We start from the raw sequence: 72,089 nt of genomic DNA on the forward strand, positions 1-72,089 counted from the left end.
AATGACCTGCCAGTGGCACAACATGAGCCAGACCCAGTAGGAAGGCCCTGAAGCACTGGGGGACCACAACACATGTATTGCACCAGGCTCAGGAGCCATTGGCTTACTATACAGGAGATCATTCTCCCAAAAGATTAGGTGCTTGCCAGAGGTGTCACCAGCTTCCTGGGCCTTAATCTGCTACCGAAGACCCACAAGAGTAGGGCACTCCTTCTCCATCTTGCAGAACTTATCCGTGGAGGGACACCCTCCCTGCTGTCAGCTTGTCAGCTTAGGCAGGTTGCCCAGTTTGGCTACATCCTCACACCTAGATAATAGGACGTCCCTCTCAGGGTCAGCCTCCTCCTGGACCGTGGGAATGTCCGTAGCAGATTTCCCACAACCTGTGCCTTTCCTCTTCTTGGCTTGTTCCTGGGCCATTCTTCCAGGCTTCAAGTCCTCCTGACCTTCCTGTCAGGCTGCCATGGACCGTGTGGTCAGGCACACCCACTTCCAGATGGTATGCTCCAGGCCATTGACAAGCAGACAGTCCACAGGCATGGGTGAACTCACAGCTACCTTCAGCAGATCTGAGACCCCACCCCCCCACCTCTAACTCAAAGGGTACCTGAGCCACTGGGTAGTGACTCTCATGGTTGTAAGCAGCAACAACCTGGTGGAAGTCACTATTGACTACCTGCTCAGAATACATAAGATGGCACCAGATTGTTGTCCACTGGCTCCTGTGTCTCTCAGAGTCTCTGACCTCTGCCCATTGATGGTGACCCAATGACTGCACTTCCTAGTATTGTCAGGCACGTGGGTTCTCTGCACCATCTCTTCATCTCCCAGGGACACTAGAGTAACCTTTACATTCTACCTAAAACTGTCTTGGGCAATCTTCTCCCCAAGTGCTACACTAGCCAACCCCAGTGACAGCCCACCGTTGGGGGACGTGTATGCTTGGGATACTCGGCATCCCCTTTGTGGTGTCTTTCCTGCTGAAACTCATAACTCTTCATGGGAGCCTTCCCTGCAGACCTACTGTCAGGGAAATATTTCTTTTCTTATCAAGTAGAGGGATGGGAACCCTGACCCCCTGAATTAGTTTGGTGACCTTTAGAGAACCCCTTGCTCTTTTTTGCCCCCCTCTTTTTTCTGGTAGGGACCCTGCCCACCCTTGTGATAATCCCCCCAGATACCTTCTTGTGGACCCTGGTGCTGACCAAGCAGTCTGCCTCCTTAGCAAGCTCTCTGGGGTCAGTGAGCTTACTATCAACATGGTGTTGGCACAGATCTGGAAGACAAAGACTGAACATGTGCTCTGTTGCAACCAAATTATACAGACCCTGGTAATCTTTAACCTTACTGCCCTTCACCCAACCATCCAGCGTCTTGCAAAAAGAATCTACACAATCTACCCAGGTCTCTTGGGATGGCTTCTGACTGTCAATGAACTTCTGTCTGTACGTTTCTGGGCCCAGACCAAACTTCTTGATTAGGGCTTCCTTCATGGCGGGATACCTCATCCTGTCACCTCCCCTCACTAGGAATATGCCTCCACAGACTGCCTCCCCAATCTCCTTCAGGGACCTTGTGAATTTGTAGGGCAATGTTTTAGGCCTACATCCATCTGTCTATGTTGTCTCCCACTATAAAGTCAGACACCAGAACCTTGGGTATGTAGCTCTCCTGCACCATCTTGGCTGGACTCAGCCCTCCTGACTTTCAGGTCCAGTTCTTTCAAGCTCAGCCACTGAGCTAAAATCATTTCCTTTTCTTCTTTAGCCAACCTGGCTAACTTTACTTCCTCCTCCATGGCCTATATCTTTTTGTTTTCCTCCATCTCCGTGGTTAGCCTTTTTTCCACTAAGAACTATTTCTTATGCTTTGCCTCAAGGTTTAGTTTGGCAACTTTATTTCCTCTCTTCCCTCCTGTCCTCCAGCTCCTCTGGGCATAGGCCTTTAGAAGATACACAGCTTCCTGTTCTACGGGAGACCATCTCTCTTTTCAGACTGGTTGCCCCCATCCCACATGCAGTCCCAAATTCTCCACTGAAGACTGATCCTCATTCTCCTCTATTTTCACATCATGATCCTCGGTCTCTGGGGGTTCATGTGTTGCATCCCTAGATTCCAACCAGGTCCTCAACACCTTTTGCAGCTCTTCTTTCTTAGTGAAGCCCTTCTTAGAAACCTAAAACCCATTCCAAAATCCTTGACTTAGCTCACTGTGTATTTCTATGACTTGGCCAACTCAAAATCCATGGTTATAGGTGCAGTTATAGGACCACCAATCTAAAACATAATTTAAAAAAAAGCAACAATGCCAATCAGGGGGAATGGAATCATAAAAAATGCCAATTTGAAGTGAGCAAAAAAAGAAAGGCAAATGGGTATCAGAGACTATTGGTTTGAATTGGTCTTAGATGTCGATAGTAGTATACTCCAAATTACTATAACCTAATGCAAAAATGCAAATCCTTTTCGAGCCGCTAGCCACCAATGTTAGAAATTGGGTCTCTTGTTGGCAAAGATACGTGCCTTGTCCAAGTACCAACCACAATCCTAGTCAGATACACAACCAGAGTTAACCTGTGCTCACCCTCTGATAACTTGGCACAGAGCAGTCACGTTTAACTTTAAGAGGCAATGTGTAAAGTATTTGTGTAACACTTTAACTACTGTAACATAGTACAAACACTACAAAAAAGCTCCACACTAGTTTAGAAAAATTGAAAATATTTATCTGATAAAAACAAGACCTAAACGCCAAAGATCCAATAAGTTTAACTTGAGATATGAATTTTTAAAGAATAAACTGCAATATAGTGCTTGAAAGCCAATAGTATTTAGGGGTTATTTGAGGTCGCACTGGACCGAGGTAGATCCAAAGTTCAGGCAGACCGCGATGGAAGTCAGGCCGGCTACAGGACCCACGCAGGGCCCACTGAAAAAGTACCTTGGATGGAGACAGCATTGGCATCAAAGCCTATATGCGCCGGTTTTGACCCCCGCAGTTGGGTAGATGTGTTTGCATCTAGCCTCACAGTTGGGTCCTGCATCATCTTCGAAACCCTACCAATGCAGGTGATGCGTCTTTGTTGAGCCTCGCAGGTGGGTCCCACCTCAGCTTTGAACCGCTTACGATGGAGACGCTGCATCGTTGTTGAGCCTCGTAGTCGGCAAAATACAATCAGTAGAGTTGAGATATGAATTTTTAAAGATTAAATGCAAACATAGTGCTTAGAAGTCACTAGCGGTCAAAAGGTTACTTGAGGCCGCAAAGAACCGGTGCAAATCCAAAGTTCAGGTCCACTGCAATCGACGGCAGGTTGGCTACAGAATCAAAACAGGTCCCACTGATGAAATACCTTAGCTGGAGCTTTTGTCTTTGTCGACCTGCACAAAGGAGGCCTGTGTCGTTGCTGAGCTCTGTTCAAGTGAATTCAATGTGTTGTCATTAAACCACGCAGACCGTGGGTGTAGGTTGTATAACCACTGTCGTTGGGTGGCCTCTGCATTGGTGTCCAAAGGCGATGCAGCAGAATTTCTCACACCGTTGATGCAATGCATTGGTTTCTGATTAATACAGCTGCAGAGCTCAGAGTTAGTGGGGCCACCTCAGGTAAGGGTATGATTCACAGAAGGCAGAGTCCTGCAGCACCAGAAGAGTTTTAGGAAGTATGATGTCCCTGATACTTCAGAAAACAGGAGGCAAGCCTGCAAGGCCTTGGAGAGCACTTGGAGGAAAGGCAGAGTCCTTCCGGCAGAGTTAGGGAGAAACAGACAGCATGACAAGCAACAACTTAGTCCTTCCAGAAAAGCAGTACAGTTGAGTCCTTCAAGTAGCTCACCAGTCCTCTGACAGAGTTGCAGTTCAAGATCCAGACGTGTAGGGGTTCAGAGACCCAGTACTTATGCCCAAAAGTACTTTTTATGTAGGGGTGACCACAAAAGATCTCTCTGAAGTGCACAATAATTCCTTTCAACCAGTCCTGTCTGCCAGGTTACCAGAGGGGGTACATCAGATGGATGAACGCCTCCTCCGCCCCAGACATCACCATTGCCATCCCTGAAGATTATAAGATCACACGCAAGGACCGTACCGGCCACACTGGAGGAGGAATCGCTATCGTCCATAAAAGATCAATCCGCATCACAACCAGCTCTGACGCCAACCTCGCCAACTCCGAACACCTTCACTTCCAGATCCACACCGACCCCAAGACCACACTCAGAGGCACCCTCCTTTACAGACCACCAGGACCCCGCGCAAAATTCAGTGAAGACATCACAGACTTCATCACTCCACATGCGCTCCCCTCCAAAGATTACATCCTTCTGGGAGACCTCAACTTTCACCTTGAAAAGATCAACGACCGCAACACCACCACCCTCTTGGACAACCTCGCCAACCTCGGACTTAAACAACTGGTCACTTCCCCCACCCACATCGCAGGTCACACACTCGACCCCATCTTCACCTCCAGCAATCATGTCTCCTTCAGCCACACTACGGATCTCCTCTGGACTGACCACAGCTGCGTTCACTTCACCTACAACAAGCCGAAACCCATCAACCACCTCCAACCAACTCTGCAAAGAAACTGGAACAAAATCACCATCGACCAGATCTCCTCATCGCTCCTTCTAAACACCCCAGCCCACTCTTCTAACCCAAACCAAGCCGCCGCCAACTTCACCCTATGGTTATCCAACACCGCCGACACCTTAGCACCATTGAAAAAACGTCAAAGCAAACCTGGCAGCAAGAAGGCCTCATGGTTCAACGATGATCTTAAGAAGTCCAAGAAACTCTGCCGCTCCCTTGAAAAGGCCTGGAAAAAAGACCCATCCACCAGCACCAAGGACGCCTTCAAAAACGCCACCCGCACACACCACCAACTAATCCGAAAGGCCAAGAAAACAGCATTCAAGGATCGACTCGACAACAACGCCAACAACAGCAAGGAACTTTTCAACATCGTCAAGGAATTTACCAATCCCTCGGCCAACTCCAACGACATCACCCCCTCTCAAGCCCTTTGCGACTCCCTAGCCTCATTCTTCCACAACAAAATTGCAGACATCCACAACAGCTTCGACAACCAACCCGGAGACCAACCCACCCAACCATATGCTGAACATTCTCCCCCCTTGAACACCCTTATCGACTGGAACCCAATCTCCACTGAGGACACCATCCGCCTGATGAACTCCATCCACTCAGGATCCCCCACAGACCCATGTCCTCACCACATCTTCAACAAAGCAGACTCCGTCATAGCACCGCACCTCCGAGACGTCATCAACTGCTCCTTCAACTCCGCCACCTTCCTGGAAAGCTGGAAACACGCTGAACTCACCGCCCTTCTGAAAAAACCCACAGCGGACCCCACCGAACTCAAAAATTATCGCCCCATTTCGCTCCTTCCATTCCCGGCCAAAGTTATCGAGAAAGCTGTCAACAACCAGCTCGCCGCTTTCCTCGAAGCCAACAAATCCCTCGACTCCTCACAATCTGGCTTCCGAGCAAAACACAGCACTGAGACCGCCCTTATCGCAGCAACAGACGACATTCGAACTCTACTGGACAATGGAGACACAGTCGCCCTCATCCTCCTCGACCTCTCTGCAGCCTTCGACACAGTCTGCCACAGCACCCTTTTACAACGCCTCAGAAACATCGGAATACAAGGAAAAGCACTTGAATGGATCACCTCGTTCCTCACCGGAAGAACCCAGAGAGTCCGCCTTCCACCATTCAAGTCCGAGGCCACTGAAGTCATCTGTGGCGTACCACAAGGATCCTCACTCAGTCCCACCCTCTTCAACGTATACATGAGCCCCCTCGCGGCCATCGCCCGCCAACACAACCTCAACATCATCTCTTACGCGGATGACACTCAACTGATCCTGTCTCTCACCAATGACCCCAGCACCGCCAAAACTAACCTACACGAAGGAATGAAAGAAGTTGCCGAATGGATGAAACACAGCCGTCTGAAGCTGAACTCAGATAAAACAGAAGTCCTCATCTTAGGTACATCCCCCTCTGCATGGGACGACTCTTGGTGGCCGGAAGCCCTTGGAAAAGCCCCCATCCCGACAGACCACGCACGGAACCTAGGCGTTATCCTGGATTCTTCACTTTCAATGAACAGACAAGTCAGCGCCGTATCCTCATCCTGCTTCAACATTCTCCGCATGCTCAAAAAAACATTTCGCTGGATCCCCACCGAAACCAGAAAAACAGTCACCCATGCTCTGGTCACGAGCCGACTGGACTACGGAAACACCCTCTACGCAGGTACTACCGCTAAACTCCAGAAGAAACTCCAACGAATCCAAAACGCCTCAGCCAGGATCATATTAGACATCCCGCGCAACGAACACATCTCTGGTCACCTGAAAGACCTCCACTCACTCTACGACATCGGACCAGAATGCCTCAACTCACGACTGTCCTTCTACACCCCCTCCCGCCAACTACGTTCTTCCAGCCAAGCCCTCGCCACTGTACCTCGCATCAACAAGACCACCATGGGAGATGGCAGATCCTTCTCTTACCTGGCTGCTAAAACATGGAACTCACTCCCCACTGACCTTCGCCTTACCCAGAACCACCTAGCATTCAGAAAACAACGGAAAACTTGGATATTTGACAAGTAATCCTCCTCCCCTCCCTAAGCGCCTTGAGACCCTCTGGGTATGTAGTGCGCTATATAAATTCTCTGACTTGACTTGACTTGACATCAGTCATTTGTGTGTGGACAGGACCTACCTATTGAGGTATACAGTTGAGCTGCACCTTCCTGTGTTTGTGGTAGTCCAAAGGGAATGAACAAAGTATAACTGTCACCCAACCCAGAGATGTATGAGACAGGCTGTCAGACCAACTTCACCAGTAAGTAGGATTTATCATTACCATCCCAAACATATGAAACATGAAAAAAACACTCTTCTTTGATTAGGAACTACAGCTTATAAGTGTATTGAGGAATTCCCAAAGCTGGCCTATGAGGGGTAGGCCTCGCAGTAATGAGAAACAAAATTGGCTTTTTGTCACTACCAGGACATTCAAAATATACAAGTACATGTCTTACCTCTTACTTACATGGCACCCTGCCCTTAGGGTCATTTAGGCCCTACCTTAGGGGTGACGTATATGAAATAAAAGGGGAGTTTAAGGCCTGGCAAGTAGTTTTAAATGCCAAGCAGTAGCCGGCATTTGCAGCATGCTATGTTATGCCATCTTATCATTTTTGGTTCAAGCGCAACAAACTGATCGGTTATTTATATGCTTTCGAATTCTTAGTGCCACTCCCTGAAGTAGGGCCACTAGGCCCGAAATGCATAGGAGGATTGGACAGCAATGATGTTCAAAGGAATGTTTATCAGAATTATAAGTTGCTCAAAGAAATAAGAGATGTTGAATCAAGATGAACTTATCAATGAATTAAAACTAATTGAACATTTAAATGAAAAGTTGAGTGGAATCCCTTTTTTTCATGAAGAGGAAATGACAGTGTGCCCTGGAGGGATGCCGCTAATGGTCCATTAGCAGCACGTTGCATAAGTAGGTTAACCTGCCATGTGAAAGTGGCAGTTTAAACTGCATACACAGGCTCTGCAGTGGCAGGCCTGATCCATGTTTAAAGTGAAACTTAAGTGGGTGACACAATCAGTGCTGCAGGCCCACTAGTAGCATTTAATATACAAGCCCTGGGCTACTGGGGTGCACCTTACTAGGGTCTCATAGGCAAATTTAGAATGCCAATTGTGGATGAGCCAGTGTTACCATGCTTAGGGGTCCATTAAGATGTCGGGCGGTGGCAGCACCGCGGTGGTGGCGGGGCGGAAAAACAGCTTTTTCCGCCCGCGAGCAGCGGAACTCACGTCCGCCACATTAGGATAGGTAAAAATAGGTAATTTCCCATCCGCCGCAGAGCGACGTGCACCGCCATCAAAGTGCGCCCGCCACCGCGGCAGCGGGAGCCAATCGAGACTCTCCGCCGTGCCGAATGACGTCCGCCCCGCTCGACAAATTAGGATGGCCCAAACAAGCTGACGCACCGCAGCGGAGACACTGCCCAGCCTGAGCAGGCGGAAACTCGACAGAGGAGCAAGATAGCCGTGACCTGGTCCTGACCGCCATGAATCCAGCCCTCGATATGCATCCGGTGATGTTCCTCCTACAACACCATCGTCAGATGGGCCGCCGCGGACGCCGCCACAGGTACGCAAATACACGTATGCAACACACAACACACAGGCCGACACAGGGTCCAATCATCACACAGACACCCTGCTGGGGGACACAACACATCCACACGGGCACCCACACATCACCCACCTCACAACAAGGCACCCCTCAGCATCCGCGACACACAGCGACCGCCAACCAGCAGCAACGTCCCGGTCCCGGTCACATCACCGCCGTGGTCAACACATGTGCACTATGCAGAAGGCAGGGCCACTCCAAGGCATGGGCAGGGCACAAACACCACAGGGACACATAGCCCCCAAACACACAGCAACACATCCCACCAACCCACAGGCCAGGTGCCCATCCCGTGCACCCCCATGCACACCAACAAGCACTGCAACAACAAGCACAATACACACCCTGCACCACACAACACACAACCAGGGAGACAGCCACTGCAGGAGTGGCTGACAAGGAACACACAACACCACTGCCACACACACTCAAGACTCACAATCCTTGCCAGCACACACACACACACACAAACACACACCCTGGGTGTAGCCACAAACACAACACACACACAGGGATGCCTCAACCTATGCCTGCACAAGAACAACACACAAACAATACAGGAACACATACTGAACTCCAACACAAACACACACACCCTGTCATCCAAACTGGGGAAAATCAATGGGAGCACAGACACAACAGGAGTACACAACAACATCACTCAGGAACTAAACACACACACCATAACACTAAACACACAAGAAGTGCATCTGGACCAACACACACAGCCACATCAAACCCATCACAGATGCACATGAAACCTCAATCAACAAACACCACAAGACATCAGGAGATGTACATCAGGCAATGCCATGGCCACATACACACAGCACCGCCTGCACGACAAGCATTGTCTGCATAACAGGCATGAATGACACAACTGCATCACACACCACAAATCAGCACTGCACAAATACAACACCACACCCAGGAACTGAAGCAATACCATACCCTACATCCACACATCCAACACAACAACTACACATGCACCACTCTGGGATACAAGAGCAAAGCCACCTCCACCACAGCACTGGCCAGCACACACAGCTGAAGTGCACATGACCACTACAGAATGACCATTAGCACAATGACAGCACACATAAACCTTTGGAGCAATGTCCAGAGTGGAACAACACATATGGCCCAAGAACTGCACCACAAAGCACCAGCCCACATATGGAGTGATGGGGAGGCACACACACATGGAAACCAAGGGGAAAGCTGACATGTAACTTAAACAGCCTGCATGACATGTAAGGGGTGTACCACACACCAATAGAGGGACGGAACACCCCCAATGGCCAGGCACAAGTGGTACACATAGGGGATGGCCTAAAACCACACACACTATGCCATACAGGAGTGAAAAAAACACCATGTGCCTGCAATGCATGACAAACATAAACACAATGCCAGTGTGGAGCAGCTGGGCCACACAGTTCACACAAAAACACCCAAGACACATTGAGGATCAATCAAACACAACACTGATGTGCAACTCACACACTTTGGACACTCCGGGCCCAATTCACAGAATGAACTTAAGACTAATTCCTAAACTTACCACTATTTTGGTATTCACAGAATGCACTTACTACTTTTGGCCTTCACAGAATGAACTTACTACTTTTGGTATTCACAGAAGTTAGGATTTTGTCGTAAGTCTGTCTTAAGTCTGTCTTAAGTTTGTCTTAAGTTTGTCTTAAGACAAACTTAAGACAAAATCCTAACTTCTGTGAATACCAAAAGAAGTAAGTTCATTCTGTGGATGCCAAAAGTACTAAGTGCATTCTGTGAATACCAAAATAGTAGTAAGTTTAGGAATGAGTCTTAAGTTCATTCTGTGAATCGGGCCCTCCAAACTGACAAACACAACAAGGAGGAGTCACATACAACACCATGGACACACCAACGAACAGCACAGTGTACTACAAACAGCTCACACAAGTGCATACAATCCTCTACCCAGGGCAAGACAAAACAAACAACAGACATACAACTCCTGGGTGACATGTGTGTCTCACACAATACAGGAGCACACACACACATCCACTACAAACTGACACCCTTCACACTGCACACCTCTGCTACACCCAACACCATGCATCTCATGTAGGCCATGGCACCAGGACCAAGGCCCAACACAAGATGACCATACACATACAAGGCTGGGCACACAGAAAGCAATCCACACACATACTTCATTACATATCCCAGCCAGCTTTGAAACATTTGCACAGCATCACACCCTGTGCTGGCAGTGTCCACCAACCACACATGTGAACAGTGTAGGCAACAACTGCAAATCACTAACAGGATGACAGCATGCCAGGAAAAATAGCCATCACGGATCACACAATTTGCAGGCTCAGGATGGACTTAAGACCCTGTCCCCCCTGCCCAAAATTATGATGGCTGCAAAGACCCTTGCAATGTTGAAGTGATACATGGAGCATGGTGCACGGACAATCAAATGCGAACAGAAACAGAACTTTAATCAGCAAGGACACCGACAAAACACACACCAGAAGTAACTGTATTTATTCACATATTGCACAGATGCAGCGCTACAACAATTGTAGACAACAGCAAGGCTTAAAATGATGAAAAATGCTATATATCATGCACAGGTGAAACACAAACAGGAAGGCCAGTGCCCATAGCACAGGGGAGAGGCCAACACAGCAGAGCAACAGGCCCAGTGTCCAAGGCAGGGGAGAGGAGAGGCCAACACAGCAGAGCAACAGGCCCAGTGTCCAAGGCAGGTGAGAGCACGACACAGCAGAGCAACAGGCCCAGTGTCCAGGGCAGGTGAGAGCACGACACAGCAGAGCAACAGGCCCAGTGTCCAAGGCAGGTGAGAGCACGACACAGCAGAGCAACAGGCCCAGTGTCTAAGGCAGGGGAGAGGCCAACACAGCAGAGCAACAGGCCCAGTGTCCAAGGCAGGTGAGAGCACGACACAGCAGAGCAACAGGCCCAGTGTCCAAGGCAGGTGAGAGCACGACACAGCAGAGCAACAGGCCCAGTATCCAAGGCAGGGGAGAGGCCAACACAGCAGAGCAACAGGCCCAGTGTCCAAGGCAGGTGAGAGCACGACACAGCAGAGCAACAGGCCCAGTGTCCAAGGCAGGTGAGAGCACGACACAGCAGAGCAACAGGCCCAGTGTCCAAGGCAGGTGAGAGAACGACACAGCAGAGCAACAGGCCCAGTGTCCAAGGCAGGGGAGAGCACGACACAGCAGAGCAAGAGGCCCAGTGTCCAAGGCAGGGGAGAGGCCAACACAGCAGAGCAACAGGCCCAGTGTCCAAGGCAGGTGAGAGCACGACACAGCAGAGCAACAGGCCCAGTGTCCAAGGCAGGTGAGGGCACGACACAGCAGAGCAACAGGCCCAGTGTCCAAGGCAGGTGAGAGCACGACACAGCAGAGCAACAGGCCCAGTGTCCAAGGCAGGGGAGAGCACGACACAGCAGAGCATCCGGCCCAGTGTCTAAGGCAGGGGAGAGGTCAACACAGCAGAGCAACAGGCCCAGTGTCCATGCTTGTAAACAATGGTCAGGACTAGCACACCTGTATGAGGCACAGGCGCATGAGGGGGATGTCAACTCACTCCTGGAAGTCATGCAGACTTGGACCTGGCTGTGTGTCGGTGACAGCAGGCCCACTTAACTGGAGTGACATGGCCCCAGGTGCTGTGGGGCAAACAGTGGCTTGGCAAGCTGGAGGGCTGTGTGGACCAGGTGGCATAGTGGCACGTGGAGGTGGAGTCATGCAGACTTCTGACACAGTGTGGGTGGGAAAGGTTGGAGGGGTGCCCTTCCACTTTTTGGGAATATGAATTGGCTTCCCTGTCTTGGGGCTGATGGGAAGTGTTGATGACGCAACATGCACACACACCAACTGTCCCACATCAGGTGCAGACACTGGCACTACCTCTGGTGATATGCTGGATCCTGCGGAACGCTTGGTCTGGCTACGCCTCAAGACCTCCTTCCCCTCTTTGCCTGGTATACCCCCTACAGTGCCCTGCTTTGCCTTTGTGCCAGGGGTGGTCTCCACAGTGCCCTGCTTTGCCTTTGTGCCAGGGGTGGTGTCTACAGTGCCCTGCTTTGCCTTTGTGCCAGGGGTGGTCTCCACAGTGCCCTGCTTTGCCTTTGTGCCAGGGGTGGTGTCTACAGTGCCCTGCTTTGCCTTTTTGCCAGGGGTGGTCTCCACAGTGCCCTGCTTTGCATTTGTGCCAGGGGTGGTGTCTACAGTGCCCTGCTTTGCCTTTTTGCCAGGGGTGGTCTCCACAGTGCCCTGCTTTGCCTTTGTGCCAGAGGTAGTGTCTACAGTGCCCTCCTCCACCTGCTTCAATGGACTTGGAATTGGGGTAGATGTGGTGGGTGGATGTGTCTCTGTGCTCTTCCTTGGTGTGCCCCTGATATGCAACACCTCCTCAGTGGACACAGACACAGCATTGGTAGGTCTGTGTGAAGTTGCAGTGACAGGAGAGTCATTTGCTGGTGATGTCTCTGCGGCATGTGAGCCTGATGTCTGCCTCATTGATCGCCTGGCCTTGGTCTTCCCTGACTGGCTCTTGTCTGTGTATTGTGGCGTGGCCCTGCTCTTCAGTGGTGATGGTGTCTGTGGGCGGGAGTGCCTGGGTTGTGTCTGTTGTGTGCTCCTTGTGCTGTATCTTTTTGGTGACGCAGGCGAACCGTGGTCACTGTCACCTGATGTGGCCACTGACTGAGGGGTGGACAAAGGCACCTGAGCTGCAATGGGTGCATGTGCCTGTTGAATGGCTGAAGTCACTGTGGATGACAACGCCTGGACTGTGTAGCCCACCCACGTCAGAGTGTATGCCCTCCATGTATGCAACCACCTGGCCTAATTTATTGTCATGGTCTCTGAAGGCATTGAGCAGGGCGGTCTGGCCCACACAGAACTGGCGCAGGAGCTCTACACACTCTGCACTGAAGGCAGCAGGGGGGACAGGTGCAGGGGCAGCGGTGCCAGGTGTGAATGTGAATCGTCCCCTCTTAGTGACACGGATACGGGCAGCACCAGAGGAAGTGGATGGGAGGCTGGGCACTGGCCGCTGGGTTGTAGAGGATGATGCAGACTCCCCATTCCCTGTGCCTGCCAACATGGATGCATCCACTTTGGCATCAGATGATGTGCTACTCTGTGTCTCAGCCACGGATTCCTCCTGCATACTTCTGTCCCCCTCAGATGCGCTGGCGGGCTCTGTGTCACTTGCCTCCACTGCAGCTGTAGTGCTACTCTCGCCACCACTGGTTTCTGGCTCATGTTCCTCCGTGGTCTCTTGTGAATCTGCATGAGAGAGAGATACAGGGTTGTGTAAGCGTCATCATCTGGTCACACGAATTCAAAGCAATGCAGTACAGGAGAGGTCCAAATGTACGTGGTAACACCCTGCTATCACTGTGCAGCTACACACAACATGGACCACAAGAGTGCCTGCAACGCTGAATATCTGCCATGAGTGAGCCATGTTGATGCCACACAGCCCTACGCCCTGCCCCTACATGAAGTATACCACACACACAACTTGGCCTGCCCACACCTTGGGACATGATGAGGGTACAACACTTGTTACCAATAACTGACCTTCAGGGAAAAGGAGGGGACAACACACACACCTATTACGACATCACAGTCCCCAATGCCGCGTAGGCCATAGCAAGCACCATGTGGTAATCTGGGGCACATTATTTGCAGATGTTGGGGCACCAATGATCACGGTGCAGGCAAAGTCGGCATACATGAATTCACACTCAGCAAGTTGACACTGCTGTTCACCCCATAATAGATCACCCACACCATCCCAACGCTGAATGACCATGTGGAGGCCAACACATCTGGCGATGGGAAAGTACAGCAGGGAGTATCTGCTCAGTAAGGCCAGGGTGGCACAATACCCGATACAAGCACACATCACAGCAGCCACTTACATGACACAGCACAGCACAGCAACACACGCACATCGCATGGCTCACAGCTGCCACAGGACTGTACACATGCATCCACTCCAAGCAAAAGTCACGCTCCCCAGATACTCTCCAGCCCTGCCTTGCTTGCCATGCTCCTTCAGACGTGCATCCAGGTCCGGATGAGTCACTGCCAAGATGCGGCCCATCACTGGAGTCATGCTGCGCCGTGCCAAACGCCCTGTGCATGGTAGCATCCCCAATGTCATCTCAGCCACGGTTTTTGCAAGCCGACTGATGTCGTCCCACCTCTTGTGGCAGTGTGTGCGTCGGCGGTTGGATACCCCCAGGGCTCGCTCCTTTGCCGCAATGGCCCTCCACACAGCCTTACGCTGGTTCACCTTGAGCTGCATGTATGACAGAAAAGAAGGGTTAATGACCAGTTCCACAATGTCACGTACCAACATCCATCAGTACAGTAGCAAGACCCAGACTCAGGACCTCTTGTAACCTCCCTCCCTCTAAAACTGGGGGACCCCTCACAAGGACAGTTTGCATGGCCCACACAGATGTGATTGCATGCACACATTGGGGCGTAGAGGGTCCAGGATAATCTCACAAATGCAAGATGCATCAACATATGCAACAACAGAAGTGTGTAAGTCTGCAATTACACAGGGCCCAGATGTGGCATATCTATTATTCATTGTGAAGGAACTGGTGCAAGGAACATGTGAGTCTGGTGGTGTTTTTCGTTTGTGTGGGCAGCCACTGCTCCGACTCCCTGGGTCACACTGAGTCAGACAACAGTGGGACACAGAAATACTCACACAAGCAATTAATGTCCTGGCGCCTACATGGCAAACATTCGGTGGCTCCGTATGGCTGACAATGTAACACTCCCCATTCACACATACAGGTACAGGCATGGAAAAGAGTGACATTGTGACACACACACTCCCTCGCCCTGGAGACAGCTTGTCTGTCAGTGTTTGACGCAACCCCACACCCTCAGGCATATACTGCAGCAACACAACTACACGTCCAACACCCCCCTGCCCGACAGCTATCTTCATGGTGACTTACCACGACATTGGGGCCACCAAACAGCCTTGGGTACTGTGCCAGCACCTCGTCCACAAGGACCTCTAGCTCTTCGCTGGTGAATGGACTGGCACGGATCTTCTCTGTCCTTGCCATCCCTGTGGACATGGGACACCTGTGGCTGAAGTGAATGGTGAGGGGTCTCAGGAGGCAGCAGCAGGAGAGGGTCCCAGGCAGCAGGCTCAGGAGGCAGCAGCAGGAGAGGGTCCCAGGCAGCAGGCTCAGGAGGCAGCAGCAAGAGAGGGTCCCAGGCAGCAGGCTCTGTGAGCGGTGGAAATGTGAGGCTCACTCCCACAAACTTATAGCCCCCTGGGGTCGTCTGTAAGCTGCAAAGCAGCACCAATTGGTTGTCCAGGTCTGCCTCTTTCAAAATCATCCAATGACCGCCTACACGCTGGCGGAGCACACCTTCCGCGTTTTTCAAATCTGCATCATGCCACCGCGATCATCGCTCCCATTGGCTGTAGGCAATGCTCCATGGCGGTGATGGTCCGCTGGTGCCAGGGGTGCGCTACCGCGAAGGTGCATCATTCAAAATCATCCAATGACCGCCTACGTGCTGGCGGAGCATGCCCACCGCCATGTTCACCTGTCCATATGCCAATGGTTTCCGCACTTGTGAAGGGGGTGGTGCTGGTGTCACTCCGCCTGAGACAGGCGGTAGGTACCGCTATTTTTATAACCATGAATGGCTATGTCAATCCTGAAGAGTGTATCAGTACACAGCAGCAACATGGTAAAGGGCACATCATTGTACACACAATGCCATACTTCCATGTCATCCACAGGTGTACGCACGTTATGTGTGACACACTTTGGTCTGTGCTCCCTGCCTTGTTACTTATGCATTTATTGCCTGATGATGCTTGACACTCTTGAGCTTGTGTTCATGATGTGGTACAAATCCATTTGTGGTGGGTCAGTGATGACCTTGACAAGGCTTGTGTCACTGCATTGTATCGTATCAGACTGGTGCATCCACAACAGCTCATGCACACAACTGAACGTTTTCCTGATACTGTGATCATTGTGTTGATGGATGTGTGCAGAGTTTACATGATGCATTGAGGTGTGACAGGTACAGCAGATGGGTATGATACAGACATGGTAATTTCCAAAACATTGGCGGATGGTGCTGCACCTTGCCTGCACATGTGAATTGTTTTCTCAAGTATGTGCACATTCACATTCTCCGATGTGTTTGTGGCACTTGTGTATTGACAGTGGAGAGGTGTGCCCTCTGTGTGTATCAAAAGGCCAGCCATGTCACCTGGTGTGCCATGCATCTCTCAGGCAGTCGATTTTTTTCCATGACATCATTGATGGTATGTGCTGTGGCCATCTCATGATGGTTGTCACTGACATTTTCAATTTTACTTCTCTACTAGGAGGAGGCCAAATCTCCTATCTCACCTGACAGTGCTGGAGGACATGGAGAATGAGGTATAATACGGAAATTCCGCCTGGATAGACCAACACTGAAGATCCTGTGTGATCTATTGGAGCCCCACCTGCAGCCTCGCCGTCACTATCCAACAGCATTCACACCCACATACAAGGTGATGGCAGCACTCCACTTTTTTGCGACAGGTTCCTTCCAGGAGACGGTGGCTAATGCTGAAGGGATGTCACAGCCCATGTTCAGCATGGTGCTGAGGGATGTTCTTGCAGCCATGATGCTCTATCGGAATCACTACATCCATTTCCCTAGGGGAGGAGAATTGGCTGACGCGAAGGGTGACTTCTATCCCCTTGGGCGCATCCCACATGTTGTTAGTGCCATCGGGCCCGATTCACAGAATGAATTTAAGACTCAATCCTAAACTTACTACTATTTTGGTATTCACAGAATGCACTTACTACTTTTGGCATTCACAGAATGAACTTACTACTTTTGGTATTCACAGAAGTAGGATTTTGTCTTAAGTTTGTCTTAAGACAAACTTAAGACAGACTTAAGTTAGGATTTTGTCTTAAGTCTGTCTTAAGTTTGTCTTCAGACAAACTTCAGACAAAATCCTAACTTCTGTGAATACCAAAAGTAGTAAGTGCATTCTGTGAATACCAAAATAGTAGTAAGTTTAGGTTTGAGTCTTAAATTCATTCTGTGAATCGGGCCCATCGATTGCACCCATGTGGGTCTGGTGGCACCACAGGTGACGGAGCACATATATAGGAACCGCAAACATTATCATTCCATCAATGTGTAGGTGGTGTGCCTTGCGGACATGACCATTTCTCATGTGTGTGCAAAGTATCCTGGCTCGGCGCATGATTCGTACATCATGAGGAACAGCATGGTGCCCCGGATGATGGAAAATCTGCATCCCGAGCGTGCTTGGATTTTGGGTGAGTATGCCTACTGATATGGTGTGCTGTGTGTTACCTGCTGCACTCTGGCTGTGCAACATTGCAATGGGTGTTTGTCATTCACAGGTCACTCTGCATATCCCAGTCGGCCATGGCTGTTGAGCCCCTTCAGGAATCCCAGGACCCCGGCTGACATCCGCTACAATGACGCCCATGGCAGGACCCGACGGGTAATCGAACGGACTTTTGGCCTGCTGAAGTCAAGGTTCTGCTGCCTTGACAGGACCGGAGGTGCACTGGCATACTCACCTGGGAAGGTTTGCAAGATCGTTGTGGCATTCTGTATGCTGCACAACCTGGCCATCCACAAGAGGGTCCCCCTGCTCCTTGATGATGGTGAGGAACCAAGGCCACCACCTTCTCATGTACCTGAGTCCAGTGATTAGGACAGTGGAGAGGATGAAGGAGTAGACCTGCGCCAGCAGCTCATCGAACGCTACTTCACTTGAAGGTGGGTGACGAGGTACAACGTGTACATTGTGTGGTGTGGTTGCTGTTGTTGTGAAGGGCTATGCATGGATGTAACAGACAGGCACACGTTCTGTCACCTGTGTGTGGTAAAAGTTACATTGACGTTCCATATGTGAACGTATGCTGGACCCTATTTGTTCACAACTCCAGCCCATTGTCTAGTATGCCTGTAGTGTCTTGTGTATGTTTTGTGTAGGGTTCTGCCTGTGATGCCACAATGGGACCAGTGACTGTTGTTCTGTTGTGTCTCCCTAGGTGCTATAGACGAATCCTGCACTACATACTGTACATCATTTGGACACATCATGGACATTGTCAACATTGTAAATATTTCACTAAAAACGATACAGCACAAAAACTGGTGCATCAGGTATTTTATTTTGACAGTGGACATGTGATTTGTGCGGGAATATTTACATGACAGTGGGGAATGAGCAGTGAGTTGACAGTCCTGTTCAATGAGATGCAAGAGTAGAGTCCACATGGATGTGGTGACCCAGTCCAACAGACAGGTGCCATTGCCAAGGAAGTGTGGGTAGACAGTCCAAACAGTCAATGCAGTAGGGAAGAGGGTTGTCATCACGGCTGGCTCCGTGACTGATGTGTGGCAGGTGCTTTGCCTCTGGAGACTCCCAGGCTCTTCTTTGGACGCCCCCTAGATCTTTTTGGAGGTGGGGGTCCTGCTGAATGGCCAGCGGCGTGAGGGGACTCGTCCCTCTCTGTTGGCGCAGGGGAGGAGGGTGCATTGTCATCCTGCGGCACAACAGGAGGGGACGGAGGTGGTGGTCTGGACACAGGCCTGTCCCTCTGCAACGCCACTTGCTGGCCCATGAGGTCCATCATCTGTCCAAGGCGGTTGTCAATGGACCTCATCAGCAGGATGAGCTCCCTTAAAAGTTCATCCAACCGGCCACTTTGTCCCTGGACCTCTTGGTATGCCTCCACTATTCTGGTGAAGTGGTCCAGGGATGGTGTCCACTCCTCCCGAGGTCTGGTGGTGACCCTGGGCCTCCCACCTGCTCTGCTGCCACGGACCTCTTGCCTTGCCACTGTGGGTCCACGCACTCTCTCCCTGCCCTCCACAGTTGTGGGCTGGTCATCCCCTGGGACAGGGAGGGTGCTGCAGGTGGTACTGGTGGTACTAGTGGTAGTGGCAGTGGCGGTGGTAACGGTGGTGGCTGCGGTGGAGGCAGAGGCTGTGACAGCAGGGGTCTGCTGCGCTGTTGTTGCAGCAGACATGGTGGTGGAGAGGATGGGGGCCTGGGACCTCTGGGTCTGTGGCACACCAGATGGGCCGGGCTGGAGCTCATGGTCCAAACTGTCCCGGGTCTCCGCATTTGAGAGTCCATGTGCCGGGGGTGGAGACTGGCTCTGCTGGTCGTTGGTGTGGTCCTCAGCAGTGAGTTCTTCATCACCTGTGGAGTAGATGGGGAATGGTCAGTGTTGGGCACTGTGCAAGTATTGTCTCAGCTGCGTGTAGTGGACTGTCTGTACACGACAAAAATATGAAGTCAGCAGTAATACAATTCATGGCAACACTGTGTGTAATTTCATAGTGCAGAGGAACATCATTTACTCATACATGTAAGATGTCAATGCATTGCATGCAATTGTTGCTGCGTTTCGGAATGCAGGTCTCCCACACACACATCAGGAAGAGTTAAGATAACTACCTACCTGTTAAGTGAGGGTGAACAGTGCAATGGCTGACACTTGCTCCTGGGTGGGGGAGGCCTGTATCCTGCTCAGCTGTGAGCCAGGGGGCATGGTGGGAGTGGTCGTGCAGGCCTCCCTCCAACAGACAGACATCACAAGCAAGATAGCTACCTACCTGTTAGGTGAGGGTGAAGAGTGCAATGGCTGACACATGCTCCTGGGTGGGGGAGGCCTCCATGCTGCTGGGGTGTGGGCCAGGGGACATGCTGGGAGTAGTGATACAGGGCCTCCCACCCCCAAACAGTGCTCCAATACAAGATGGCTACCTACCTGTAAGTCTGTTTGTTGAACAGTGCAATGGCTGACACTTTCTCCTGGGTGGGGGAGGCCTCCATGCTGCTGGAGTGTGGGCCAGGGGACATGCTGGGAGTAGTGATACAGGCCTCTCTCCCCCAAACACCCTCCAAGTGAAGATGGCTACCTACCTGTAAGTTTGTTTGTTGAACAGTGCAATGGCTGACACTTGCTCCTGGGTGGGGGAGGCCTGTATCCTGCTCAGCTGCGGGCCAGGGGGCATGGTGGGAGTGGTAGTGCAGGCCTCCCTCCCTCCCCCATACAGGCCTCCTGAGCAAGATGGCTAGCTACCTGTTGGGTGAGGGTGGACAGTGTAATGGTGTTTAGGTATGGCAAGGAAGTACTTCTCAGTGCGTTGTTTGGCATTTGTTTGTACTTACCAGCCTCCGCTCCCCCGGCTACTCCTGTGAGACTCTCAGGCAGCAGTATGGCAAGCACCTTCTCCTCCATGGTGTGAATGTTTTCTGTGGGACGGGAGAGCCACTGCCAGTCACGTTCGCCAGCGTCCAGTTCTTACTCCTCCTCTCCTTGACAACCTTCTTGAGATCATGCCACCGCTTCATGATGTCCTTCCTGGATCTTGGGGTGTCCCGACTGCATTCACCCTTTGGACTATCCTTTCCCACATTTGTGTCCTTGTGGCTAATGGTGTCTGTTGGACCAGGCTACCAAACAGTTGTGGCTCTACTCTCACAATCTCATTGACCATGACTGTCAACTCACTCTCGGTGAATTTGGGCATTTATTGTGTTGTCACTGTTTGTGGTGGCTGAGGTGTTTGTGGGTGCAGGGGTGTGGGTGCAGGGGTATGGTGTTGAGGTGTGAGATGTGTTGTGTGCTGGGGATTATTTGTGCTGGTGTAAATGTGGTGGTGATGGTGGTGGTGGATGTGTGTGTGTGTGCTGTGCTCTTTTGCCTCTCCTGTTAGTTGTGGGGTATGGCCTTCTAATCTGGAGTGTTGCAAAGGATTGTGGTTAGTGAAGGAGTGGCTTTATACTCAGCTGTGTGGGTGTGTCCAAGTGGATTTTGGGTTTAGGTGTGTTGTGGGAGTTGTATTTTTTCTTTATTTGTTATATTTGTATGTGTGTTATGTATTTTGGGGGCATGGCTGATTTTATTTGTGCACTGTTTGGCATCACTGCGGTGTTTTGGCATTGTCCGTCATGTTTTTCATGTACCGTCCGCTGCGGTGTCTATGCTGCAGCTCTTCCGCTATTTTTCCCATTCACTCCTGTGTGCGACCGCGGCGGTCGGTAACAGCGGTTCCGACCGCGACACCCTCAGAGTTATCTTAATTTCCCGTGCGGTGTGTCCGCTGTCCTTGCGGCGGGTTGTTGCTTTTCCGTAGCTTTTCCGACCACCACGGTTGATTTTTGGCCATCACCGCCCGCGTCGGACGGCTTTGCTTGGCCCGCTACCGCCGTGGTCGGTCTTTAGTGGTGGTTGATCCTAATGTGGACGCCGGTGTATCCGCGGTGCAGGTTTCCACCTCCATGGCGGTCGGGGTGGTTTTCCGCATGCTATCCTAATGACACCCTTAGTGTACAGAGCACATGCACGTTAGCACTGTTTATCAGTGGTAAAGTGCCAGATCATAAAGCCAGCAAAAATGAAGTTAGCAAAACCGCAGGTAAGAAGGCAAAACGTCACGGGAAAACATGCCAAAGATGCTAGGTCTAACAGTTTTTGTTTCATAATTAATGCAAACTTATTCCTCTACACCAAAACAGAAGTTAAGACAGAAATCAGAGTACAAAACCAACCCTGACAGTTTACTTGGCCATTGTAAAAATTTGGGGGCATATCATCAAGGGCCGCCGATAATTTTATTGCCGCGTTTGTGTCTGTTCTCGGATGAAATTCGACGATAAAATGATTGCTTTATTTACAAGAGCACGCTAACGCGTGTTTAATGAGATTAGCGCTGGCTTCAACATTGCATTGCCTTGCATCGCTAATGAGATGCAAGGGAGGCGTGTCCCGTGAAACAACATGGGATAATATCGCTAACCCAGCTTCTTTCAATTTACAATTGTATCGCTAACACGCATAGCGATATTAAAATCAGCGCTAACCGGGTATATCGCCGGTTTATTACACCTTCTATTTTTCTTACTTAGCCATATCTATAATGGGAGGTGGATTGTCATGCTGAGTCCACGTCTCCCTATCTACAAGGTTTTCCCTAACGCGTTTTTCTATTGCTGGAATTCCAGTGATTTTGACTCTTTCTGTCGCTTTTGCCTGGATTTCTATCGCCTCGGCGATGCGCGTTGGTAATAAATGCACTGACCGTGCGATAGATTTTGGCGATAGTCGGCGTTAAAATTGTACACGCTAAAAGCGACCAGCGATAAATATCACTGCCGCTTGATGATATGCCCCTTGATGTCACACAGCGTGAACACAGAGTAAAATAAAATAGAAGGCCAGTCCTAGATATAACTGAGATACACAGACTAAAACAGGTAGAACTTTTATTACCTAAATTTAATTATGTAGCGTTTGAAGGATTTGGGACAATTGCCAAAAATTGGCGAATGTCCAATGTAATAAATTTTTATATATACAAAGGTATGCACTCAATGGCCCTGATTATATCTCCTGCATATGTGTGTGTGTGTATTATATGTATATATATATATATATATATATATATATATATTATACACACAATCCTCCCTTGACAGGGAGAAAAAATGGGACAAACTCTCGTACTTCAAATTCTTTTGCTGTTTTTATTTATTTTTAAAGCCTTCAGATAGCATTATGCAGACAAACACTGACCAACGCGTTTCGGGAGCACCTCTCCCTTGCTCACGATCGTGGTTCTGCCGCAGGGATTACGAACTGAGCGTCGAAGCGCTGCAATTCCCGGGCACGGAGAACCGAAGGAAGGAATATATATATATATATTCTTTCAGTCCTTCTCCATAGCATACAAAGTGGGCACCGACTCCGTGAGGTAAGTATCAAGGATTATTCTTTTTTCCATACCGTAGACGCGTTTCGATGGACCCAGCCGCCTTGGTCACTACATCTATATATATACATGCGCACATATATTCCAAAACAACTCCCACAAGAAGAGCAAAGGGGGGTGCTTCCGGCAAGCAACAAAGAGTCTATTTTATTTTTTCCCAGCGCGATGTCTGTCCTGACGCGTTTTGGCTGATCCCAGCCTTTCTCAAAGTCATGTTACCATTCCACTTTTTCAAATTCAAAGGTACAGCGCATATAGACATAAAAGAAACAACATCTATTGTTTACATGTCCCCATCATTATGCATGCTGTCTATTAAACTGGCTGAATATATATTCATGTCCAAATCATTTTTATGTTTTTAAATTTATACACTTTTTAAAGATTTTTTTTTTTTTTAATAAAACAAGCCAACTTAACATTATGATTCCCTATAATTCATACTTGGATCCGAGAGTCAGTATGGAAGCATATATGTATAAGATTTAAAATATTTTGTCATTGCTTCTGCAGCACACTTAGAAAAGGAAAAGCAAAGATAAATAAAGGTATTTCTCCTTGTTGTGCCTTCTTTACCCGAATAGGAATCTGACACATTCCCAGGTTTACAAAACCTTGTAAATCTGGGAATGCATCAGATTCCATGAGGGTTGCATGGAAGACCCTCAGCAACACCCATGTAATGTCCCTTTCACGCAGCGTCCCGTGCCTTGTAAATATGGGCCTTGTAAATATGGGACAGCACACTGCGCCACCTGAGCATCAAAATAAATGATGTTCTGGTGGCGCAGGTGCCAAGTAAATGAGGCCCTATAATGCTTTGCACCAGTTCTAGCACAGAACCAGGCAACACAAAGTGGTACAATGCCGTTCAGTCAATTTACTATCCATCTCAAAAGGCATTTTCGATTGGAAAGGTGCTTTTCTCATGGCGAAAAACGTTTTGCACCTCATTGTTTCAACAGGGCGTTATTGAGGTAGATCAGCACAAACATCCATAGGTTTTGGTGCAAAGTCCACTCTATTAAGATAGGTAAAGTGGGCTGTGTGTCAGATACTAACTACTCATTGATGGAGATGCACACAAAAGGGCAATGTGTTTGTTTCCTTGAAAAACTGTCCTTTTCATGTGTGGCGCGGTGTACAGCACCTGTGAACTTTTTGAGTTGGCCTGTGCATGAATTTGCATGTACAAATCATAGGAGGGACAGCGCTCACTCATCTCATCTTTGTACATAGACTATTTTGAGGGCCAGAAAAGATAACACTAGCAGCAGGCCAATGTTTGTAGATATGGCACTACTATTGCCCCATTCGCAAAGCATTAGGGGCAGATTTACAAGTCCCGTAGGCCACTTTTGCGCCGCCGTTGCATCACTTTTGTAACGCAGCGGCAGCGCAAAGCCAGCACCACGCTGCGGGGTATTTACAACATGACGCATCTAGGGAGATGCGTCACATTGTAAAGCACTGCGCCACATGAAACCTGTGCCAGGTTTCATGTGGGCGTTTCAGCGCGGGGGGGGGGCGTTCTGGCGCAGGAACACCTCGCAAAATCTACAAGATTTCACTCAGTCACTTTTCCGACCCCACTGCATCAAATCCTTATGCCTGCTTGAAGCAGGCATAAGGAGGGACGCAGGACACAGCTAGTATAGGGCGCCCCGAGCAGTGCTGGAGTTGGGTCACGCTTGCGACACAACTCCAGCACTGCGTCACCTTTACGGCATGACAAATGTGGCGCATCCATGGTGACGCAAGAGGTGTCTGCTGTGACGCAAAATAACTGGCGCATCCCTGCTGATATGCAGGGATGCACCAGTTATTGTAAATCTGCCCCTAAATTTGCAAGTCTTTACTTCCCATTTGAATGAATTTTTAAAGTAAACATTTTGTTAACGTCAGCTAAAACTTATTTTTGTTTATACGGAGTACGACTGACCTCTGGTGGTCAGCTTGGTTTTCGCAGGTTCATCATTTAATCTGCATTTCACAAGAATATGTGCCTATTAAGGACACAATTTAATGTGTCTGTAAAGAATGAGTAATCTAGAAGTAATTGCAAGTGAAAGCATTATTCCTGCTGTAGAGTATTGGATCCTGATTTTGTTAAATTCCTAAATGAGTACTAAAATAAACTATGTACATTACGTAAAGAGGGCAATAAGAACAATTAATAGTATTATATTCGTTTTTCCATCAACAAAATGAGTTAAACAAAACAGAATTAATACACCCACCAATGGCTGCTACTGTTACTTCAGCGTGTTGTTTGCATTCTTGGTAAATAGTTTAAATGATAAAAGACGTACACAGTTACACAAGGTCATTATTGAGGACGACTGGAAATATTGGCCTCACATCTGATCTTTTAACGTTTTTGGACATATGGGATCGAAGAGGGGCATGGCTACTTGCAAAAGACTTTGGGGCAGATTTGCAAGCCCCTTGCGCCACTTTTGCCTCACTTTTCCCATGTTAAAAGTGACTTAAAAGTGGCGCAAGGGGCTTGTAAATCTGCCCCTATGGGTTATATGTCAGTGGCGGCTGGTGGACTTGGAAAATGGTGGGGGAAAGAATCAGTGGCCACTCATCTCAAAAGCACCTGCCCCTCTACTTTTCGATGCTGTGCTCCCCGAAGTGCAGACCTCCTCAAGCTCTGAGCACCAGTGCTTCTGATACTGTATTGTGCAGAAATGAAAGAACTCATTTACACGTACATTATCACTGCATGCTTAGACATAGCCTTAAGTCCCCATTACGTTTCTCACCCTTCTAAACATTGCATACGACAGACAAACTCTTCCCACATAAGTTGCGCTCTAGTCCAGCAGTGTAACTACTGTGAAACCTCTTACTAGAAAATGGTAAATGCCCACGTAAATGTAGGCATAACTCACAAATCTCTGCTTCCGTGCACGTTTAAGCATTGCCACAAGTTCGCCACATTTGTTTGAAGGGCACCCCTGAACCTCACGCATAACTCCCAAATTCCTTCCATAAACCACAGAATAAATCCAAACTTGCCAAACCATGCACAGCAAAGAGAATAGCCTCTTTCCTTAAAATCAAAAGACCTTCGGAACCTTGTCAGTGATATAAGGCACTATACAAGAGTTACAATACAAATAAATACACTTTCTGGCATACATCAAGCAACAAACCATTATTCCCTGCTAGCACAAGGGTTTTCCCCATCCAACTGAATGTGAATTGAGGGTTGTTCGGTAACTTTTGGGCTGTACAAGACTATTCTCCTAAGTTTCTTTAAAGTTGGTAGTACGTTTGTCAGATAGTACTGTACTTCACAATTCACTGCTGCTGGAGTGATAACACATTCTATACAATATTGCACCATACCGTAGGTATTGAAATGATGCAAACAGTGTCCTGGACATATAAAACTTAATTCACAAGCACTGTATCCTGATGTTCCCCCAGTTATACAACTTTCCCCTGCAGCAGCCAAAGCCAGTGAAATCCTGAGCGCATTGCAGCAAAGCGTCGCTGTTGCAGGGTAAGCCCAGATGGAGAAAGTCAGCATGAACTGAGGGGGCATATTACCAACCAATAGAGATAATTTTTGTCTCTAACTTATTTAGAGACAAAAATTATCGCCGCACATCGGCGATTTTTATCGCAGATAAACGCAAATGCGATAAAAAACGGCCGCAATGCATGAATATCGCTGAAAAGTCAGCGATATTCATGCATTATCGAGCAAATGCTCTTAGCCATGTTATCCACCTCCCATTGGATAACATGGCTAAGAACTGCTCCTGGGCAAGTGTTAGCTTTTGGAGATATTCGCGCTTAGCGCGAATATCTCCAAAAGTTGGTAATAGGAGATAGCGATGTTAGCGACTGTTTTCAGTCGCTAACATCTTGGCACGCCCACTTTGCATGTCATTAGTGATAAATATCACTGACATGCAAAGCGGGGCCCAAGATGGTCACTATCTCCTATTAGCTGTCGCTAACTGGTGTTAGCGACAGCTTGGTAATAGGGAGATAATTTTATCTCCGCTTTCTTGGCTTTTAAAGCCAAAAAAGCGGAGATAAAGCCCCTTGATAATATGCCCCCAGATGCGGGACAATAATTGCCCAAAAATTGACTTGCCACACAAAAATCACAAATAGCATTGGTTCTATATTGGGAAGAGTGACTGGGCCATGGTCCATAACCTTTGCAAAGGTGAAGTGCATTTTTGCCCCGACTGCAGCATGTCTAGCCCAATATGCACATGGATTTTAAAAGAGGATCAAAAATTAGCAAACGGGTGGCTTTTTGAAGCAAACAGTTCTGTTAAGAAAGAAAACTTCTGTGCTTCGTTATTACAGCAGAAATAGAGTTATCCTTGTTGTCCTAACCAGACAGCAGGAGCTTTTATAGCCTGCCAGGGAGCTATATGCAAATGACGTGTCAGACACCGATAGCTTTAAAGGAAAACATTGCCAAAAGAATCAACCCTTCCAGCATCAGTCTCTGAAAGAAGTGGCTCACTGAAGGAAGAGAGAGAGTTGTCATATTAATTGCAGCAGGCTGCTCAGTGGGTTTCGTTTGTCTCTGCTGCCTGTCTCGTCGAAATGTTTTCTTTCCCTCTCAATGTTTCCCTGGTTGGTGGGCCAGATTTTCCTTAGTGGCTGCCTGGTATGGGACAGAAGGTGCCGAGACCGCCAAAGGCTACCCTGGGCCAAGACCTGTCTTGAGCAACCCCTCCTCCCCCCAACCCCAACCTCTTCCAGATGTGTGGGTGTGACGGGCTGACATGGCAGGTACAGGAGATAAGCTGCCACTCACCATTACACATTACTTACATACACATGCCACAAGCAGGACTGGAGAATGGCCAGCCATGGTCCCGACACCCATATGCCACCCACTTTCACTCACGGGCCATTACTTGGGTTGGTAATGAAGACTAGTCTGCAGCCGCGGCCGGCATGACTGGGGGGGAGGCGGGAGGGGAGGTTCGCGCGGGGAGCAGGCCTGGCTCCAGGAATTTTTATTTGGGTGGGCGAAGGGTGCAATTGGGTGGGCCACTGCGGACTCGATTTGTCGGATATATCTCTAGGCAGGCCTGCTTCAGGGCCCTCCTTTATCTCTTCTTATTCTTACAAGGCCCAGTAAAGCGCACTCTTTTCCAAATCTCTTAATAAATATTATCACTCTCAAAAGTTTTTTTTCCATGTAATATTCCTTTGATGGGAAGAGGAGGTTTCTGAGGTGGGAGTATCAGGCAAGTGACACTTCACGGGCTTCCTCTGTGGGAGCCTTCAGGGAAAATCCCTCTTCATTTAAAAAGTATTCCATGGGGGTCAGCTTTACTGATAAAAATGTACATCTGTCCAAACATACTTATTTTAGCAACATTAGCAAAATGAAAGACTGAGGAAGTTCTAACTATATCACAAAACAAAAAAAGGAAAGTTCTAACTTTACCATTCATGTTTGTATGCCGCTCTTTGGTGACAATTCATTGGTCACTGTCCTATGTTAGGATTGTAACTTCTGAACTGAAAGTAACACAAGGATCTCTGTGACAAAGGCAGTAACCCACTGAGCTTCCACATAAAATACAGTTCATCTGCATTTAAAAACTACTAACAGACAAATGTTTGCTCTCCAGCAGGATTATTAATCACCAGCGTTATCTGGGCATTTTGTATTGTCTTATTGTTGTCATCAGCCATGATAATGATAAAAAACTGTTTAAATGTGCGGCACATGAAGTATGTGTCGTGCTGTGCCTGTGCAGATTTTTAAAAGAAAAACAAATAGTAACACATTCTCTTACCTACTACTCCATTAGTCAAAGTTTGAGTCACAGGCAGCCTGATGTGATAAGCAGCTGCAGGGGTCAGGAAAGGTGAATATGAATAAACAACCTTCTTTTCTCCTGCACTGCATAGAAAAATATCCATGCAGCAGAACAGTAGGCAAAGGTTACCTCAAAGAAAGGATTTGTCGCCTTTCACCATGTGGAGATGAAGGGGTGAAAAAATAAACAAAGCCTCGTTTATACGTAAATGGTCTATTAAAGACCTGTGAAGTACTCAGGTGTGGCTGCGATAATCTCAAAAGCTGTCTGTGTGTGTGTGTGTGTGTGTGTGTGTGCACCCCCGGGAAGCTGTCTCAGCCCGGGCGCACACACACACAGACACCCTTTGAGGTCACTCCCAGCGTGCGCCTGCCTTCAAGCGGATGTATGACGTTACAATTCATGCTTTTACCACGCATGCAGTTACAACGCAGTTTTTACAACGCAAACCTTTACAACGCATAGCGCTTTGGGGTGCTGGATAGTGAATAGTTTAATTTACTATTCCAACTCCAGTCCCCGTGGACACTAGGGAAGGTGTTGGATAGTAAATTAAATCTATTACTTATCCTAGAGCGTCCCCCAGCGCAATGCGTTGTAATGGTTTTCGTTGTAAAACCTGTGTTGTAAAAGCAGTGCATTGTAAAAGTTTCGTTGTAAAGGATGTTTCCCCTTCAAGCCCTCACTGCAAGGGCCAAGGCTCCTGTTTGGGTGGGCCAGGTTCATGTTTGGGTGGGCCTGGCCCACCCAGCCCACCCGCTAGAACCGGGCCTGGCGGGGAGGCTTTTATTTAAATGAATAAAATAAAAACAAACTTACCAGTCATCTCCTCCGCTGGTTCTGCGTCGCATAACGCACGTCTCCTCTCACACACGTGAAACTAACTTCTCCCCACTCTTTTGCATGACTGGCAAGTAGCATGACTGGGGGCGGCTACTAGGCTGTATCCTAACATTTGACTGGGCATGGGGCGACTGTACATCACCGCCCGAGCAGGATCTCATCTCCAGACTCCTGCACTACACTAGGCATGCGCAGCATGCATAATATAATGTCAATGGAGTGGGGGTGCTGAAATAAAAAGCGCCCCTCGCAGATGCGCAGTCGGAGTCTGGACTCCTGCTGCTCTCACCTGCGTGAGCTGTGCGTTAGTTGTTGACTCTGTCGTGCGCACTTGAGGCTGTGAAGCAGCTGCCAGCAAAGGGCAGAAATGTAAACAGACAAATTGTCAAAGCTGTCAATTTGTCTGCTTACATTACTTGCTGCTACTTTTTTTTTACTATTGAGCAGTCAGTTTTGCCTAGTGGGGCGCTGCCCCGTTGCCCCCTATGGACCAGCCCCCACTGGTATATGTACAAGAACTGCAGCAAACTAACGCTAATGAGAGTTAGCAGCAGTTTTCTTATGGTGGCCTATCACCAAAAACAATACGTCGCTACATGGCGATAGTTTCAGGTAGCCGCGTTGAATACTGCTGCTAACACTAGCGTGAAGGTGATACAAATTCTGACGTTGGCAGGCGAAAACTGACAAAAAGGCCAATAGGGGTAAAAAAACTCATGTTAGTCACCCCAACGTGAATTGTTTTGCCTCTAGAGGCAAAAATAGCCTATGAGTCCACCTCCAAAGAAAAATTGAAAAAGAAACAATGGAATGCTGAATGGAATAGCCAGGGCCAAGTCCATCACAGACCAACAACCCACCTAAGCCCCCCAACAGCCAGGATGACCAGCCAGAGTCCCAGTGGAGGCCGCGCTCGTCCGGCATCTGGGACCCGGAGTGGAAAGCGGATGTGCTGTGGAGTTGCTGGGTCATGGCAGTAGACATTGAGGCATCTGCAACTGCTCTTACCTGGTGATGAAGTCTGCCAGGTCGCATGTAGACACATTGCTGACTTGTGTGAAAAGACCGCCTGGTCCATCTTGGAGCTGTGCATGGTAGATGCACTCCTGCGCACCAACATAGGGAGGTCTGCAACACATACCACGCACCTCCACTACACCGGGGTGCACGGCGGGGACTACCAATGGTAGGTTGCGCCTCTCTGCATCACAGGCCCGAGGATGTAGTGCTGGCCAGACACTGTGGAGGGTGAGCCCCTGAGCTAAGCCGAACGTTTGTGGCGGGAGCACTCAAATTTCACGCCTAAGGGGGTCCTGTTGCATCACCTGCATCGGGAGGTTCCGCAGCTGACTTGACAGCGACTGCTGTACCCAGGTGAGGACTGGAGATGGTGGAACACGTAGTGAAGGAGGCCCAGAGGTAGAGTCGGGCCCAGGCCTAGCACCTGTGGGTGACACACCCCTACTGGTGGTTCATCCGCTATAGCAGAAGAGCGTCACCCCACTGCTTTCAAGCAGTGCAAGAAGAGGAAACATAACATGCTGATAACATTCTGAGGTACTCATGCTGTTTCCTTTGTGGGCGGGAGGGTGGGTGGGGCTGCTTTACTCATGAAACAAGGCCAGGGCAGAGTGGTGTGCCCACTCAAGTGCACAATGACTGTTTGGTCAACCCTCTCAGGTCACCCAAAGTAGTCACATGCACTTCCCTGTTTGCAATGCAGGCTGCATTACAGCCTGCATTGAGTACATGGCCAACCCTCCAGCCGTTGGCTGAACACCCTGTCATGGCGCTCAAGTACAATCGCAACGCCGCATTGCAACATTGTAATTGGCTTAGGCAAGGGAGCCTGGCTGCCTGCTTTCTGTTCCTGGAAGCAGACTCAGGAGAGCAGGTGCACAGAAGACGCGGGACCCGTCCTCAAGGTAAGAATAGTTAAAAAATATATTTACAACTCCCCCTTCCACTCCTTGTCCCTGTCCCCTCCAGTGTCCTTTCCTGCATTTCCCGCCTCCCAGCTGTCCAGTCCCCCCCTGCAGCACTACTTAATGGCGGCCGATGTGCGGCCATGCGCAGCGGGCGGACCACTGGCAAGCCGGTCTGCGCCCATCTGCCCCTGGACCGCACCCAGCACCAAGGTCCCTTCCTCTCGGACACTCCACAGTAATGCCATCAACTCCAGTCACCACACGCCTGACACCTAGCAACACTGTAGAATTCTCTCGCAGCCTGCGCTTGTCAAAACTGCAAACGCATCTTCTGCCACATCAGCACACAAGTGCCTCCTGCACCCAGCCAACTGACAGCACAGCGAACCGGCTCAAACGCATCCTCCTCAACTTGCAGTCCCTCCACAAATATGAAACAGAAATCTGGGACCTCCTCAACGCCATCTCTTCAGACATCGCCTCCTTAACGGAAACCTGGACCAACCTCCGCTCCGGACCGGACATCGCCATCACCATCCACGAGGACTACAAATTCACTCACAAGGACCACCCCGAGCAGCCAGGAGGAGGCATTGCCATTGTCTAAATAAAGCACACTACGAATGACCACTTACTCTAATGACCCGAAGGTGACCATGGAACGCCTCCACTTCCAGATCCGCACCAACCCCAACACTACCCTCCGTGGCACCCTCATCTACAGGCCCCCCGGGTCATGAACACCCATTCACTGATGTCACTGTAGACCACATTGCACCCCACTGACTACATCCTACTTGCAGACCTCATCTTCACCCTGGACAACCACAGTAACCAGAACACCACCCCCCTCCTGGGGAACCTCGCCAGCATCGGGCTGTAGCAGCTAGTCACCACACTAACCCACATAGCCAGGCACATGCTCGAGCCTGTCTTCTTGACCAGCGGGAACTTTAACTTCAGCCACACCACAGGAATCTTCTGTACTGACCATCATTGTTTACAACACAGCATCACCACACCCACTGTACACCATTGACATCATTGTGCCCCCTCGTCGTAGCTGGATCAAGGCCACAAAAAACTTCCTGTCAACCTTCTAAGCATTACCACTACGCCAATTCTTACAGATGACAACAATGCAGCGCTTAACCTCCACTGATGCATCTCCAACCCCTCATGAACGGACCAGGCAAACAGCACTCCAATAAGGCCAACTGGTTCACTCCCGCCCTCCACTAGTCCAGTCCCATCTGCATACATCTTGAGAAGAAATGGAGCCACAACATCAATATACTACGCAACACAGTCACCCTTGTACCATGGCCCAAGGGTGACTGCGTTGGCACATGGTAGCCATTGTGCACCAACGTAGGGAAAAAAGAGAGGGGGGGCTTATTCATGAGCCTCTTCTGAGTGTTTCAGCCTGCCGGTATGTCATTTTTTTATGTACTTGCACCGTGATTGTTGCACTGCGTTGAGCCGTATTTGCAAAGTGACGCATCTAGGCATATGCGTGACCTTGTGTAGCTCTGTGCCACAATATACATGCATCAGGTATGATGTATGCAGGGTGTGCGTTCCCACACAACAAAGCCTCATATTTCACTGCAACAATTTTAGGACGCCACTGCATCAGTACCTTACGCCTGCCTCATGGCAGGCTTAAGGGTGACTCAGTACCACAGGGATAGGTTTGCCCCATGCATTGCTGGAGTTGCATCATGCTTGTAATACAACTGCAGCAATGCATGACTTCTAGCGCTGACAGATACATTAGGATTCCAGATGTATCTGCCATTAACTGCGAGAATTGAGACATGAAGCGCCTTAAAGTGAATACATCGCATCCATGGTATCGCTAGAAGTGCGTAGTGAAAAGTCTTTCAACACTGTTTTGTCGGGATGTATGTCACTACAACGCATGCTTTTACAACGCATACCATTACGACGCAGGTTTTACAACGCAAGTCGTTACAACGACTTGTGTTGGGGGCGCTGGCTAGTGAATAGTTTAATTTACTATTCCAACTCCAGTCCCCGTGGATAGTAGAGAAGGTGTTGGATAGTAATTAAACTATTCCCTATCCTAAGGCGTCCCCCAGCGCAATTCATTGTAATAACTTGCGTTGTAAAAGTTGCGTCGTAATGGTAGTGCATTGTAAAAGTTGCGTTGTAAAGGATGTTTCCCCTTCTGTCGCAGTGATGCCACACTTTTCATGAATGTGGCTCAGGAATCAGCCCTATCTTATTGTTGGTGCGCATTTCTGCCCTGTAGTTTTGTCGCAGCACCAAAACCTTCTGAAATGAGGACCCTAGTGTTTTCACCATTTTTAAGCCCAGCTATTTTCTGGTCTTAAAAAATGGCTCTAACTGGAGTTAGAGGCAGTTTTTTGGGATTTTACACCATACTAGGAATTCCTTGTAAATATCGCAAAGTGGGGTTAGCTGTAGTTTTTGCACCGGAACGCCCAGCTTGCATCTCATTTTGGTTAACTCCCGCAAACAGAAAAAAACCAACAAAAAAACGGGAAACATCCTTTACCACGCAACTTTTACCACTCAGTGCTTTTACATTGCAGGTTTTACAACGAAAACCATTACAACGCATTGCACTGGGGGGCGCTCTAGGATAAGTAATAGTTTAATTTACTATCCAACACCTTCCCTACTATCCACGGGGACTGGAGTTGGAATAGTGTTAGAAACGGCTGTCTCTAGTTGGCAGAGGTATACACTTCTGACAAATAGGGATACACCTTTTCTAGTCAGGGCAAGAGGATCACACACTTAGATAACCCCTGCTCACCCCCTTGGTAGCTTGGCAAAGCAGACAGGCTTATCTCAGAGGCAGTGCGTTAAGCATTTATGACCACATACAGTAATAAAGTGAATACACTACAAATGGACACAACACAGTAGTATTATAAAAATAAGGATGTTTATATAAGGCTTAGCACAAGACCAAATAACGACAAAAATATACCACAATCTTAATAAATACTCTTGGAAGGAAAAATAATAGTTCAATCGTAGTTTCTTCTTAGCACAAAATCTCTAGTAACAAAAGCAACTCTTCTTCTTTAAAACACAGTTCTTGGCAACATTGTAACCCACACGGGAGTCACACAACGTCGAGGCTAAGTTAATCCAAAGGTTCGGCGTCGACCGCGAGGAGCGCTACGTCGTGCCCGGAGTCGCACAGACCCCCACAACACAGTACCTTGGAAAAGCGAAGCACATGATGATCAGCGGCGTCGAGATGTCCGGCGTCGCGTCTTCGGCGTCGATCGAGCCTCGGAGTCGGGGCGATCTGCAGCGGCGTCGACAGATGTCAGGCAGGAGCAGCGCTCACGAGGTGAAGCAGGATACGGCGTCGTCGTCGATGTCGATGTTGATGTCGATGTTGCAAGAGTGAGCAGCGCTCACGGCGTCGAGAGGGCTCGGTGTCGATGCGATCAGCGGCGGCGTCGACACAGGGTCACTTGGAGCAGGAGCCAAACTCGCTACTCACTGGCATCGCTACTGGCATCGATCGGGCCCGGCGGCCGGCGTCGAAGGTGCGGGACACGGGAGCTGCACTCACGATGTCGAGCTGGATTTGGCGGCGTCCGTCGGCGTCGAGATTGCTGGATTCTTCGGAGGTGCTTGATTTTCAGGTTCCAGCAACAAGCACTTTTCAGCAAATGATGAAGTCCTTTAACCCTGTGACTTCGACAGGAGACTGGCACTCTTCCAGTCCTTGGAGATTTTCCTTGGCAAAGTTTGAGAGTACACACTCAGTTCCTCTCTCCTGGTTCCTTGGCAAAAATAAAGAAGCAACTGCAGGATTCCCCCAACAAACAGAACACTGGCAGAAGGGGTAGGCAAGTCCTTGGATCAGCAGGCTTCTTGTCCTTGGTTCAGGTTTCCTTGTCAGAAGTGATCTAAATTCTTGGGGGTCCTTCAGGGGTCCTTCTCTTATACCCCTTTTTGGCTTTGATCCCTTTGTCCATGCAGGGGAATTTCCCCCCCTCCTGGGTTTGTTGTGGGTGTTGCCAGGCCGAGGCACCTGGCCTATTCACTGTGCAGGGCAGAGTCTTCAGCCGCCCAGCAGGAGTGGAGCCAGCATTGTCACTGGCAGGGGCAGGGCCATCAGTCGCCCGGTCGGAGGTGGGGCCAGGATCGTCCCTGGCAGGCACAGAGCCATCAGTCGCCTGGCAGGAGGTGGCAGGAGGTGGGACCAGCATTGTCTCCGGCAGGGCAGGCTATCAAGAGCTACTCTTCCCCTACTCTCAATGCAAATGCCCCACTCACCCCACACTGACTCATTCAGACCTCTGGAGCCACCCAGCTCCTGTCACACGCACACCAAACCAGCAGAGACCAGTAGACAGTCGGACAAGAAAATAGCCACTTTCTAAAAGTGCTATTTTCAAACACAGAGTCTAAAAACCATCCACCCAAACGGATGCGTTATTAAACCCTGAGTTCAGGGATACCAAACTCGACATTGCACCATGCTCCCCGAGCCCGCTAGGATTATAGCATTAATAATCCTGGCAGCCCATTCTAACTCATGGAGAGCAGGTTACCTTACAATAGTGAAAAACGAATATGGCTGTAATTCACGATTAAGACATGCCAACCGTGTCAGGCTTGTCCTACCTTATACTTACAAAGCACCCTGCCCATGGGCCTACCATAGGGGTGACTAACATGAAGTTAAGGGAAGGTTAAGGGACTGGCAAGTAGGTGTACTTGCGCAGCCCGCGTGGCAGTCAGACTGCACGTAGGTCTAGCAATGGTCGACCTTCAGACATACTTTTACTAGGCGGCTCTTGTGGGTGGCACAACACGTGCTGCAAGCCCACGAGCAGCATTTGTATTTACAAGCCCTGGCACTCCTGGTGCATTCTACTAGGGACTGACAGTAAACCAAATAAGCCAAACATGGAATCCAATCAATACATCAATTTCACATAGGGAGCACTTGCACTGTGGCACTGATCAGCAGTGGCACAGTGCCCAAAGCAATATACCAGCAAAAACATCGTAAACAGAGGAGGCAAACAGAAAAAATGGAGGAGAGACTCATGCCAATGATGCCAGGTCTAACAAATAGTAAATTAAACTATTCACTATCCAGCACCCCCCAAAGCAATGCATTGTAATGTCTTGCGTTGTAAAACATGTGTTGTAACGGCATGTGTGGTAAAAGCATGCGTTGTAACAACGTACATCCCAAAAAAACTGCCTTAGTGTCAAAAATTGACGCTCCGGCGGTGTTAAGTGCTTGTACATATGCCCCTTTGTGTGATGCACATTGTGTCACTTTGACGATTTATGCATCTGGCATGTATAATATGTAATGTTACATTGTGCTAATTCTTGTTGTATTGCAAGACTTCCACAAGGAATTTTTAGTGGTGTGTTGAAAACATTATACCTCACTGACACATTAACTAATTTTTATGTGGTGATGTTTTTTACTACAATTGTGTCAAATTTTCAGATGTTGGTGTGTGACATACTACGATTAAGACCCTGATTCCGAGTTTCTAAGAAACAAGGTGCTATTTATCACACCTTATAAATAACAATCCAGCCGGGCTTGTTATTTATTGGATGAAATTTATAAGACTTATCACAAATTTTGGAGGAACAACATATGGATGTTGGTGCTTAGCACACCAAAATCTGCATGGTACGGTAAATACTGTATACTTGTCTGCTGTTAAATCCGGGCAGATTAGACCTGGCAAAATTTAACAATGGATGAGATATTTATTACAACCAGTGATTACTGGGTGTGTTAAACACCACCTAACTCATAATTCTGACCCACTCATAATTAGGACCTAAATGATAACGGTAATTCTCTGAGTGGAAGTCTGTAAATAATAATACCTGAAGGTATGTTATTTATCGAGTAACATAAATAGCACATATTATTCTGTAGAATAACATGCAGATTTTGTTGTTTAACGTATAAAAATCCAAATGATACAGTAAATACTGTATGCTTTTCCCTTGTTAAACATTGGCAGGCTTGACATGGGTCATCCGGGTCAGCGAGAGCAGAGCGCACACAGAGGCCGCCAGCGCAAGACGCAACAGTCTGCCTGCAGCTCCACTACCCGACTGGAGCGCGTTAGCAAAGCGCGCGAGATACACTGTGACCTCCTAACAAAGAAACAGGTTGACAAATCCCTATTTCTTATCACTATTTTTCAAGAGCACCTTTATATTTATATTTATACTTTTTTCACCCTACTCACCTAAGGGTCCTGATGAATGCCCGTAAGTCCTAATCAAGGCCATTGAGGCAGAAACATGTCGACCATCTTTTAACTCACTATTTATGACCTCAATACTCTAAGTACATCTACTACTCATAACAAGTTTCATAAGATGCACTATTATAGAGTTTACGAGTCCCGAATACAGAACTAATAAAATTATTATCTGACTTCTCGGGATTTTTTAATTTTTTCTTCCCCCCCCCCTCACTGGCTCACTACTGTACCAACCTTGGGTAAGAACCTCCTGGTGGAGGCTGCATAACCTGACTGACCTGATGATTATGCACACACGTGATTAGAAAAGCGGAAAACCAAGATATACCGCTCAGATTACCATCATACCCATCACGTGCATGAGGGTCTTTTATTTGGGACACCCTTCATTCCTCCTGCATACCAAAGGTTGTGCAGGACAAGTGATCCTTCTCCATTTGATTAGTACATGCTGAAATGTAGCAAAGGTTAAGGAATGTTATGAATCCCATCATTATCATGCGTTAAATACAATCAAATGTGTAATTCTGATCCTTGTGCAAAGAGCAGTTTTACTCAGGGGTCGGAAAAACAACAACCCACTTCTAATCAGGAACAAAGAGCCTCATTTACTAGTTTTTGTCACAGAGCAGTGCAACAAGCCACTTTGCTGCGCTGCTCTTCATCAAAAGGAAAGGGCAGGAATGCCCCATATCCGTAAGATAAGGCCCATTCCTGTCCTCTTCCACTGTGCTGGCTGACAAATGGCTGCCTTGCGCCAAAGCAGGCGCTTTTACACCATGGCACAAGAGTGCCTGCATTGTAGGTATGATTGTTTTTTGTGCAGGAAGGAACACCTTCTTGCACAAAAATCAATCAATCAAGGCGCTTTCCTCATCAGAGAAGAAAGAACAAGGATACATAAAGATATTTCTCCTCAGTACACCTCCCTTGGGGAGGTCTAGGGTTTTGATGCATTCCCAGTCCTTATAAATCTGGGAATGCATCAAAATCCATGGGTGTTGCGTGAAAAAAAACCACTGCAATATCCATGTAATGATTCTTTGACACAGATTAAGGCAAAGCAGTGACTTGCACTGCTTTGCCTTAATCCATTTCTACGAGGCCATGACAAGCAATGCAAAGTGGTTTATGTGTGGCCTTGTAGATATGGATCTGCAATTTGCGCTGCCATTGCATAAATAAAAGTGATGCACCAGTTGCACCAAGGGCTTGTACATAAGCTCCCAAGTGTGTTATCTTTCTGTGTTAATTTATGCTTCACCTCAGTAAGGAGTGCCAATATTGCTTGAGCTAGGTGTTTAGGGCACTAACACATTTACTATTCTACCCTAAGAACTGACTTCCATTGTTAAACTTAGTTGTTTATCTCTCATCTCCACATTGAGACACCTGAGAAAACTTCCACTGTCAGCTTGCCTGTGCTTTTTTAAATGGACTTGGTCATGCTCACTGTAATAGAGGATGATCATAAACTCTTGCTAGAAAGAGAAGAGACACAGCTTGTAAAAGGAAGAGTTTTGATTTTTTTTAATTTTTTTTATTTCAAAATATTTTATTGGAATAAATTTTGACATATACAGAAACAAGGAAAACATTTGTCACAATTCTTGAATGTTCCGACAAGCATACTGTTTGGCTTGTAGCGCCCCAAGTGGGCATCCAGGGCTGCCCACATGTTACCTCTGGCCTTGTGGTTTGCAGCTTGGTGATTGGCGGTGATATTATCTGCCCCCCCCGTAGGAATGTTATCCAGTTGAACCAACGTTTGAACGTTGCTTTGCTCATGTTTTTCCAGTTCCCTAGAATTGTTTTGGCGGCTGCCGATAGCAAGACGTCAACTAGTTCGCGGTTCTCTTTGGAGTCGAGCTCCGTAGCCAGGAAGGCCATGGTTATGCCTGCTAGGCCTCGTTGTATGTGGCACCCTGTGATCGTGTCTATGAGGTTGTGTACCTTGTACCAGAAAGACTTGACCTTGGGGCATTCGTATAGGACGTGGGCCAGGTCACCCCTGGCTTTGTGACAGTTCCAGCAGATGTCGCTATCCCTAGCTCCTACCGTTAATATTGTTTTTGTTCACTGAATTTCAAGTTTGTTTTCTTGTGATTTATTTGAACATTTATTTCTCCAGTGACTTTATTTGGACATATTTAACTTTTCTATGACCTTTTACACATTCAGATTCCACCCTTGTGGTGTGGTCTTTATTTATGTTATTACTTTTCACATACATAATCCTTTTTTATATATTCATACCTGTGAGAAACCAGGGCCTGTTTGCATGGTCCCCCTACTTTTTGCTCCTATTCTGAGTACTAGATGCTGGTTTTCTGACTCTGACTGTGTGCCCTGCGCTTTGCTATCCAGACCAAGGGCCTGTGGTCTGTGTAAAAGGTACATGATAATTTGGCATAATTACAATGGGTACTGACAACCTACCTAACAGACCCAAGTAAGTGGGCATGTATGTTTAGTAGCCCAGTAGATTTAATGCATTAATTAAGTGTGCACTACATTTGAATGGGACCTTAAGATGCAAAGGGTGATAGGCTCCTGACCCTACAGGAGGTTGAGGCAGTGTCCTGCCCACACATGAAGAAATGCCTAGTCAGGAAATTTGGTCTTGCCCCTGAGTAGTACAGGGTGAAGTTATGGACAACTAGAAAGTCAGCAACCAATGCTGGGTGGACTTTGTAAATATTTCAGTGATGGCACTAGACTGCGGGTTGAAGGTAACCCGGTGAGTACCTACTGTACAATTTAATTCTTAAAGAGCACATCCTGACTCATTGTGTACAACAGAAGTTACACCAGTACATAGTGGACTCTAAGCTGTCTAGTCCCAGGGAACTGGGAGAGACAACTGATGAGTACCCGGGTTTTCAATCAGCACCACGGAGGAGACTGCGAGAAGACGGGTAGGGCCCACTAAAACCTAAGGAGGTGGTGTTTAGCTCACCACAGAGTCTCTCACAACCCTGGAACCCTAGAAATGAGGGCTAATCCCACCTAACTCTGATAAGCAGAGGCAGGGGAACCTGCTGAAAATGCACTTGGACAACAGGATGTGTTTGACTGTAAGCAGTCAGGTCACTTCAGGGGGTGCTCCTGCTTGTTCCAAGAAGGTGGTTAGCACTGGACTGTTCAGTCTAGCTATAGAGGAGTACTCTTCAGATAAGGAGGATCTCATAGCATTGTGCTGGGAGACAGGTCCAGATGGTAAACTGGTGATCCCTGAGGGTGGGAGTAGGCACTTCCACTCCATTCAGGTGAATAGCATCCCTGCCATTGGTCTGGGAGATACCTATGCCAGTCACACTATAGTGAGTGACAGAATGCTGTCTCTAGATCTGTATTGGCCAGGAGAGACTGTGGTTCTGAAAATCTGGATTCGTGTAATCATTCTGGACTCGAGAATAAAGATTTCGTCGAAACATGACGAATTTGGTATCAAAAGACCGAGAATGACGAGCACATCATGTACATATATTTTCAGCATATTCGAGTGACGATTTCACCTCGAAATCGTCATTTTCGTTCTAAACCCTTGGCTCCCATTTATGTGTTGCCCTTTACATAGGCCTTAATCCAGCTGAATTCAATTCCACAAGGACACGTACTCCTTAATCGACTTTTCCATGACCTGTGCAAGTTGGAACCATTGCCCCAGGCCGAACTCGTTAGGTCAGTTCCCCTCCCAATGGCCGAGCAAAGATAGCATCAAGGCTCAACAAGCCATAAACCCATTTCAGCACGCACACCTGCCGTATCTTGCTCACATCTGTCTCTACTCTTTTGCTTCACTTACTTTATGATGGGGAGGTGCCTGTTTTATTGGGGGTCCAGCGATATCTGATGAAATGTTGGGCCTTGCCGGGTGATTTGTTATGGGCAGCACGACGTGAAATATGTACATGTCATCATGACTCTGCTTTTCTTTTGTAACCAGTAACTATAAATGACATACTACGAATTCGAAGAATGTTTGCCTGAAGCTGAATATTCTGTATAAAGAGAGAAGCCTGACTTTGTAAATTCGAGCAGTCTCCTGAGAATATACTTCCCCGTGTGTTGTATTCTAGGACACTTGTTACCTTGGTTGCAGCCAATAAAATCGATCCTTGACTTCACCTAGAAGACTCTGAGTTTCTGTGGTCTAAATCAGGAGAACTCGAGGTCCTTGGGTGTACCCTGGCACCGCTGGGTTACCGGATCAGTACCGGTTCTGAAAAACCCAGTACCTCAGTTGGCGCTCAACGTTTGGGGCGATTCCAGTGGTATCGGTCCAGCCAGAGGTTCGTGAGGAGCTTCGTGTGAAAATTCCGGAGGAAGGCCGCCACCTCATCGACCCCTGCATGTCGACGTGGTCCGAAGGTCTTTGCTGCGAGGTTCCCCGCTTCCCGACGGCTACGACGGACTGCTGCCCTGGCTATCGCCCTGATTTGGACCCTTGAAGTTTGGTAGAGCGAAACGATAAGACGAGTCTTCTGGTGACATCATCGATATCTCAGTTAAGTATAAGTGGAGCGTCTCCCAGTCCTTAGTTGGTCTTAGTCTTGGGTATCCTTTGGGATAATTTGTTGGTACTTGCAAGCACCAAAACCGAAGGACTCGTGTATTCACGTGAAATATCGTAATCGATAATCCTTTGAAGTTTGGAACTAGACTAGAGAGCGAAGATGCCTAGTCTTAGACTTGGAAATTTGTTTTGTCTTGGTGGTAATAATAGGGACTCCCGATTGGAGGACTCATGTCCGGTTCCTCCAGTTGGAACTCCAACTTACGAGCTATATGTGAAACATGGGGTAGGCCCCATCACATACAACGAAGTGTGGATTAAATACACCAGGAAAGATGGTGTTTTAAAATGGCCCCAAAATGGTAGTTTTGATTCCGAAATCTTAGACAACCTTGAAGTTAAACTCTTCAAAAAGAAAGCCCGGCCGGCGATGTTTGACTCTTTCCGCTTATGGCGTAAAGAAGCCAAATAAAAGGAAATCAAATTAGCTAAGAAAAATAAAAGAGAAGAGGGACTTTCAGTAATGCAAGCTGCTATGCAGTTTAAAGACAATGAAGAAGAGCAGATGAGTGAACAGTTGCACAGGCAACGTAAAATGGCAGTAGACAAATGTTATCCAGTTTTGCCGTCTCTTCAGCAAGAGGCAGCAAAAGAGCGTGAAAAAGACCCATTAATGTCGCAATTACTAAGTTCGCCACCTCCCTATGCACAAAATGCCACGGCACCCCCGCAACCATTAGTTGCGCAAACTACGCCTCCTGTTACTCCACAGCACCCACCAGCCGTTCTTCAGCTGGCTCCTACTCCTTCGGTGCAGCCCCCTCCAGGCTCACCGACCACCTTTGCTTCACCTGTGCTTTCTACGATTTCGCCTAATGTACTATCTACTTCTTCTAATGCTCCCTTTACGATTTTGCCTAGTGCTCCTTCTATTTCCCCTGATACCTCTTCTGCTATTATCTCTGCCCCTGCCTTATCTCACCCCGTTTATCCACCCATTCTTCCTTCAGTTTCACCTTCCATTCGGCAGAAAATGGCCAGCACTGTTACTAACCTTCTTTTACCGCTTTTTGGGTCGCCTACTACGACCCCTAACATGGGACAAAGACAGTTGCGAAGTCGACTGCCTGACTATCAAGAGAGAGACTCACTGAATAGTTTAGCACGGAAATGGGTTATGGACACGGTTAAATATGATGTAGAGTCTGTCATGGAAGTCTTCCATCAATGGGAAGCATCGACACAGAGATATGTTTTCGAACAGATGTGTGTTTTTCTTTGTGAGGATTTGGAAGACAATTATCTGGAGAGCAACCCGCAAGAGTTGTGTCGTGTACGGTTTAAATTTGGAGAAGGCATGATTGCGGTCCTGATGTAGAGAAAGCAGTTGAAATATTGTTATCATATCGGAGTAAGGGAAGTAGTTCTGGGTCACAATCTGCGCCTGGTACATCTAGTAGGAAAAAGGCGCGACAATACCCCATGAGAGAAGTTCCCCCACAATGGAGAGAGGGCGACACATCTGTTGTCCCACCTATTCTGCCACATTTCCAACGTGTATGGGTACATGTCCCATGGAAGCGAGCTGAAGTTTTAGCACTCAAACAGACATTACCTGATCCACGTAAAAATCCTGCAGGGTATTACAAGGAGTTGTCGCAAACTGCTGGGTCATGTATAATGAATTTAGCCGATATCGATATGCTATTTGGGAATGTTGTTCCACAGCCTTTATGGGGTAAAATTCATCATATAGATCATGATCAGGAATTAGGTGATTCATGGGCTAATATTGCCACTGTAGATGCCCGAGAAGTTGGTGGTGCTAAGCCTGAGCCTTTGATAGCAGAACTTCCTGGTAAAATAGTTGATTACATGAAAACGATAATGCCTGCAATACGTGTGAATTGGGATAAGTTATCTGCATGTAAGCAGAAGAAAGACGAGACGGTCTCAGATTTCTTCACCAGGTTCGAAGAAACATTTGTCGACCACAGCGGTCAAGATATGACCACAGAAGGTGGTCAGAGATTGTTTGTCGATAAATTTGTGCACAATCTGCTTCCAGAATTGTGTAAAAAGTTAAAGGACTCAGAAAGTTCTTGGGCAGTCTCATCTTCAGCCCAGATATTGGCTACTGCACAATATTATGAAAATAGAGACAAAGACGAGAAAGATAGAGTAGAAAAGAAAACGAAAGAATTAAAAACTAAGGTTTTATTGCAGCAAGCCTATCCGCCACGTGGTGGTGGTAATGGCCAGATTAACGGTGGTCAGAACACCTATCAGAATAACTATCAGCAGCCTCAACAGTATCAAGGGAACTCATAAAGAGTCGAGTATAATCAGCCACGTGTCAATATAGGTCCCAACCAGTGTTCATATTGCAAGGAGGAAGGTCATTTTAAGTATAGTTGCCCTATCTTGTTACAACGTGCGAATGGTGTTTCGAATGTAAGAGGTAGAGGCGTTCAGCAAGCACCTAGAGGTAGAGGACGTGGAAACGTCCCCCAGAACGCGCAGTCTCTTCCACCACAGAATTCTATGAATAAGTTCGATCAGCAGAATAACGCATCTGGTAGGACAGCTCAGTACTATACTGATGATTACTATACAGAAGGCGAGCAATGGAACAGTAATGATTGCTAGGACAGCCATGGACAAAGAGAGGGAGTGGTTTCAGTTCCAGTAGATCAGAGTGGACCATACGTTGAGGTGATTACATCAGGTGTGACAGAACCTTTTCTGTTGGATACTGGTGCTACAAAGAGTTCTATTATGCACTCCAAACTCCCTGGCGCACCTTTGTCTGGTTTTTCTGGCGCCCCGGTTAGGAAACCGATTTCTGACCCTTTGTCCCTTTCTGTTGGTCCTTCTGAATTGGAAGCACCCCTTATTCTGACAACAGGTTGTGGTGAAAACTTGCTATGACTGGATTTGTTAAAAAGACTGTATGCGACTTTGTACTGTTCTCCTTCAGGAGTACAACTTACTTTAGGTAAGAAAGTGGTTTCTCCCATGTATTTGTCGAGGGATCAAATTCCAGCAGAATTGTCGCTTCTTCCAGATATTCTTTGGGCTACTGGTCCTAATGATGTGGGACTCTTAGAAATACCACCATATGTTGTAACATTGAAAGCCAATGTTAAAATGCCACGAATTCCGCAATACCGAATTTCCAGTGAGGGTGAAAAAGCCTTGCTAGCGATCGTTTACGAGCTAATTGCAAAAGATGTGATTGAAGAAACGAGAGGAAATGTTTGCAATAGTCCTGTTCTGCCTGTTTTAAAACGAACTGACCCCTCTCAGCCACCTGTGTACAGATTCGTGATTGACCTTAGAGAGGTGAATAAAATAGTTGTGCCACAATTACCAGTTGTCCCCGACATTACCACATTGTTGACTATGATTCCAGCTTCTGCCACCTGGTTCTCGGTGATTGACCTGAAGAATGCTTTCTTCAGTATCCCGATTGCTGAGGAAAGCAGGGATATTTTTTCCTTCAATTTAGGAGGTCGCAGCTTCCGCTTCAAACGCGCTCCTAAAGGGCTACTGTGAAAGTCCATCAATATATAGTCAAGCTCTAAAAACATAGCTTGATACGATTGTTTTGCCAAAAGGTGCTACTCTTGTACAGTACGTTCACGATTTACTCATTGCTGCAGATACTGAGAAAATATGTAAGAATGCCACTTTGTCATTATTGCGTCATCTGTGTGCTTTCCATCACAAGGTGTCACTTTCCAAGCTTCAATACTGCTGACAAGAAGTGACCTACTTAGGTCATCTCTTATCGAAGGAGGGAAGGAAACTGACCCCAGAAAGAATTCAGGCAATAGCGAAATTGAGCGTTCCAAGAACACAGAGAGAAGTACGTGCTTTCTTGGGCATTACATCGTACTGTAGACAGTGGATTCCAAATTTTTCGTTATTGGCCAAACCCTTGATGGCATTAACGTGTAAAAATACACCCAATCCCATTCCTTGGTCTGAAGATTGTCAGAAAAGTTTTCATGAATTGCGCACAGCATTATGTTCGGCTCCTGTGTTAGGTACCCCCAACTACAGTAAGCCTTTCACATTGTATGTTCACGAGAAGGAGGGCTGTGCATTGTCTGTGTTGACTCAGTTATTTGGAGGTAGACAGCGCCCATGCGCCTATTTTTCGTCCACTTTGGATCTGGTAGCTAAAGCATTGCCAAGTTGTTTAAGAGCCACAGCGGCAGCAGCTGTTTCTATTCGACAGTCTGCTGGCCTAGTAATGAATAACACACTAATCGTGATGGTCCCACATGCAGTAGACACGTTGTTAAATAGAACCAAGACACAGCACTTAACCAGTGCTCGACTATCAAGTTACGAGTTAACGCTCTTGGCAAGTCATGTGCTCATCAAAAGGTGCAGTACTTTAAACCTAGCCACATTATTGCCAATCGTAGAAGAATCAGACACTTCGGAACAACATGATTGCTTTCTTAGAACAGAAGAAGAGACAAAAGGAAGAGTCGATCTTTACGACACTCCTCTTGCTGAATGTGATGGTACATTATGGGTGGATGGTTCATGCTTCAAGCTCCCGAATGGTAACGTGACTGCAGCATATGCTGTCACGACTTTGCACACAGTTGTTGAAACTGCACGAGTACCACATGGTTCAGCCCAAGCAGCAGAACTAGTTGCACTCACTAGAGCATGTGTGTTGTCTAAAGGAATGAAAGTGACTGTCTACACTGATAGTCAGTATGCGTTCGGAGTGGCTCACAGTTTTGGACGGTTGTGGAGAGAACGTGGGTTCCTGACTTCGCATGGAGCTAAGATTCAGCATGGTCAGTTGGTGAATGAGCTTCTTGAATCACTGACCTTACCCCTGCAAATGGCGATTGTGAAATGCAGTGCTCACAAGAAGGTGACTGACGATATTGGTCGTGGAAACGCATTTGCTGATGAGATCGCGAAAGAGACGGCGAAGAATGTAATGAGCCGAATGTATGTTGCAGGCCCTGAAAGATGGGCTGGTGATGTTGGAATATGTGAGGACACGGTAGAAAGTGTGAAGTCCATCCAAGCTGAGGCCACAGAGAAAGAGTTGAGCACGTGGAGAGAGAGTACAGGTAGAATGGATGCAAATGGTTGTTGGATTGAAACGACAGAACATCAGAGATGGTTGTTACCCGATGCATATGTGCTTGCAGTGGTTACAATGGCTCGTGGAATGGCTCATATCAGCGTGAAAGGGATTTGCGAGTTGTTGGCCCCAGTGTGGAAGAATTCAGGGATTCCCAAGTGTGCAGAGAATGTTGTCAAGAATTGCATGGTATGTCTAAAGCACAATCCTGGTAGGGGAACCCCAACTCCAGCTGGTCATTTTGCACCTCCTACGTATCCGTTCGAGGTTTTGCAGCTAGATTTCATCCACATGGAGAGGTGCAACAACTTAAAATACGTACTAGTTGTTGTTTGTGCTTTCTCAAGATGGGTAGAAGCCTATCCCCTAAAAGACAATACTGCCTTGTCCACAGCAAAAGCCCTTGTAAAAGAGTACTTCCCCAGGTTTGGAATGCCTAGAATGGTCTGGTCTGATAACGGGAGTGAATTTGTCGGTCGTGTGATGAAGAGAGTGTGTGAAGGGCTAGGTATACGACAAAAGTTCCACGCTGCAAATCACCCCCAATCAGCTGGATTAGTAGAATGTTACAATGGCACGCTTAAACTTAAATTGGCCAAAATCCAAGCGAGCACAGGTCTTAAATGGCCTGACGCTCTACCCTTAGCACTCCTATCCACCAGAATGACCGTGCATTCGTGAGTGAAACTCAGCCCTTATGAGATTGTCTTTGGCCGGCCAGCCAACATATGGGGAGTGCCTAGACCCACCAAGTTTAGCGAGCTTGAACACCCTATTTTCCTTAATTATCTGTATGAATTGACGGCTAAATTGCGTGTTTTGCATCAACAGGTCAACGACACCCTGCCTCCGGTCTCTGAGACTCCGGGACACAGCATTGACCCTGGAACCTGGGTGCTGGTGCGGAACTTCCAGAGGACTAAAAACGACCAGCCCAGGTGGACAGGGCCTCACCTCGTCCTTCTTTCTACAAGATCCGCCGTTCGGGTGGAGGGGAAGGCCAACTGGGTCCACGGGACCCATTGCAAAAGGATTCTTTTCCCTCTACCTTATGACCAGTGGGTCCAGAAGGGTGTCGCCGACACAGAACTTGATGCCGTGCCAAATGCCGTCCCTTTTAATCATTTGCATGTAGAAGGAACTGACTCTGAACAAGAAAACAAAAACATTTTGCACAAGGCTGTGCCACCATCCAAGCGAGTGAACATTACAGAGCCTGACCTTTTGTTCCCTGATCAGACTATACCTGGGAAGCGACGGTATAATTTGAGACCGAGAAAAACGAACTAATAAATAATTTCTTTTTGCAATCCGAGACTAAGATCCATGGACAAATAAAAAAAAGATATTTCTTTTTCCCCCCAAGTACTTTTTTTGAAAGTGCAGCTCTCCCATCTAAGAAACTTGCTTATTTTTTGTTTTTCGAACCGCCATCCGGATTCCGCTGCTAGGGCCGCGGTTGACAAAAGTCTTTGGGGTGCAGCTGACGACGTTAGGTCGGTAGTTCTGGTTGGTCCAAGGGAGTTGCCCTAGACTGACGGAGGCATCCCTTAGCAGAGGCAACCTACCACCGCGGGCAGCACTTTAGAGAGGATGGAGTTTCCCGATGTGGAGAGACCTGCCAAACAAATGAACTTTAAGCACCGACTGTGTAACACGATGAAAAAGAAAAGTTTTATAATATTGTGTATTTTTATGCTATTCAGCATAATGATATTCTTGATAAGTTATGTTTTATTCTCTTTTCGTGTAACATTTGCACCCACTGCATCACCCATACCTCCTCCTACTATTTCCTCTCATTCTTTCCACCCTCTGCCTGACCACGAATCGAATAGGAGATTAGAGTTCGTCAATAACTCTTTTGTTCAGTTATTACACCAACACCAACTTGTAATGAACACGACTAACTTGTGGTCTTATGCCTCACACAACGGATAAAGGTATCCCTTATCTGGTCTTGCCATTCAGTCACAATGGTTCTGTATGGGCATATAGGACCATGTTCATATATGCACACGAAATCTACCCCCTACGTTCTGTAACAGATAATCCTAGGAAAAGTGCTCTAGTCAAGGGAATAGTCGATATGATTAAGGAAGGTATTTCTTATGAGACTATCCCTAGAGATGAGACACTAGTCTACATGGGATGGAACATGACTGGATATGGAGCTACTCTAAGTGAGAAACAGCAAGCTAAAAGATCGTCCCCGATTTGGATTGTACCCCATCAGGGTCATCTGTGTCTGCAAGGTAATGGCACGAATCCCAGGGCTCAGTTAGGGAAGAGTGTCTGTACTAAGACGTATGTGTTTGGATCTCAGACTTCCCCTGCGTTCTTAGCAGCTAAAGGTACCTATTTCATCTGCCATGATAGAGCCTATACATGGTTGCCCCCTGACTTTTCGGGCTCCTGTTTTGTTTCCTTCCTGTTGCCTCCCACCTACACAGCAGCGGCAGACTACCACAGGACAAGGATAGTTAGAGGTGTCTTGAGTGAAGAGGACACTGCAGGTCAAGAATTTGGTGACTTTGCAATGGGTTTTCTGCCGTTCTGGGGAGCCATGGCTAACAGCAGGAACATAAGGCAATTGACAAGGGTAGTTGAGTCCACCGTGATTGAAACTGCTGGTGCCCTTAGTAACCTGACTGCTGAGCTCCAGTCGGATCGACTTATGACCCTTCAAAACAGGGCCGCGTTAGATGTCATACTTGCAGACCGAGGTGGGGTATGCAGATTAATCCAATCTAGTTGCTGTATTTTCATCCCTGATAACGCTCCAACAGTGTACCAGGCCATCTCCAAACTACACAAGATTTCCGAATCTATTCATGTGGATAAAGGAGATTGGTCGCTAATGGGATGGTTCTGGAAACTGATATCCGCCTGGGGATGGAAAATTCTAATGGTCATCGGGATGGTCTTAGCCATTCTTTTCCTGTTCTGTCTATGCATACAGTGTGCTCCTGCAATATGTGGCCTCTGTGTTACATCATGTGTAAGGAAGCCTGTGTCAAGAGATGAACTAAGTACTAGAATGATGTTACAGCAACATCTCAATGACTTTAGGAATATAGATCTGGACTCAGACTAACATGAGGATAGATTAATTGCCTATGTAAGGGCAAAAGGAGGGTTTGTGGGTCTGAAAATCTGGATTCGTGTAATCATTCTGGACTCGAGAATAAAAAATTTCGTCGAAACATGACGAATTTGGTATCAAAAGACCGAGAATGACGAGCACATCATGTACATATATTTTCAGCATATTCGAGTGACGATTTCACCTCGAAATCGTCATTTTCGTTCTAAACCCTTGGCTCCCATTTATGTGTTGCCCTTTACATAGGCCTTAATCCAGCTGAATTCAATTCCACAAGGACACGTACTCCTTAATCGACTTTTCCATGCCCTGTGCAAGTTGGAACCATTGCCCCAGGCCGAACTCGTTAGGTCAGTTCCCCTCCCAATGGCCGAGCAAAGATAGCATCAAGGCTCAACAAGCCATAAACCCATTTCAGCGCGCACACCTGCCGTATCTTGCTCACATCTGTCTCTACTCTTTTGCTTCACTTACTTTATGATGGGGAGGTGCCTGTTTTATTGGGGGTCCAGCGATATCTGATGAAATGTTGGGCCTTGCCGGGTGATTTGTTATGGGCAGCACGACGTGAAATATGTCATATGTCATCATGACTCTGCTTTTCTTTTGTAACCAGTAACTATAAATGACATACTACGAATTCGAAGAATGTTTGCCTGAAGCTGAATATTCTGTATAAAGAGAGAAGCCTGACTTTGTAAATTCGAGCAGTCTCCTGAGAATATACTTCCCCGTGTGTTGTATTCTAGGACACTTGTTACCTTGGTTGCAGCCAATAAAATCGATCCTTGACTTCACCTAGAAGACTCTGAGTTTCTGTGGTCTAAATCAGGAGAACTCGAGGTCCTTGGGTGTACCCTGGCACCGCTGGGTTACCGGATCAGTACCGGTTCTGAAAAACCCAGTACCTCAAGACAAGAAAAGTAAGGATAGTCTGAGGTGAGGTCATAACCAAACCTGTAGCCATAGTTCCCATTTGACATGAAGCCGGCTTGGGAATTGCCTATCAATTGTGGAAGGTAGGTGTCAAGGCATGTAAATGTAATCTTTATGCCAAGCAGGAACCGCATGAGCTCCGACACTGCAGCCATGTCCATTTCCACTCGAACTGCCTTGGTATCTCTCAGTTTGGTGTTAATCTGTCCTTGTTCCATGTTCTATCATCCTCCAAAGTTACTACATGTTTCTTTACATCTTCTATTTTCACTGGTTTAGAAAGCTTGCTACCCTATATTTGGCAAGAATCAGGCAGTTTGACCATTACCAAATCCCCCACTTTACAATTACCTGTCTTGGCTCCCTGTTTATGATCATACCTTTTTTTGTACCCTTCCTGATGCCTTTTGACTTCATTACTCATTTTGCATCCATGTACCCATCTAGGTTCTCCAGAGCCAAGCCGGTTCTGGGTCATCGTTGTGCCTGTACTCTACCCTTCAGTGCTAAAAATGGTGACATACAGTGAATGAATTTGGCATAGTGTGATAGGATCAGAGCTTTTTTTTAAGTGCCTACCCTGCGGGACTTCCTGACAGGTGTGCAAATTTAATCTAATCATTCTTAAATCATATTGTTAACATGTTCCATGAAAACTTTTACTCTTGAGCAATGCAAAGCTGTTTTATGTTGTTCTATAAACATTTTTTCAACAAATTCTCATATTTATTCTGAAGTGAATTGAACGCCATTGTCTGTTACAATGATACTTGGTACATCAGCATCAGTTAAGAATTACATGTGAGCTTGAGTGGTGATGCTACTAACCACTTTGGTAAAAATCCAATTGGAATTATAGTCTACTTGTACTATCATACATTTTCCAGCCCACATGGAGAATTTTAATGGACCAATTATATCAAGGGCAAGTTTGTCCCAAGGCTTTGATGGCACACTCACAGGAGATAACCGTGCACATCTCGTAATCTTGATTTTACTGCTCAAAGTACAAATAAGACATTCCATGACCATATTTGTACAGTCCAATCCATACTGGAAACCCAGTTCATGGCTCTGGCTTTAGATTTAGTTATACTCCTACCCAAATGACCTTATGACCCAATTATGCTATGCTATCCCACAAGTCCCTATATGTTACCATCCTTTTCCCTCTCATGACTTTTTTATCGATTATGCTCAATGCTTGTCGTACAGCCCAATAATTCTTGAGGTCTTGATCTAAATTACTTGGCTTCACAGGCCATCCCTGAACAATCTTTTCCTTAGCACTTAAGAAGGTTAAATCATTCTCCATGCAAGTATCTCACTCCTCTATTGTGATGCCGAGATTATTAATCAGAAGTATAGATCGTTCTGCCTGGTTTCCATCTATCTCTTCTCCTTTGCACAGTAACATTGATAGACAATCAGCTATGGGGTTCTTTGTATCTGCTGGGACATATTTCATTTTGAAATTGTATTCCTCCAGTCCAATAAGCCATTTAGCTATACGAGTAGTAGTATTCTCCCTCCCTTTTGTGGAAAATATATAAACCAAAGGCATATGATCTGTGCGTGTAGTGAAAGGTAAACCCCATAGAACAATTATTAAATGTAAAATAGCCCAAGTACAAACTAGTGCTTCACACACCACAGTGGAATATCTGTGTTCTGCATCTTTTAATGCCCTGGATGTAAACCATCTACCATTTGTATAAAAGAGGCTCCAATTCCCTTCCCACTTGCATCAGTGGTTAGGAAAGTTGTATGCCTTGTGTCAAAGTTTCCAAAGGATGGGACATTGATGACAGCTTTCCTGATCAGAGGATTCTTGGTATTTCACATCCCAAATGAATTGAGTCACATTTTTAAAGAGGATTCCCAATGCTGCAGTATGTCTTACAAATGTTTTCACATACTCAACTAAGCCTAAGAAGGATTTCAATTCCTCCTTGTTCATGTGGAGTGGTGCATCTTTTACTGCCTTTAGTAGGTCTAGTTTTGGTTTAATACCATGTCTGGAAATAATACTACTTAAATAATCTACTGACTGCATACCTAAGAAACACTTGTTTTTTTGTGGTTAACCCTGCTTTCTTGAGTACTATTATAACTTCCTTTAAAAGGTTATTGTGATTGTTTGTTGAATTACCATAAATGAGTGAATCATCTTGGAAGCATAACACACCTTTTATTATCCTTTCCAAAATGTGTTGCATAACTCTTTGGAGTACAGCATCAGCTGACGCAAGGCCAAACGACATCCTACAATACCTGAAGTCTCTAAATGGAGTTATAAATGAAGTTAAGAATTTGGAATCTTGATGCTGCTCTATTTGGTGGTACGCTGAAGAGAGGTCAATGACACTAAAATGTTTGGCCTCTCCAATTATACTGATCATTTTATTTATAGTGAGAAGAGGTAATCTATCCACCCAAATATTAGCTTTAGGGTCTCTTAGGTCAACACAAAGGTGAAGACCACTCCCTCCTGATTTTTGAGTGCCCATATTTGGGGCTAACCTTAAGGAACTTTCGATGGTTTTGATGATTCCTTGATTTACCAATTTATTTAACTCCTCCTGTAAAGGTCTCACCTTGTGTATTACTGGTAGAGCATGATTTTTTTATTTAATTTTATATTGAACGTTTTTTAAGATGACCTAACTCATCGGTGAACAGTTCTGGAAAATCTTCTCGTAGTTTCACATTCACCTTTTCCTCATCTATAGTTAATACAGATTCCCAACTATTAGAATCAAGCTTGATCCCCAAGTTTTTTTTAAAGAGCCCAGCCTAATAAATTGGACCCCTTCTTTGTTAGGTAACCTTTTCCCATAGTGAAATGTTCTTTAAAAAGTATCTGAATTTACACCTTCCTACTAATGGTATAAGATCTTTATTGTATCACCCAGGTTCAACATCTGCTTCAAGGATAATATACTTCTTTGCTTTGAATTTCTCTCTGAAACTATTATAATCAATCGTGTATGAAGAGCATAAACCTTAAACGTTTCCCCATCTAGTGTTAAAGCACATGTAGGCTAATTATCCCCATTACCTGTTACTTTGCTTACTACTTGAAGTACATATTTATTTGCAACTTGTCCAAAATCTTCAACCACATGTACGTCCTTTCTTTGTTCTTTTAAACTTTTACATAATCTTGCATTGTGCCCCTTCTAGATGGTTGTAGTTTACACAGCAATAACATTTCATCCTCTTTATCTTCTCGTCTTCTGTGTTTTTCTTGAATTTCAGGGTCAACATTTTATTTCCTATCCCCAGCTTTCTCCACTAGCTCCTCATAACAGGATCTTATACTAGAGAGATATTGTCTAGAATTGCTACTCTGCTTCATTTCTCTAACACAATCTTCAGTATGTTCTATACTTTTAGCTATTTCCACAGCCTCCTTTAAGCCTGGATTCTCAGACAATAGCGTTTCCAGTATTTTGGGATTGTTTATGCAACAAACCAATTGGTCCCCCAACAGGTAATCACATAACAACCCAAAATCGCAAATACTAGCCAACCCTCTCAATACTGCAATATATCTAGATACGTTTTCGTTCTTCCCTTGTGCTCTACAGAAAAACATGTGCCTTTCTAACAAAATATTGACTCTTTGACCAAAATGTTTCTCCAGTTTATAAAGCGTTTAATGATATACATCTTCCTGGCTTGCTTCACCTTCTTCTTTACTCTCGGAATCTGGTAAATCTTAAACTTTTCTCACTTGAATGCCTAAATTGTGTAGCAATATATCCTGGGCCTCATTTATGAGAAATGACGCATCGCTGTGTGAAAGAAGCGATGCGTCACTTCTCAGTGCGCACTCCTTGCGACATACCTGATGCGTCATATTTAATCTTTGACGTATCATGTCACAAGGAGTTACAGATACGTCAGTATTTCTGATGTATCTGTAAGCGCAAAAGTGACGCATTGCTGGAGTGTGTCACAAAAGTAACGCAACTCCAGCAATGAGTCCTTTCACATGGGGCAGGCCCCATGTGAAAGGGCCTGCGTCAGTGTTACGCCTACTGTGAGGCAGGCACAAGATTTTGACGCAATGGCGTCCTAGAAGTGACGCAGTAAAATCTCATAGATTTTACTGCGTCACTTCTACGAGGCTTTTTGCGGGAGAACACCCCCCCCCCCTTGCATACATTATACCTGACGCAGGTATAATGTAGCGCTGGGGTTTACAAAGTGACGCATCTGCTTAGATGCATCACTTTGTAAATAGTGCGCAACAGGAGGCATGTTTCACGCCGCCGATGCGTCACAAAAAGTGACGCATCGGAATCGCAAAACTGACGCGAGGGCTCATAAACGAGGCCCCCTTTTTCCTTAAGGGAAAATATTTTCCAAATGCACTGAGATAGAAAATGAACAATTTTCCCCATTCCTTCCAAGGTATTACTGGGTCACCTGCCTCATCTAAAAACGGTCACCATGTTCTGTGCCAGACAAAGCATGACATGCCATAACTGTGGAACAATAATAACTAACCAACGGTGCCCATTAGCATGACAGGAGGTAGCATATAAAAGTAGGGTTGAATGCAAACTGTGCTTATCAGCGTAGCCGGCTCCTAATGCAGGATACTCCACTTGAACTCAAAAGAAGCTGGAAATTCACAGGTGTGCCCGTCAGCAAGAAATGCTTAATGGAGAAACACACCAAAGCCAAGAATAACGCTTCTTCTTTGTGTAGATCTCTTGATGATAAACTGTGCCTGTCAGATGAGATGGATTAAAAGTGTGGCAATCGCGGTTATGGTTGACACAGTAATGCATGCAATACTGGCAAGGGACAGTAGATGACACTGTTTGTTCAAAAATCTGAAGCACTGGAGACACCCTTGGTTCGTAAACTAATGTCTTTCTGTGTGGAAGCTTCCTGGCAGAATATGTAGAAATATGAGATGGAAGAAATCTCTTCCACAAGGTGAGTTCAGCACTATTATTATCACGCAATGCAAGGTGACGGACTCAGTGGATAGCACTATCAATATGTTTCTGCTGCCTTATATGGGTTATCGTGCACCTGTCACCTTTTGATGCCACTGATTACAGATTCCCAAAATACGTAAAGCAATATGAGGTGCAGCAAACACAAAACATGTAGTCCGTTCTTGTTTCTTTTAATCTCTTCTTATATTTCACAAAAGTTCATAAAAACAGCCAACGCATTTCGGGGCATATTACCAACAAAGTGGCGAAGAGAGGTGTTAGCCGCCTTGGCTTAACGCCTCTCTTCGCCACTTCGGAAACGCTAGGCTGCACCATATTACAAAGGATATGGTGCATCTTAGCGTTTCCGTCTGCGATGGTGATAAGTTTTACAACTTAACGCCAGCGCAGGCAGGGAAGGTTAGTTTATGTACAGGAAGGTGTTCCTTCCTGCACATAAACAAAGCTTAAATGCCATTGTGTAACTTACATGTGTGCTGCTTCATGCAGCACACATGTAGGTTACAAATTGGCATTTTTAAAAAGAGGTTTGTGTATATACAGGAAGGGACACCTTCCTGTACATAAAGAAACCTTGGCATTTTGCTTTTTCCATGTGTGCTGCACAAGGCAGCAAACATGGAAAAAGCAAAAACGAAGAGAAATGAAGCATTTCTCCTCGATTCGCCACCTTAAGAACAGGTCTTTCCTGTTCTTAAATTCGGTGCTGCCACCTATTATCGCCTCTCTTGATAATAGGTGGCAGCGTCGAAGTGAATGGGTGTTGCGGTGGAACGCCCACCGCAACACCCACTCCACGCCCCCTTTCACGATGAGTTTATCATGATAGGGGCCCTGTTACCAAGGCAGCATTAAGTCAATTAACGTGGCTTTAAGCCACGTTTATTGACTTAACGCTGCCTTGATAATAGGGCGGTGCAAATATGGCCGCCTTATCGGCAGAAAAGTGCCGATAACGCTGCGGGAAAGGGGCTTGATAATATGCCCCTTCGTTCCCCAAAGATACAGGGGCAGATTTATGATTTATGTTGCCTGACGCATCTCTGCAAATCGGCAGAGATGCGCCAGGAAAGATACGGCACTCAAGTTTATCCCTGCGCCACCCATGATGCGCCGAATTTACAATGCGGCGCACCATGGCGCAGGAATGAACAGATGCGTGTCGCATCTAGGGCGTAAAGTTGGCGCAGTGCTGAAGTTGTGTTGCGTGTGGCACGCAACTGGAAAGGCGGGATTTTCGTTTCTGGAGTCTGCTTAACATTTTCCAGAATCCCGTCACAGGTCGACTGGAACTTTTAATCTGTCATAGAATGAATTAGGCAATCTGTCCCCAATAACAAATCAATTTCAATGATTTCCACTGTTCCCCCAAAGAACCACCAACTAAAGACTAGGTTTAAAGATTTATTACAAAGACAAAAACAACTGCAGGTATATACACCTCAGCAAGAGGTTCAGAAGATAAACAGGCACCAATACAAACATAATCCTACGGACAAGTCTCAGACGGCTCAAGAATATTACAAGAATCAATTCGAGAATCATCAGGCTAACAAGAATTGCTATAACCTGAGTTTTAGTAGGCATTTAAAAGATAAAATTTCTGGTTAATCTGTCCCTACACTATACTAAGTGACATCCCTACTCAACAATAGCCCAACCTGATAAAGGTGTCAGCTGTGGTGACTTCTAAAGAAGTTCACTCACTTTCTCTCTGTTAGTCTAGAGTCTTCTCAGTCCTAGCTAAGCTCTCTGCCTATCAACCGCTTCCTCTCGCCTCCAAGACCATCTGCTCTGCCTCCACCCTCGGGGTGCTGTCCCTAATACGAAACCCCACAATGCGAACGACACGCCCTCAGGTACGCCCCTCTAGAAGGTGTTGGTTTTCAGAATTTTCCATCATGGCACCTCTCCATCCTTGTCCGTTGAGACGTCCTTGGGTCCCAGACTCTTCTTCGCTTCAAGTTGCTTTCTTGAATTCCTCGGCTACTCCTCCATGTCTGGGCCTAGCATCCTAACATTCATACACAATGGGCCCTTCTACTTCTACTATCTAATTGGTCCTGCACCTGCAAAGGAATACATGTGACTCGGCTCACAATTTCTTAATGTTACAATTTACTTTAGCTAAATGCAGCTTTTACAAAAACATTTCTACGATTTAATGCTAAACAAAACATTTTCAATCAGGCCTACACGAATTCAATTGAACTAGGCCTCTGCACGTTTACAGGCCCAACATTTTAACATGCACCATCTTTTCGTTCTTTAGGCCTCCATCTTTAAATCAAAATACATTCTCCTACCGCAAACAATTGTATCATATCTAAAACTATGAATTTTAATAAAGCAGATCTAAATACACAATGGTAATCTATTAGAATACATCTCTTATTAACGAAAGACTTAACATTGGCCCTACATGCATTTCTAATACCAATTACATTAGTCTTCAACCCTACATTACATTGAACATAATTAGTAAATCCTCTAAATATGCGGGTGCTAACTACTTGTAAATATGATGCACCCCTACAAATTTTCACTTCTGTTAGGCGCTCTCTCAGTTCCCCCCTTTGATGACCTGTGTCATCACCACCATCATACCCTACCCAGGGGCAAGAACCGAGCTAAACAGAGCTTGTCGCCTCTTTCCCTCGCTTGAGCATCTCCAACGCTCTCAAGCTCCGATATTGACTGTCCTGCAGTCTCTCCATTCTTTGATCTTGCAACCTCATCGATCTTTCCAATCTAGTTGACCTATACCACTTGTACACTCTTACCAAACCCCACAATCCAATCACACATGCCACCACTATGATAAGGGGTTTCAGTACAAACCCAAGGAAACTCCTTCCCAGATTTGCAAACCAGTTTCCAACATTTCCAAATCCCTTGCCAACCTTCCCCACACGTTCTCTTGCGTCAAATCTTCAATTTCATAATGAATTGGGGTAATGTTGCTTATATATTTCTCCAGATCCTTAGAATTGTCTGGAATATATGTGCAACATTCCTGGACCTTCAAAAGTTTACAGACTCCTCCCTCTTTTGCTAGAAGGACATCTAAAGCACGACAATTTTGCAAAACCATTGTCCTTATTGACAACATCTCACCCTCAACCAACACTAATGACTTTGCTGTACTCATTGACAGTTCATCCACTACAGTTGCCAACCACCGTATCTTCACGTCATTCAATATGACTCCCAGCATGGGTATCACTGCTCCAAACACATCTCCAACTATTGCACCAGCACTTTCCCCCCGCTCTACCCTCTTCTGATGTCCTCCCTCTAAGAGAGCAAAATCTTCAGTATGTTAAATCTTGGGAAAAATAATCGCTAGATAACACGTTCCATACCACTTCTCCGGCAATCTCACATACACATTCCTTCCGCATACAAAATAAACAGTAGGAATTACCTGCACCACACTCTGCAAGAAATCTTTCGTGTAATACTCCAGTGTGAAAGTGTGTTCACAAGTAGTATGACCCACATACACATTTTCATAATACGTCTGTGGCCTGTGAATGCACAACTTCCCTTTCTGCACTTCATCTAGAGCTATCGGACCATAACTCCCCCTTGACTTGTGCTGCTTCTCCTCATCCGTCTAATCTACTCTACCTTGCCCTGAATCTTGCAACTGTTTCTGCCTTTTGTACCTGTCCTCTACTTGCTCTATGAACCTTTTCTCTGTCTCTGATAGCAAACATGTCAAATTGTGTCGGTGAGCATATGAGGTGTCTAACTCTTGTGTTGATATGAAAAAATATCCAAGTCTGTCCTCTGACTTATAATAATCGAACTTGTTCAAATGTTTATAAGCAGGGACTTCTAGAAGCACAGCATCATAATTTGAAAAGAAATACTCAAAATGGTTTCGCCCATAAAATATGCTAAGCAGCAAACTACAAGAAATTCCATATGTCAATGGAAGGTGATGGTATCTAATACCCTCATCTACTGAAGCCGGCAGTTGCATACACACACAGCAGTCTTTCGCATCCATCGCATCAATGTATTCATACAACAACTTTGCATACGCGTTCTGCCCAAAATTGCCTTTAGACAGATCTGCATGTAACCTACGACTTTCTTCTGCTAGCAAAGCTTTCTCTGCTCCTACTTTAACCTCTTTCTTGCTAGGAGTGGTAGGTGTCGGTGTTCCTTCAACCTTCACTGCCTGCTTTTGTGGTGCTAAATAGGAAACTATAACTACTACAAAAATAAGGAGTATCACTCCTCCTACAAGGGTGCCTACAATGCACTTAGCTCTACGAGTCGGGTTTCCAGCCTCCATGGTCTCGGAACAAAGTAGTTCGTTCTCAGCTCCAACCCAAAGTCTCTTTCATTGTTATTTGAGTCTCTCGAACCACACCTCTGAAAGCAGAAATCCCCATTTTAGTTCTTCATTTGCATCAACATCAGACAACCCTAACCCTTCTCCGTCCTCTGTGGAAAGTCCCTAATTTTCTTCTTCTTCCACTCGGCTCTAGGTTAGTTCAACAGCTATTTACAAAAGTCTTTAAAAATCAATGATAATATTTGCTCCAACTGCACTTAGCACGTATTCCAAAAGTTCCATGCGAAGCACAACCGCTTCGTAAGATGGTATTTCTGGACCAAATGTAGGAAAAATCAGTCTATCCAGGATTAAATCACGTATCTTGCATAGGTAAGGGGGATTAGGAATGGTAAGTGTCAGTACGCCTTCAATCTCAAATCCAGGTACCAACAACATCACTTCCAACTTAACATTAGGGATTGTACTGGTCACCACCACTGACCTCACCCTCCCTGATCTCAGTACACCGGGCATTTGTCAGAGGGTAGGTCCACTCAGGAGTGGCGTATCTTCGACAAGGTACTCTCACCCTCCTTGACCTCCTCAGACCTCTTTGCTCCGTCTCTTGTTCTCCCTCTTCTTGGTCTGATTCCTCAGATACAGGGGCAAGATTTCTTTCGGAAGTCAGTCTCACATTCAATCTCCTCCGCCTCTCAGGCCAATGAGCTTCTGCGCTTCTCACTCTTCTGGTTCTCCTTTGTACACCCTGCTCATCACTGCTTTCGGCTTGTTCTGCGCCCAAATCACCTTCACAGCAACTTTCCCATTCAGAGGCAGACTCAGTGTCACTGTCGTCGTGATTGTCTTCAGCTAGATCAGATGAGTTACCAGCTTCTTCAGACACCCCCACAGCTTGACTAGTCCCCTCTTGTGGATCTTCTTCCACGTCCGGATTTTCATCTACGAGAGGAGCTGTTTCTTCCAGGGGTGCTGGAACTCGTCCGGTGTGAGAAGCATGGACCCAGTTTGGCTAGCCACCACACTTCACAGCAGTGTTCGTCACCAAGATAACTTGAAACGGTCCAGCGCACATCCAGGCAGCTTTTCCGTACTGTTTCCGCACCAGGACCCAGTTACCCGGACACAGGTCGTGACAAAGGTCTCTAGAAGCCGGAATTTCAGCAGCCTGCACCTGAAGAGACACAGAACGGATGACATCAGACAGTCCCTTGCAATAATCAAGAATCAGATCATCTGTGATATTTATCAAGGCTGTTGAAGCAATTGACGGTAGCCTCATAGCCCTCCCCATCAAGACCTCGTGAGGTGAGAGACCTGTCCTCCTGTCTGGCGTACTACACATGCTCATTAGCACCAAGGGCAAAGCATCTGGCCATTTCAGGGACGTATACGAGCACACCTTCGCCATTCGGGCCTTGAGGGTTCCATTTATTTGCTCCACTATGCTAGAAGCCTCTGGTCGATAACTACAATGCAGTCTTTGGTCAATATTCAGTGTAGAGCAGAGCATTTTCACAATTTCACTATTAAAATGTGTTCCTCTGTCCGATTCCAAAGAGGTCGGAACCCCAAAATGTGGCACCAGTTCCCTCAACAACAACTTGGCTACTGTGAGTGTATCGCACCTACGAGTTGGGTATGCTTCAACCCACCTGGAAAACACACACACGATCACCAAGACATACCTGAGGCGATTACACCTCGGCATCTCAATGAAATCCAGTTGCATCCTGTAGAAAGGTCCGCCGGACCTCCCAATGTGACTCAATGTGACTGGTGTTCTTTTTCCAAAGTTCATTTGTTGACATGTAACACACCTCTGACATACTGCTTCCGCAGCCGTTCTGAATTTTGGGTTGTACCAGGTTTGCCTGAACACACGCATCATCGCATCTCTTCCCAAATGTACAGGACCATGTATCAGCCGTGCCATCGGACTCACCAATTCATTTGGCAACACCGCTCTCCCATCAGCCGAAACCCACATATCCAACTCTCCATTGACACAACCAGCTGTCTCCCACCCCCTTTTCTCATAAATTGACGCCTGCTCCTGCATCCTCTTCAACTCTTCCCAGGTATCTGCCACCTCAAGCATCATGTTTAACTCAGTTCTTTCCTGTGCCCCTTGGGTAGTTTGTTCAGTAAACGAATATCCCTGCTCGGCACAGTAGCGTGCAACTTCATCAGCATAACGATTACCCAGGGACACAAAATCAGAACTTTTGCTATGTGCAGTACATTTCACAATGGCTATCTCTGCTGGACCCTGCAAAGCCTCCAGCAGTAATCTGATAAATTCTCCATTCCTGAGAGGGGAACCTGAGGATGTCATGTAACCCCTCTAGTTCAAGTTCAAGTTCAGGCATTTATAGAGCGCACTACTCACCCAGAGGGTCTCAAGGCGCTAGGGGGAGGGGTTCATTGTTTATCGAATAGCCAGGTTTTCAGTTCTTTTCTGAAGGAGATGTGATTCTGAGTAAGGCGGAGGTGGGTGGGGAGTGAGTTCCAGGTCTTGGCAGCCAGGAAGGAGAAGGATCTGCCACCCATGGTGGTTTTTCGGATGCGCGGGACTGTGGCGAGGGCTTGATTGGATGATCTAAGTTGGCGGGTGGGATAGTAGAAGGACAGTCGGGTGTTGAGGCATTCGGGTCCTAGATTATAAAGGGCTTTGTGTGCGTGGGTGAGAATGCGGAAGGTGATTCTTTTGTTGACGGGAAGCCAGTGGAGGTTTTTTAAGTGACAGGTGATGTGTTCATGGCGCGGGATGTCTAATATGAGTCTCGCTGATGCGTTTTGGATGCGCTGGAGCTTTTTCTGCAATTTTGTTGTAATTCCGGCGTAGAGTGTGTTGCCATAGTCCAGTCGACTTGTGACCAGTGCGTGGGTGACAGTCTTTCTTGTTTCGAGGGGGATCCAGCGGAAGATCTTTTTGAGAATGCGAAGGACGTTGAAGCAGGAGGACGATACAGCGTTGACTTGTCTGGACATTGAGAGAGAGGAGTCTAGAATGAAGCCAAGGTTACGTGCATGGTCTGTGGGTGTGGGCGCTGATCCCAAAGCGGAAGGCCACCAGGAGTCGTCCCAAGCTGAGGGGGAGGATCCAAGGATGAGCACCTCCGTTTTGTCTGAGTTGAGTTTTAAGCGGCTCTGTTTCATCCATTCGGCTACTTCTTTCATACCTTCGTGAAGGTTGTTTTTGGCGGAGTTGGGATCTTTGGTGAGGGAAAGGATTAGCTGGGTGTCGTCGGCGTAGGAGATGATGTTGAGGTTGTGTTGACGTGCGATGGAGGCGAGGGGACTCATGTAGACGTTGAAGAGGGTGGGACTGAGTGAGGAGCCTTGAGGTACGCCGCAGATGACTTCGGTGGACTCGGAGTAGAAAGGGGGGAGTCGGACTCTCTGGGTTCTTCCGGCTAGGAACGAGATGATCCAGTCCAAGGCTTTTCCTTGTATGCCGATGTTGTAGAGGCGTTGTATGAGGGTGTTGTGACAGACAGTGTCGAAGGCGGCGGAGAGGTCGAGTAGAATGAGGGCCACTGTTTCACCGTTGTCCAGGAGTGCTCGGATGTCGTCGGTCGCCGCAATGAGGGCGGTTTCGGTGCTGTGTTTAGCTCGGAAGCCGTTTTGAGAGGGATCCAGGGAGTTGTTGGATTCAAGGAAGGCTGCGAGTTGGCTGTTGACGGCTTTCTCGATGATTTTGGCCGGGAAAGGGAGGAGGGAGATGGGTCGGTAGTTTTTCAGTTCTGAGGGGTCAGCTGTTGGTTTTTTCAGAAGGGCGCTGAGTTCGGCGTGTTTCCAAATTTCTGGAAAGGAGGCGGAGTTGAAGGAGCAGTTGATGACATCGCGGAGGTGGGGGGCGATGATGGAGTCAGCTTTGTTGAAGATGTAGTGGGGACAGGGGTCTGAAGGTGAGCCGGCGTGGATTGCGTTCATGAGGCGAATGGTGTCTTCAGTGGTGATTGGGTTCCAGGACTTGAGGTAGTTAGTTGGAGGGGTGGGAACAGAAGGGGGTGGGGTGGGTTGGTCATTGGGAGTATTCATGAAGCTGTTGTGGATGTCGGCAATTTTGTTGTAGAAGAAGGAGGATAGCGCATCGCAGAGGTCTTGGGAGTTGGTGATGTCGTTGGATGCTGCGGGAGGGTTGGTGAATTCTTTGACGATATTGAAGAGTTCCTTGCTGTTAAGAGTGTTGTTGTCGAGACGGTCCTTGAATGCTGATTTCTTGGCGGATCGAATCAGTTGGTGGTGTTTGCGGGTGGCTGTCTTGAGGGAGGCCATGTTGTCTGAGGTTGGTTCTTTTCTCCAATTCTTCTCCAGGGTGCGGCATGTCTTCTTGGATTTTTTAAGGTCGTCGTTGAACCAGGGAGCTCTTTTGCTGAATGATTTCAACTGGTGTTTTTTCAGGGGTGCTAGTTCGTCCGCACTGTTGGTGATCCATTGCCTGAGGTTTGTGGCCGCTTGGTCTGGGTCCGTTGTTAGGGTGGGAGTGTTTTGGCTGAGTGATGCGAGGAGTTGGTCAGCGGTGATTTTGTTCCAATTTCTTCGGGGAATGGGTTGTGGGTGGTTGTGGGTCAGGGTTGTTTTGTAGCTGAAGTGAACACATCTGTGATCCGTCCAGTGGAGAGCTGTAGTGTGATCGAAGGAGATGTGCTTGCTGGAGGTGAAGATAGGGTCGAGCGTGTGTCCGGCTGTGTGAGTTGGGGTGTCAACGAGTTGTTTGAGTCCGAGATTGGACAGGTTGTCCAGAAGGGTGGTGGTGTTGTTGTCGAGAATGTTATCAAGGTGGTAGTTGAGGTCTCCTAGGAGAATGTAGTTCTCGGAGGCGAGGGCGTGCGGGCTGACGAAGTCAGTGATGTCGTCACTGAATTGAGACCGGGTGCCTGGGGGCCGGTAAATGAGGGTTCCTCTAAGTGTGGTCCTGGGGTCGGGGTGGATCTGAAAGTGGAGGTGTTCGGCGGTTGCAAGATTGTCGTCAGAGCTGGTTGTAATTTTGATGGTGTTTCTATGGACGATAGCTATGCCTCCTCCAGTTTTGTTAATGGTGCGGTCTTTTCGAATGATCTTGTATGTGTCCGGTATGGCTATGGCGATGTCGGGGGCAGAAGATGTATTCATCCATGTTTCAGTGAGGAAGGCGATGTCAGGAGACGTAGTGTCGATTAGGTCCCAGAGTTCGGTTGCGTGTCTGTGGACCGAGCGGGTGTTCAGTAGGATGCATTTCAAGTCGTAGTGTTCGGAGCTGTGTGTGGAGGAAGTGTGTTTGGTGAGGGTCCTGACGCAGTTGAACTTACAGGAGAGGCAGGAGAAAGGGCCGTGAGTACGTCCTGGGGTGGCTTCGCAGCAAAGTGGGGTGCGTCCGGCGTTGAGGGCGAGGAGAGTAGCGGCATCATAGGTTACTCTGGGGGGTTGGGAGCGGCAAAGGGCAGGGGGTATGGCGCTGGGCGCGGTCCAGGCGCGGACGGGCGCAGACGGGCTTACCTTTGGCGCACCTTCGGCGCGCAAGGGGCGCGGCCGCTGCGTGTGAACGTTGCGCGCAAGATTAGCAGTCATATGAGGATGGTGGAAGGGGAGGGGCGAGGGGGGGTCAGCTGGGAGGCGGGAGCGTGGTGGGGGGGACGGGCTGGGATAAACAACAACAAAATGGCCGCGAGCCAAAAGGTAAATAGGACGCACTGATTTATTTTATCACAAAGCGCTATGGCAAACAATGCTGGCAGCGGAGCGCTGTAACAGTTATTGCAGTTCACTTCTTACAAATTATTTTAGGCACCAAAGCGCTGCTTGTCAATAAAAGCGCTATGTTAAAGATGCAGTGATGCAGTCTAAATTCCTTCAGGCACCAAAAGCGCTGCTTGTCAAGAAAAGCGCTATGTTAAAAATGCAATTTAAATTCTTTCAGGCACCAAAAGCGCTGCTTGGCTATCAGTCGCTATGATTAAGAGATGCGGACACGCTCAGCAGATCGCTACAATACCAGCTGTTGAGGCGGAAGGCGGGAGGCGGGAGGGGAGCGACCGTCTCCGACGGAGTCAGGGATGGTCACAGCTTAGGGGCGGTTGAGTCGGCTTCTATCGTCCAGTGGGAGGGGGGGTCAGCTGGGAGGCGGGAGCGTGATGGGGGGGACGGGCTGGGATAAACAACAACAAAATGGCCGCGAGCCAAAAGGTAAATAGGACGCACTGATTTACTTTATCACAAAGCGCTATGGCAAACAATGCTGGCAGCGGAGCGCTGTAACAGTTATTGCAGTTCACTTCTTACAAATTATTTTAGGCACCAAAGCGCTGCTTGTCAAGAAAAGCGCTATGTTAAAGATGCAGTGATGCAGTCTAAATTCCTTCAGGCACCAAAAGCGCTGCTTGTCAATAAAAGCGCTATGTTAAAAATGCAATTTAAATTCTTTCAGGCACCAAAAGCGCTGCTTGGCTATCAGTCGCTATGATTAAGAGATGCGGGCACGCTCAGCAGATCGCTACAATACCAGCTGTTGAGGCGGAAGGCGGGAGGCGGGAGGGGAGCGACCGTCTCCGACGGAGTCAGGGATGGTCACAACTCTGAGACCACAACTGACCGAAGTCATGAACCACACCAAACCCATATTGGCTGTCAGTATATATGGTGATCCGAATCTTGTTGGCTGCCAAACAGGCACGCGTCAACGCAACTATCTCAGCCACCTGAGCGGAGTGTACTCCTTCCAGGTAGGCCGCTTCGACTATTCCAGAAATAGTACAGACAGCAAAGGCTGCTCTCAACTGACCAGTATTGTCCCTTACACATGAGCCGTCAACAAAGAGAATTTCATCTGGGTCTACCAGTGGCTCATCAACAATATCGGTCTGGGTTTGGTGCACAGTTCAGTCACATCAAGACAATCATGGTCTTCCCAATCATCGTCTAAGGCATTTGGTAATGGCATCAACGTAGCAGGATTCAAGACCGAGCACCTCCGGAGGGTCACATTCTCCGCAGCAAGTATAACCAGCTCGTAGCGTGTGAGCCTGCTGTTGGTCAAGTGCTGTGTCTTGGTCCTGGTCATCAACAATTCCACTGAATGGGGAACATGTACCGTCAGTGGATGACCCATCACAATGCTTTCACACCTTTCAATGCTGACACCTGTTGCGGCAACGGATTTGAGACATCCGGGCAACGCTGCGGCTACTGGGTCTAAGGTAGCCGAGAAATAAGCAACTGGTCTACGGACTCCTCCATGATCTTGTGCTAAGACTGCCAAAGCACATCCTTCCCTCTCACAACAGAACAGTGAAAATGGTTTGGTGTAATCGGGCATTCCCAGAGCCGGAGCGCGACACAAGTCCTCTCGCAACTCAAGGAAAGCCATCATACAATCCTTGTCCCATGGTACTGGATCACTTACATCCTTGTGCGTCAGTTTCTGCAATGGTTTCGCTTTCAGGGAAAAGTTGGCAATCCACTGGCGACAGAAGCCAACCATACCCAGAAACATCCTAACCTCTCTCTGGGTCGAAGGCACCATCATTTTCATGATTGCCTCAATCCGGTCAGGTGACACTTTCCTCCTTCCCTTCTCTACCCTGTGACCCAGATACTGCACTTCTGACAAACAGTACTGTAACTTGTTGGGGGATACCTTGTGCCCATTCTCTGCCAAATGGTTCAACAAAGCAATGGTGTCAATCCTACAAGCATCTTCATTCTTTGTCGCAACAAGGAGATCGTCTATGTACTGCACGAGAACGGAGTACTGCGGCAGTACCAGACCCTCAAGATTCCTCTTCAGCAGCTGATTAAAGATCGATGGGCTCTCTGTATAGCCTTGGAGAATACGACACCATGTTAGAACGCAATTCTCCAGCTTGAAAGCAAAAAGAAATTGGCTCTCCTCATGTAAGGGAATCGAAAAGAAAGCCTGACACAGATCAATCACAGAAAACCATTCAGCTTGGAACGGTATCTGAAACAGTATCACTGATGGATTCGGTACCACTGGACAGCATGGAACAACTATGTTGTTTACCTTTCGGAAATCCTGCACAATCCTAAACTTCCCGCTAGGCTTCTGTAAACCCATGATCGGAGAGTTGCATGGACTGCCCATGACTTCCTTCAGAATTCCCTGTCTAATCATGGATTCGATCACAGGTTTTATTCCTTCAATAGTTTCCGGAGTCAACTTGTATTGGGGTATTCTTGGGAACTCAGCATTCGGTCTTACTTGAATCTTAACTGGCTCTACTCCTTTCATCAAACCGATCTCCTCTCCTGTAAAGTCCCACACCTCCTGTCTGACTGTATCCCTCAAATCCAGAGGGAGTTCCTCCACAGTTAACGCAGGATACAATTCAATGCACACATGCATATTTGCAACCTTAAAGGCGGCATCATCATCATTTGTCTGCAACTCCACTCCCCGGGGGGTACAATAGATGGTACAATTGAGTTTACACAGGAGGTCTCTCCCTAACAGACACACAGGGCTGGAATCACACACTACAAATTGGTGGTTGTCCCTGAAACTTCCGATCTTCACTGGGAATGGCTCAGTCAGTGGGTTTGTCATTCTTCTGTTTGCTACGCCTACGACTTGAATAGTCTGTCCTGAAAGGGGTAAGTTGGGGACTACAGCAGACCGTAAAGTAGAACGGGTGGCACCAGTATCAACCAAAAAGGTGGTGGGATGTCCATCTACATCAGCCTCTACAAATGGTCCCCTTTGGTCCACCTCCAGAACTGCCCCAAAGGTATAGTCCTCCTCCCCACTCAGACACCGTCATGTGACTGGGTCAATGTAATAGTACTCGTCCCCCTCAACTATGAAAGGCATTTGCTTGTAAACCTTGTTCCCTGCCGTAATCTTAGGTGGCTGGGGAATCGGAACCCTAGGAGCTGGAGTCCCCCCTTTAGTCGTCTTGAACTTTGTTACTACTACCTTCTGTACCGGAGGGGCTGGAACCTCCTCCTCCTCTTCCTCCTGTACTTGATTTTCTGGGTTATGGGGACACTCGCGTCTCCAATGTCCGACCTCATGACACTGATGACACTTGGTCGTCTTTTTCAGAGTCGCCAGATCTATCCTGGGTCTTGGGCCTTCCTCGTTGTCCCTTTTCTGTCCCCCTTGTTTTCTCCCCAATGTTCCATTTCCTGACTGACCCTGTCCTCCCGATTGCATCTGGACTAACATCAGTTTATCCTTTAGCTTCTTTGTCTTGGAGTCTATCTCGTCACTGCAATACCTCGCGTACCTCAAGATCTCATCCAGAGGCTTGTTCTGCCAACAAATTAAATGTTGTTGTATCATGAGACAGATATCAGGTCTCAGTCCCAGAACAAACTTAGACACAAACTGTCCCATGTCCTTTGGATCCATCACATCCAATCCACTGTACTGCTTAAAAATCTGCAATAGTCGCTCATAATATTCGTGGACTGTCTCCTTCGGTTCCTGCCTAGTCCGATCTATCTTCACCCAGTCAATGTCCTGTGGTGGTACCTTATTCTTCAACCACGTGATCGCCTGCTCATACTTTATCATTACCTTGGGTGAGGGTTCATTCGTGATAGCATCTTGCTCTGGCTCCACTGTGGGCCATTCAACACTAACCTTACATGCTATCCACAGGTCTCCTGGGACCACAATGTCAAACAATGTGTTCAAATCAATCCACAGTACCTTTGAGATCTTAACAAACCTCTCTACCTGTTTGTACCATTCCACTGGACTCTCGCGCAACTTTGGAAACGAGTTCGTAAAGGCAGCCAAATCTCCCCTACTCCAGGGTACATGTACATATCCCCCGTGAGCCACCTCCCGCAAGGGGTACGCCTCCATATTCATCAACCCTCCTCCCGGAGATGTCTCAATCGCACTTCGCCTAACACTCTTTTTCTTTGACCACCTTTCCTCCCATTTGTCCAATTGGCTCCAGGTTCGGATTCCCACTACCAGTTCCCTGATGTGGGTTTTTAACCCGATCAACCTTTTCTCTTCTAGATCTTGGTCTGAGTATTGCAACCTATGGCCGCCCTGTAATGCTTTTGTCCTTGACAAATCCACAGCATACCTATTCGCTAATTCAGACAATTTCTCATGAGCTGTTCTAGCCCTTCTAGTAACATCCTTCGCCACAAACAACAGTTCATCTGGTTCATAGAGTTCGATTCTCTCTAGTGGCAATGTGCCTTCCACTATTTCCTCCACTTCTGATTTGAGTCTCAGCACATCAATCCTTCTTGCCATTATCGCCGCCCTCAATGCACCTTGGCTAGAATTTCCATTAGAGTCCCTCCCTCCACAATCCTAACTCACTCGTCTGTCTTCTTCAGGTGTGTTAGGGGGAACCCTTCTGTTTTCCCAACCTTCGCGGTCCCATTCCTGTCGACTATCGCTAGAAGCGTTGTGGGACGCCCCCCTACTCCCCCCACTTCCGCGATCCCATTCCTGCCTGCTTTCGCTAGGCGCACCGTGAGACACCCCTCTATTTTCCTGGTTTCCATTGTCGAAATCATTCCTCGACCTGTTGCTCTGAGTATCAGCAATCGTATCCCAAGTTCTCAAGTCAGGCCTTAATTCTCTAATTGACCTTGGCTGGGGTCCTCTCAAGTCCATCGGTCCTCTCAAACCCCCCTGCTCTCCAGAGGAGTCTGCCGATACTGCCAAAGGGGTGCTCCTTTCTACAGGCCTTGGTCATTGGCTCCATCCGTCCGCCCCATTACTCCTTCCTTCACTGACACTTCTCTCTCTCTCTGTTTGTGGCGGACCCTCGCTTTGTGTCTGTTCTGGATTGTACACTGATACTATGGGACCTATGGTAACAGGTACCGTAAGAGCGTCTGGCAATCTCTGAGAATCGACACCCTCTTCGTTTTGCAACTTTTGCACCGTGAATCTTCCCACTACTTTCGTTGTTGGAGAAGGTTGAGGTGCCTTTTCTCCACCTACCGAGCCGAACTTGTCCCCTAAGGAGCTCAAGCCGCTCTCCATCGGGACGCCACCGTCTATGACAGAGGCTTCCCTGCTCATCGCTGGTGCTGACCCTCCCCATCTCAGGATTATATGGAGGTGGTCTCTCCGACAACAGTCTCTCTATCAGGCTGTCGTCTGTCTC

Source organism: Lissotriton helveticus, chromosome 8 (genome assembly GCF_964261635.1).
Source record: "Lissotriton helveticus chromosome 8, aLisHel1.1, whole genome shotgun sequence".
NCBI lineage: Eukaryota > Metazoa > Chordata > Amphibia > Caudata > Salamandridae > Lissotriton > Lissotriton helveticus.